This window comes from Thalia democratica, chromosome 1 (assembly GCF_965202585.1).
Source record: "Thalia democratica chromosome 1, ktThaDemo2.hap1.1, whole genome shotgun sequence".
NCBI classification, from domain to species: Eukaryota; Metazoa; Chordata; class Thaliacea; order Salpida; family Salpidae; genus Thalia; species Thalia democratica.
This window is the reverse complement of record NC_139165.1, coordinates 23,561,880-23,633,968: the sequence shown is the minus strand read 5'-3', so window position 1 is coordinate 23,633,968 and position 72,089 is coordinate 23,561,880. Positions and strand designations below refer to the sequence as shown.

General features: G+C 26.4%; 2 protein-coding genes across 2 annotated transcripts; both read right to left on the bottom strand.

Moving 5' to 3' along the window:
• Window positions 1–39,971: 39,971 nt before the first annotated feature.
• LOC145834583 (uncharacterized) lies at window positions 39,972–48,104 on the bottom strand. The gene is made up of 16 exons (XM_082942055.1): window positions 48,077–48,104; window positions 45,719–45,769; window positions 45,129–45,397; window positions 44,638–44,761; window positions 44,530–44,568; window positions 44,181–44,342; window positions 43,935–44,056; window positions 43,407–43,533; window positions 43,217–43,267; window positions 42,775–42,941; window positions 42,619–42,715; window positions 42,274–42,370; window positions 41,935–42,002; window positions 41,492–41,618; window positions 40,402–40,479; window positions 39,972–40,023 (listed from the first exon to the last, which is right to left on the bottom strand). The coding sequence occupies exons 1-16, from the start codon at window positions 48,102–48,104 to the stop codon at window positions 39,972–39,974; spliced, it is 1,659 nt and encodes a 552-aa protein (XP_082798181.1).
• A 474-nt stretch (window positions 48,105–48,578) lies between these two features.
• On the bottom strand, window positions 48,579–71,583 carry LOC145834576 (uncharacterized). The gene is made up of 52 exons (XM_082942041.1): window positions 71,389–71,583; window positions 71,090–71,216; window positions 70,717–70,740; window positions 70,596–70,646; window positions 70,073–70,150; window positions 69,719–69,757; window positions 69,432–69,503; window positions 69,271–69,342; window positions 68,876–68,941; window positions 68,460–68,522; window positions 68,313–68,384; window positions 68,139–68,213; window positions 67,772–67,837; window positions 67,248–67,283; window positions 66,633–66,847; window positions 66,268–66,336; window positions 65,800–65,962; window positions 64,863–65,074; window positions 64,672–64,705; window positions 64,235–64,515; window positions 63,660–63,783; window positions 63,169–63,201; window positions 62,749–63,029; window positions 61,857–61,980; window positions 61,372–61,404; window positions 60,951–61,231; window positions 60,059–60,182; window positions 59,571–59,603; window positions 59,150–59,430; window positions 58,634–58,757; window positions 58,365–58,400; window positions 57,962–58,242; window positions 57,431–57,554; window positions 57,124–57,159; window positions 56,721–57,001; window positions 56,229–56,352; window positions 55,961–55,996; window positions 55,558–55,838; window positions 55,027–55,150; window positions 54,717–54,752; window positions 54,314–54,594; window positions 53,824–53,947; window positions 53,514–53,549; window positions 52,746–52,813; window positions 52,384–52,453; window positions 52,016–52,158; window positions 51,517–51,640; window positions 51,169–51,198; window positions 50,829–50,948; window positions 49,873–50,033; window positions 49,124–49,247; window positions 48,579–48,637 (listed from the first exon to the last, which is right to left on the bottom strand). Exons 1-52 carry the CDS (start codon window positions 71,581–71,583, stop codon window positions 48,630–48,632), a joined length of 6,096 nt encoding a protein of 2,031 aa, XP_082798167.1. The 3' UTR covers window positions 48,579–48,629.
• Between the last annotated feature and the right edge of the window lie 506 nt (window positions 71,584–72,089).

Genomic DNA, 72,089 nt, shown 5'->3' with positions numbered 1-72,089 from the left:
TAATAACTTTCAGTTGGTTTCAGAAATGTACGAACGTAAACTTTTGCACGGAAGGTAACGTTTGCACAGCGTCAGTTTAGCATTAAATTAAACTTTTTTTTTTTGTTTATTTAGACTTTATTCATTCTTATTTTATACATTCTTTTTAAATTTACTATATGCATTAGGATGCTAATAAATACGGCGACTTAGAGTTTTCAGCTTGCGAGCTGCATAGGATCAAAAATATACCCTAAAGCTTTTAAATGATTTTCTTTTATGTGGCAATTTTCACATAAACTTATCGCGCACAATTTAAGACGTTTTAATTAGATTTTTATTGAAGCAGTTCTTTATCATTAACTTCAATAACTAAAAAATTATAAACATCAATGTTTATTTCAGTTATTTTTTTTTTATATATCTAAAAAAGTTTTTATATAACTAAAGTTCTGTTTAACTTTACAAAATGTTTTAAGTAAAGTAGAATTATAACTTAAAATAAGTTTAATTTGAATAATATATATTTAATCTATGGTACAAATTAAAATTCTTTAACTTGCACCTTAAACTTCAAACTCGTATGAAGTTGATATAATTTTAGACAACTTAAGTCTAAAGGTTTTATAGAGTAATTTTAATTTTTTAGTATGCAGTTTTTCAGCCTTATAAAAATAAATGAAATATTTCCAAAATCAATCCAAAACAAAAATGAAAAAGTTTAACGTTTATTAAGGCTTTCAGTTCAATACGTTTTCAATCAACAGTTACTTAGTTTCAAACAAGAAAACAAGTTCTATTGCTCACTAAATATTCGAGTGTACTTCATTGTCAGATAAAATAATTTATTATATATTGAATAACAAAATAAGCTTCAAAAAGTTTGGTAGAATGATTTGGTGTACTATTTTCTTTTCTGTTATCAATTTTTTCATCAAAGATATAGTTTAGTGTTATAAACTAGACACGATAATTTTTAGTTTTTAAGAGCCTTTCACAAATTCCGTATATCAATTAAATGACATAAACTAAACTTAAATTAACATTATCAAACTAAATTTTTTTCTACTAAAACCTTAATTAATTTTTTAATGTATTTACAAAAAGTATCAATACATTAAAAAGGTACGGTAATTTTGCCATGTGTATGTTAACCTGTATATTATTGTATTTAAAATTAATATTTTGTAGGGCTTACATCTTTTCAAGCTTTTAGGTATTAATGTGCAGTAAAAAAAACTACCAGATTTTGAACTTTTTGTTAGATATTTTATGACAAAAAGCGTAGTATTCGAAAAAAAAAGATTTTAAGTTACAAGGCTAATTTTATTTGGCTAAAGTAAGACGTAAAAGTTTTTTTATGAAATCAATAAAAATGTAACGTAGCTAGCAAATACAAATTTTAGTTAGGTATTAGTTTTAGTTCAAACTAACTAGTTAAAGTTTTGTATTGAAAACAAGCAAAAAGCGTACAATGTTATAAAATGTATTGACGACAAGTCCCAACAGAAGCAAACAACTTTGACGTTCAGTGAATTCGAAGTGGTCCGTCGACTGCAAACACGTTTGTTACTGATGTCCCTTAATGTCATTCGGAGTTTGCTGGAACACAATTTAAGTCTTTTTTCGGGCATCCTTTAAAAAGTTGTACAACTTTATATTGATTTGACGTATTTTTCAACATTTTTGTACAGTTGTTCAAAAAAGTCTTTTTACGTATATTTTATCACAAAATTGTTCAATTTTTTAAAACTGAAGATTAGTTAAAATGACTTTGAAAATTTGTTCGAACTATATTAGCATTTAAATTTCAAAGGACAACAATAAAAAGACTAAACAAAGTTTTAAATCTTTTTATTGGTATCCTTTTGAGTTTAATAAAAATATCTTGTTTCCAACTTTTATTTTAGTTGTATAACTTTACAAAACTTATTTATACTGTTCTAGATGTTAAATTTGGAAAGGATAACCATTAAAAGACTGAACAAAACTTTAAAACTTTTTATGGTTATCCTTTTAAATTTGATTTAAATTTTTTCTTTAAACTTTTTACTTGTACAAATTGTTTAAACTCAAAAGGATACCCATAAAAAGACTAACAACAGCTTAAAAACTTCTTATGGGTATCCTTTTGAGTTTTAACAAACTATCTTATCTTAAACTTTTATTTTAGTTATGTAACTTTAAAAACTTGTTTAAATTGTTTTAGTTATTAAAGTTTTAAAGGATACCCATAAAAAGACTAAAAATACTTTTAAATCAATTAACCGGTAAACTTTTGATTTTGAGTTTGATCTTAATGTATTATTTTAAGCTTTAATCATTATATGATTTAAGACACTTTTTAAATTATTTTTATCTAATCTGCCCGGTAACAATTTTCAAAATAAAATTTTATGCTGAGTTTAAAAAACAACTCTACTCAGGTGTAAAATAAAAACATCTGTGTTTATGCAAATCATTGTCTTTTACTTAGAAACAGTTCTTATTAGTATATCGCAGAAGCTTAAAGTGTATGTTTTACTGTCTTTTTAATATTGTTCATAACCCATTTCTACTTAAAATGTTAGTAATAAAATTGAAACATTTTTAAAGTACAGCTAATTCAAAATTTTGTTAAGTTTTAATGTCTTATTTTGTTCAACTAAATAAATAAAGTTTAGTTTAATAAAAATATTCGTTATTTTTACCTAGATGTTTGTTTATAAACGTAGAAAAAAATTGATTTTAAACTTAAGAGGTTTAATTTATCAAAAATTTTATAAATATATAAAAACTTTGAATTTATTAAACATACTTTGATAAGAATATTTCTTGCTTTCTGTTATATTCTTAACAGAATTCTCCGTAACTGTTTTCTGTTGTGCTTCTGTAATACATTTCTCACAAATACTACCAACTTCAATCTTATTTTCATGTCTACTCAGGTGTTTAGTTGTCTTTAAATCTTCCAACTTACTTTTTTTAACATTGGTTTTCTTATACCTTTCTCTACAGCAGTATGAATTACGCTTCAAATTTTTTCTACTCATCATTTTAATGTTAATAAATGTTTAATTAAACTTTTCTTTCTAATTTCTATGACAAGTAAAAAAAATAAAGTAGACTGAAGCTAAAGCACGGTTGCAACTCTTAGAATAAAAAAATAGTTTCTAAGTAACCAAAAAGTGTAATAACAGACCATAACTGTACTTAGTAATCAAAAATTATTAGATTCCTTAAAAACATTTTCTTTGAGAGTTTCGATAAAACTAGGTTCTTTAACAAACCCAATTAAAAGATTAGAAACATTGGATCTAAATTATATTAATCTTATTTAAAAAAAATTGGCCACATAGTTCAGAAATCTAAAAACGGTAATGAATTCTTTATAAAAGATAAAACTGGCTTGAGTTTTTCTGAGCTGAAAAAAAAAGATTCAATAACCTGGGATATTTCGAGTCATCCTGGGAATTTCATGAATTTTAAATATCTATTCTGAGTTGCTTTTAATTTGTTACATATCATAAGTAGTATTGTAGTATTAAACTAATGTAATCTGTTTAATTAACAGTATCTTTAAAACAAAGGAACACTAGTTTTGTTGATTTTATAATAAAAACTTCTATCCTAATATTTTAAAAATAGTTTAAACAACATCAGATGCTGCTGACACATTCCACAACTAATGCATGTGATTCCACTACCTATTAAATTATCTACCTGGATTACTTATATACTTTGTACTAAATTCTATATGCGACACCAAGTTCAGAAAACAACTAAGGATTAGCAAGTGTCTGTAAAAATTTAGCAAAGTTAAAATATTTTCAGCTCTAACATGCTGCTGACATATTACGCAACAAACACTTTTTGTGATTTTTGACTTACTGTTAAAGTCCCACATGGATAACTTATATATATTCTATTTACTAAAATCTATACTGCAACACAGAAGTTAGAAAACAACGAGTATAGTAGTGATCTGTGTATTGTGTATTCAAAAGCTTTACGCTTAGCTCAGCAAAGAATACTGTCTTTTTTAGATTCGATATCTGTAAGAAACAGGGATACAATTTTTTTTACTATGGAGGTACTCGAACTACTTGAACTGTTACTAGTTCTGGACATAACGATAAACTGTATCCAAGTAGTGTATGACTTGATAACCAAAGGTTTTTTCGTTTATGGTTTTTTTTATTTTTTAATATCATAGTTATAGCTTTAGTGATTTTAAAAACAAATAGTATCATTAAATTTCAAAGAATAATGAATTAAACTAAATTAAAGTACAATTTAAAAACTATACAAACTTGTTTTAACTATTTTGAAAATCCGCTCGTGTAGTTTTTTAGCAAATTGTTCGCAGTGAAATAAAAAACTACTCGTGATTTTAAAGAAAAATAAAAAGATTAAGAAGTAAGATCTAACAAAAATGCTATATAAAAGGAAGTTATTATCTAATAAATAAAAACTTTGCTAAAAATCCAATCTGTATTTTTAACATTTTTAAGTCTAATCATTAAAATGTTTTAAACGGTTTTGAAGAAGAAAAATAATCAAATCGAAAATAATTTTGTTTGGTTGACCAAATTTAAGTTGTCGTGGATCGCAGAAAATTCTTTCGCGGGCCACATATTTACCAATTTATAATTCAAATAATACCTATATCATCGTTTATAACTAAACTTTATTACTTTACATGACAAAACCGAGAACAAAAGAAAGTAAAGAGCAAAACTAAGAGAATATAACTAAAAATAGTTATGAAATGTACCCTTCATTCAGTAACATAATTGACAAAAGAAACAACAGATAACATCAGAATTTTCATAAACACACTTTATGACTTAAAAATAAGGATGCGTATTTCTTTGTCCATACTCTGCAAATTTAATCGTGCTTTTTGTGGTTTTTCAGTGACTGTTCCGGTTCTGCCGGCACCAGGGACCAGTTAATTTCGTAGGAAAAACCCTGAAACTGTTGCAAAAAAAAAAGGTTTTAAAGTAAAAGCTTAAAAAATAAATAAAATATTTTAAACTTATCATGAAAGATTTAAAATATCAAGATAATTTTATTTTACGCATCAGAGATATTTTTATTAGAACAACAGAGCTCCGAATAGAGCCGAAAGTTTTGTGTTAGTTCTATTTCGTTGCACAATACATCATTTTAAATTAAGTAAGTTATAACATTAAGTTAGTTCTAAGTTCTAAAATTCAAATAAGTTGCTGTTGACTAGAAATAACTCAAAACAAATTATTTAATTTCATATAATTTGGTTTAAAATATATATATATATATATAACTTTGTATAACTTTGTAAAATATTCTTTTTTTCTCAGTTCATGATCTGGAATTGAAAATAAAGAACATTTAATGAAATTTGCTATTTTACACGAACTTAGTCATCTAATTAAAAAGATCTAATTTAACTTATCAAGATTATTGTTTATTTTGTTTCGTTATTTAAAGTGTATTTAATTTTTTGTTTTTTATTTGAAAACTTTTTAATTTTTATTTGAATTATGGTTGAACTAATTTATTTTTAACTATCATAATGCTTTACAGCAGGCATTGAAAAAACCACATAATTTTGTAACCAAATATAGTGAGAACGGAATTGTTTTACGTTTTTAAAAGTATGCTACAAATTTTTCAAGGCAAGGTAGCAATATACTTCAATGCTTCAACTGAAATATTATTAAAAAAATTTTCCTAAAACTTTTTATGAAGTAGATATGGCGAATTAGTTAACTACTTTTTGTAGATTTATATATAAATAAATTCATAGTTTAAAATAATATGTAGAAAGTATAGAAATTAAGATAGTTTTTTTTCTTTTTACTTGTGATAACAATTTTCAAAATAATTACAAATTTGAAATTTACTAAATGGTTAGTAAAAATCGATTGATAAATTTGTATTTTTTTAAAAAAGTAAATTTTTAAAGTTATATACAATGTTTTCTTTATAAAATTAAAACATCTTTCTCAGCTAATAAAATAACTTGTTTAAATTAAATATTATTTTTAACTATTTTTGTGCGATAATATTAAATTTTAGCTAAACTACTGATAATTTGTTTTGGAACGTGAAATAAGTATAAATAGCTGTAAAAAGCTAATTTACAAAATACTTCAATTTGTTGTGTAGTAAGTAAATTGAAATAAAAATATTCAAGTTTGTTCTCTTGTCACTTAATATTAATCATATCACTAAAAGTTTAACAAAACTAGTCTTTCAACAAACTTTAAGGTAATTCAGTTAATTATGAATTACTTTAATACATAATTTGTGCAAAATAGAAATATGCACAAGAATCGTGTGGCAATAATTAAAAATTATTGAAATCGAATTCTACATAAAAAACAACTTGGTAAAATTCAATATTGAAGCATATTTACAACATATTTTTTGTTTTGATCAAATACTTAAATAGAACACACCCATTCGGTTTGAAATATCATTAAAATAATTAAGAAAATCTATATATGTATAGATTTATCAAAGATGGATTTATTAAGTTTTTTATTATATAACTAATGATATTTTTTATGTTATGTCTTACACTTATTTGGATTTAATTTTATGCTACAACAAATTACTAAACTAAGAAAAAAAAAAGTTTTCTTAGAATTTAATTTGTATATACATTTTCATACTGATATTTATTTGTATTAAACTACTTGTACCTTTACACGAGAAAAAAAGTTACATGACATCGCAATTACTATTTAACATTTTTGTGTGAAGCTTTATAAGTTTATTCGAGCTTGACAGATGTTAGAATTCGTTGTGCGTTTGTATATCGTAATAGTAATTGTTTGTAGTGCGAAGCACCTCAACTTTGTTGATGATGGCCAAAACAAATACAAGTTAACTAACGTAAGAAAATGAATTCGTACTAAAATTCTAGAACGGTAATTTATTTATGAAGACAACTTAGAAGATTATAAAAAACATTTTACTCTAAACTTAATAACATTAGTTAATCAGAGATCCCGATTTTTTTTTGAGAAATTTTTTCAGATTTTACAAATTTCTCCAACGTTTTTAGGTCTGTTTTTAATTTAAAACTAAGTTTAAGGTTAAAACCTTTGCTAAATACTATGAAAACATTAAACGGTACTGTAAAGCTACTTTAAATAGGTATTTTGTTAATAATTTTTTATGATGACAAACTTTTATTATTATGGTAAATTGTTTCTGTCAAATTAGAGTTTTACCTTTTAACATGTAAAAATAATTAAAAAATCAATGTTTTTTAGTTATATTGTTAAAACTTAGAGGTTTTTTCGAAATATTTCTAAAATTCCAGGTTTTTTAGCCTAAATTTTCAAACTCCACGTTTTCCAGGATTAAAAGATTTTTTGCTTCCCTGGTTAATACTAAACTTTAGTTTTTAACATTTTTAATTGAAAGTAACAAGAATAAAACTAAAACATTTTTCACTAGAATCCAAACAAAAAACGGCGTAATTTGCAAATTTTATACTCCTCAATATTTAAAAAATTCTATATTGTCTTAGTAATAAGCCAAAATTTTTATATCTCTCAAAATTGTTCACACTACTAATTAAATTTTAGCTATTGTAAAATAGTTGAAAACATTTTAGTTATAATTTAAGAAAATCAGGCTTTTCTAGTTACGTTTTAAGCTGATTTATTGTTTTCAAAACGTTAAAACTGTTTTAAAATTCTCCGCTAGCTGACATGCTTTTCTCTGCCAGTCTGGTTTTTTATAGTAACAACACAGGAAATCAAGACAAATGTGTTCAGTTTGCGTGGACGATTTAGCGTCAAATTTACTGTTTCACACCTACTTTGTTATTATTATAGTGTTTTTTTAATTGATTAGCTATGTTTCTTGTGTTCAATAAGTATATAGTAATGCATTTTTTAGAAGTTTGATTCATTAAGGCAGTCAATCTAAAATTATACTTTCTTAAACTAAGGGATATAAAACAAAGTAATTAAATATATACATATTATTTATATTTACTAATATTAACTGACTGCCTTAGATTTGAGTTCTTTAAAATCCAGTTTGTTACAATACTATATGTAATTGATGAATGTTGGTATACTTAATTTATTTGGACTACTTATTAAATTATTGTATTATAAATACTACATGTTATGTACATCAGACAAAACAGTTTTAATAAGATATCTATTATGACAAAATAAAGAACCAAATAACACTATTATAAAAACTTGAATTCAAAACTATAAGTTATTTTTATAAATCAAACATTAATAAATAACACTCAATAATAAATCAAACTTAAGTGGAAAGTACTTTAAAACTTTAAGTAATGTGAGAAAGATAAAATATTTAAATTTAAATGAAGTTACCTAAAACAATTAAAGTGTCTTTAAATAAAAACTCTTAATATTTAAACAACAACAATTCAACAAAAATCGTTAGCAGTTCTTAAAATAGGTCTTAATTGCTAATTTTTACATCAATAACAACACTAATACTGATAACAATAAAAGTATAATGTAATTATTAAGCGCAACTAAATCAGTATTTACGTACTAAATTAGCTTGGCTTATTTAGTAAAATAACATTACACAGCGGAAAAAATAATCCACTACATTTAGAATGTTTAAAGAAAAGATAAAACTTAGACCCGTATTACAGTTAAATTCGCTTTAAACTTTAATTTTACTGTATGAGTTAAACTTAATTTTTTTTTATAAAAAACGTAATACGAACTACAAAAAGCTAAATGTTTTAAATAAACTTTTGAACAACATTTAACCTATTTTCTCTTGTAGATATGATTCTTACAATAGAACCAAAAAGTTAATTTGTTTAAATATTATAAAATTAAGAAATAACTCCTTTCTAAAGTCTCGCTTTATAGACGAGGAGCTGTGATAGCAGCAAAGCTGTTGAGATATTTCGTTGCTTCGCTAGGTTTCTCGCACATTCACCCTTTACTGTATCGAGGCAAAAGATACTTGACAAACCATCAAAATAAATAAACAGTTTGTGTTTAAAAGTAAATGCTGCAAGTGGATATGTTTTACTTATGTCGTGCAGGCTGAATGATGGTTTGAGAACAGTGAATCTTTTAGAAGTAGAATTATAAACTTCATTGATATCAGTTCCTCCTCCGATAACAAAAAATTTCTTCTTAACTACAACTGACTTGTGAAGACCTCTTGAATAGTTCATGCTTGGAAATTGTATCCAAGTGTCGTCTATCGGGTAGTATGCCTCAACTGTATTTAATGTTTGAAGGTAAAAATCATCGTAATAATTATGAAAGTTAACAATATTATAGCCTGCGTTCTGCATCCCACCAGATACGACTATTTGTTCTTCAAAGACACACGCAGCAGGATCATCTCTTCTTTCGCTCATATGGGATTTGTGCTTCCAAGAGAAATTTTTCGTATCAAACTCTATACACAAGCCTATTTCATTATCAATTTTATCCCATCCTCCGATTAGATATATTTTATCAATAAAACCGCAAACAGAATATTCTATATATCTATAGTCTTTAGTTATATCAATATCTTCTGTATTAGCAACTACTTTGCACGTTTTTGTAATGAGGCTGTAAATTTCTACTTTTTTTACAAAACTCCCTAATTCATCATAACCATCAAATATGTACACGTTTCCCCTGAGGTAAACCGCTTTAGAGCAAGAACGTTTCTCTGCTAATGAAGAAACTACCTTAGGATTTTTATAGTATTTAGAGTGCTTTATTCGAAGTACTTTGTCATCAACAGTTCTACCATCACCTATTGTTTCTTTAATACCTCCAAAATACAAAGTGTCAAATGAATCGTGATCGCAGCATCTTGCTGTAAAAAACTTGCTCGGTTTATTCCTATAAAAATCAAAGTTGCCTTTCAAAATTTCTTTTACAACTCCACGAGATTCTTTATTCTTTTTAAAACAACTCTTTTTAGTTAAAATCTTTTTTATGGTTTTCTCTCCTAACAGTGGAAGACGTATTTTTAGAAGCAGCCTTTTTGAAAATTTTCCTCTTTCTGTAAAGTTGTATTTAATCCATTTATTAACTACCTGGTAAACTTCAATCTCAGTTGTAACTAACAAACTTGATCTTGAAATAATCTCCTCAAGCAGATTTACTTCCAACTGCAAAAAATTATTTGTCTCTGAAAACATCGAAAACCAGCTGTCTATATATATTAAAGTGTCTTTGCTCGAAAAAAAAAATATCTTTGAAAGGGTGAGATGCATGCAAAAGTTTTTGTAACTCATTTTATTTTTGAAATATTTAACAAGTTTTCGTTTTTCATTGTCGTCTAAGGCTACCTTATTTAGCTGCATGGCTTTAGTGATGAGATGCTCTTCTATTGGTACTTTACCTATAAAAATATTTTTATAGCAGTTTTTTAACAATGCAATGACAAGAAATCAAGATTAACTTTAAACAATATACAAAACATACTCATAACTAAAACCCAAAAATATTTCACTCTATTTTTATCATTGGATTTACAGCAATTAATAGAAACAAAACTAACTGATATAGTAGCAGTGGTAATCATCGTAAATATTAATTACATTAAATTTAAATTGCACAAGTTTAATTAAAAGAGTTTTAATTAGACCTGATTAAATACAAACAAATAAACACCGAAAACGGCATTAAGTAAAGAAAGAAACACTAAAGTAATTTTTTTTTGCATAAAATGGTTTGATATAAGAAGGTAAATTCGTTTAATATTAAAATACATTTTGGAAGAAATTGACTAGGTGATACAGGTTACGCCAAATTTTAATTAACTTTAATATCTTCAAATTAAACTTATCAGCACAGCTTTTATTGTTCACCAAATGTTCCTAAACAGCTAATCATTTAATTGGACTCATAATTCCACTTCATTTTCATATAAATTTAAAAACTTAATATTGCAAGAAAGTATATGTTCTTTGACCCATTCATCAGCTAACTAGTTGTAAGACCGATATAGCTGTTGTCGCATAAGCTTTTGATTTTGTATATAACAAGGTTTCCCAAAGTGGGCAAAGTAGTCATAATTTTAAACTAACATTAAATATTCTTGAGTTGCAGGTGAAGAGTAAAAAAAGAGTCTTAGGTGTTTTAATGGTAGTTATGAAACTTACACTAGATATTCTGGAGTTGCTGATGAAAAAAAAAAAAAAAAAAGTCTCAGGTGTTTTTAATATTAGTTTCTTGAGTAATATTGTTAAAGGAGGCCATAGCTTTTTTTATTTTCATAAAGGGTACATTTAAAAAAATGTTTGGGAAACCCTAGTATATATCCATGTTCTTATCACATCTGGTCTTTACCTTTATCATTCAAAATAGGACTTTAGTAAAAAACTACTCTTAGTTTTGAAACTGAAAACGTAGAATTTATTAGTTGATTAATATTCTTTATTGAATAAACAGAACTGTTTTTTGTGTATAGAAATTGTTCTACTAACTAAGGAGAATATCCATTCCTATACATTAAGTCCTAAATATATTTATTTACTTTTTCAGAGAATTCAAATAATAAATCAAACTAATTAAATTTGCACGATAACACAATATCCTGTTTAGATTTACTTTTTTTGTTTAAAATGTTTAGAATGATGATTTAGATGATATTTAGGCTGTAAAGAATTAACTTAAGAGCCATAAAAGTTAAAAATTTAGGTTATTACGAAGCCTTGTGAAGATAATGACCGTATTGTTTCAGAAAAAAATGACTATCTGTAAAAATTCAAGTCATCATTTATGATACATCAAAACTTAAATGTTTAAGTTAAGTTGACAAATTTGACAAGTTAGAAAACAAAATTGTCAAATAATTGAAACATTTAGCTTTACTGAAGGAAATGAAGAAGGAAACTGTTTAAAATAATTTAATACAGGATTTGAGGTATTTTAGAAATTCATAGGAAAATAACTCCACTGAGACCAATTTCATCCATGACCAACTCTCCGTAGCAAAAATTAGCAAACTTTCTAAATTAAAGCGAACCTCTCCAATAAAATTTTTCTGATCATGTAATCGAGGAATCCTTCTCATTTGTGGGATAAATTAGAAGTATAGAAGCTTATAAAACATTTGTGGCTTCGATTTAAGTCAAAAGTTTGTTAAAAAATGTCCCGTTAAAAAAAATATTACGCATAAAAGTTATACGAACTCAAGAAACATTTATCAAGTAAATAAATTTTTGCTAAATTTATAAAGATTGTCACTAGTGATGTAAGGTTCTCTTTCAAAACTGTCATGTTCACTATTTGAGGTTTTGGTTTGGTATCTCTTTTAGTCAAAATATCTAAGGGCTTCTTAAAGTAAAAAATTAACTCTCAGATTCAAGATAGAATACACTACTTTAGGTATGCAGACTAATGTATCTTTATAGGTAAAAATAAATGAAACTGGATAATTTCTACAAATTATTCAATAAAAAGCATAATTCAGTTAAGTTTATCATTAAAAAAGATCAAAAAATCAGTTAATCTAGCTTGATGTACTGTGAAAAGACAAAAAGCTGAAATAGTTACTACTACTTTTAAAAAGAAAACTTTTACTGGTGATTAGCTGAACTTTTAGTCACATTGTGGTCTGAAACGAAAAGTTAATTTATTCAGGACACTGTGTCATCGTGCACATTTAATCTGTTCACTTTAACTCTTTGAAGGAGAAATTGATAACATATAGATTTTGTTTCATAGAAATAGATGTTCTATTGAGTGAGTAAGTAAACGATTAAATCTCATCTAAATTTAAAAAAAAATCACAATAAATATGGACCAAAAAAACGTGTAATCACCTTGAAAAGTTAACACACAAGTTAAAAGTATGTTTATTAAGAGAATAATAACGAGCATTTAAAAACTTCTGCTTTTAATGATGTGAAATCATAGAATAGTTTTTATGTAGCGTCCTATGTTGACATCTGAAAGCAAAACTAGATACCTAATTTTTTTTTAATGATGATTTTGTACCAATTCAAATACTGTTGCGACAATAGATACATCGGTCGTTCAACTAGGCAGCTGAGGAAAAGGGTTAAGGAACATTTATCTGCTTGCATTGATAAGTTTTTCAATTTAGTTGAAAAATAAAAAGAAAAGGTGTCTAATAAAAGTTATAATCCAATTAAAAATCTGCTATAGCGGAACATTTGGTGATTAATCAAAGTTGTCCTTCATTTAATTTTAAATTTCATTTTAATGAGTTGTAAAATAATTAAAAGTCATTCTAACGTGTTTGACGAAGTCAAAATGAAAGCTATAGGTATTTTAAATAGAAACCCCAACCTTCGTAATCCGAAATAAACTTGACAATATAATTGCTTTACTTTTTTTGTATCTAATCAGGTTTAATTTTAAGTATTTATTTTGATTAGTTTTTTGTAATTGACTTTTAAAGTATTTAACTTTTGTTGATGATGATTACTGCTAAAACTATGTAATTTAAAGTTATCTTTAATTTATTGCTATTTATCCACTGATGCAAATAGCGTGTAGTATGTCTTGATATTTACACTGAGTGTCTTTTGAATATTGTACAAAATCACTTTCAACTTAAACTGTTGTTTTTGTAATTGAAAAAATGTTCAAATTAGAGGTAATTTCATATTTTTTAAACTTATAAAGTCTTATTTTGTAACTAACCAAACAAAGTTTAGTTTAAAAAAATTATCGTAACTTTAACTAGATGTTTGTTTTTATAAGTAGAAAATCTTTAATTTATAACTTTAGAGATTTACTTTATCAAAAATTTTATAAATATATAAAAAACTTTTAATTTATTAAACATACTTTGATAAGAATAATCCTTGCTTGCTGTTATATTCTTAACAGTTTACTCCATAACTGTTTTCTGTTGTGCTTCTGTAAAACATTTCTCAACAATACCACCAACTTCAAATTTATTTTCATAGTTACTCAGATCTTCTAATTTATTTTTTTTAACATTAGTTTTCTTATTTCTATCTCTACAGCAGTTTGATTTACGCTTCAAATCTTTTCCACTCATCATTTAAATGTTAATAATGTCTAATTAAACTTTTTTTTAAATTATTTGACAAATAAAAAAAATTAAAGTAGACTGAAGCTGAAGCAGGGTTGCAACTTTTAGAGTAAAAAGAAACTCTTCTAAGTGAACAAAAACTTTAATGACAGACCATAAACTCTACTGAGTAATCTAAAATTATTAAAATTCCTTAAAAATATTTTTTTTAGAATTTCGATAAAATCAGGTTATTCAACAAAACCAATAAAAAAACTAAATTAATCTTATTTTAAAAAAAAGCCACATATTTCAGAAATATTAAAACTGTAATGAATTATTTATGAAAATTAAAAATTGCCTGAGATTTTCTGAGCTGAAAAAAAATGTTTTTATATCCTGAGTCACTTTGATTCATTCTGAGATTTTTATGAATTTTAAATATCCCCAGTTGTTTTGAATATGTAACAACCCTGCTAAAGGTAAATAAAATTACATAAGTAGTATTATAGTATTAAACTAATTTAATCTAATTACTACATTTGAAATTTACTCAAAAAGAAAAGTAGTAAATTGAAATAAGCATATGTAGATAGTAAAAAATTGACACAACTAATGTTTAAATTTCGAATGACCTTAAACAAGTCACATTCAGTTTTAAACACTGGCTAAAAGTTACAAACAGCTAAAAAAATAAAAATAAAGATAAATAAATATTGTTAAAACATCATAGTTAAAGAAATGTTGAATTCTGCTAAAACTAAATTTAAATCGCTATGTAATAAAGTTATTAAAATCTTACTTTTAGATATTTTTTTTCTTAAAGAAACTGAGTGTGTTTAAACTTTAATCCTTAATAAAAAAATTTAAAGTAAAATTGTACTTTTAGTTAAAATAAATGCAAAACTATCATTTAACACTTGCATAGACAACTTTGTTTAAAACACCTGTGCAATTTAGCAAGAACTTTCCTTTAACTAATAAGGTATCTTAAATTATGTACTTATCTTAACATTACAATATGTTTTGTATTTAAGTCTGTTTCAGTTTAGTGTAAGGATATCTGTAGCAAAATTTTTAACTATAACTATTGTCTCCACCTTATGAGTTCACAATTTAAAAAATTAAACAAAAAGGTTAACCAAATTTATAAACTTATGTAAAGTTGCGGTTAAAAAAAATTAAAATGGATATTGAATTTTTTTTTTTTAGGGGTTGAACAGGCTTTAGAAAACCAGTTAATAGTGTTTGCTAAAATAGAAATTTAAATCTTTTTAGTTGTTACGTGTATTTTTAAGAAGAGTGATATACTTTAAATAAATTAATACTAACAAAATTATACATTTAGTTTTCATAAGATATGTAAGTTTTCACAAAAGACACATATTATATATTTTTTTATTTTTAGCATTTGACAAAAAAAACACAAGAATTGGATAAGAGTTTAGTAAAAATTTAAGTTATGATTACTTTTTTATAAAACAGAGTTTTTTTCATTGTATTAAGTTGCTTAAGAACTTGTTCTTTTTATAGTTAAATTATTCTAGTTTTGTCATTTTCAAAACACTGTTTATTACTTAGACTTAAACTTAACTATATTAAATATAATCAATAAAGGCATATAAGCAGAATTATTAAATGCTAATGTTTCAACATTAACCTATCACCAAACACTCATTAAAAATGTACTTGTTTTAAATAAACTACCACGCAAGAAAAATAATTGTTTATGCTTGTAGTACTATTGGATAGAAAAAAGACTAGCTCGTTTCTAAAACCAATAAGCTATCCCTTTCAAGCAAAAAAAATTATTTAAAAAACATTTAACAAACAAAAATAAACTTTGTGTGAAAATAACTACAAATTTTAAACTTTCAACAGAGTTACAATAAGAATTTATCAAATAATCTGAAAAAAAATTATAGTCGTAAAACAGTTTACAAACAAACTACCGTAAACAAAAATAGGTATATTAGTAATTTATGCAAAAGTTAGAGTCTATTTTATTTGCAACTGCCATTTGTGCTAAAACATCAAGTTTATTTATATACGTAAAGAGTTTATTAAAACCATCTAACTACATTTTGGTTTAATGTTCTGTAACTGTTTAATTATATAATAAATAATAATTATACTCTAAAATGGGAAAACTATTGAATGGTTAATTTGCAATGGGAAAACAGCAATCAGTTTAACAGCAATTAAATTTCCTTTTTAATTTTGAGTTTTGCCTACACTCTTACCTCAAAATTTACCTCTTATTTTATAAGTTTTATTGTTAGTATATTTTTAAAGTTTTAGACGTATTTTACATGATATTTGACCAGAAGAATTTTATTTTATTTGGCTAGAGTAACTAGCACATACGACTCAGTATCATTAAAAGTTTAATAGTAAATTCAATATTTAAATTAGTTATTACCAATTTTTTACCTAAATCTAATTTAATACTATGACTGTAATCTAATTAATGCTAAATTTTGCTTATCACCATATCTTTATAATATTTGTGAATCTAAATAACTACTATGAAAGTCAATTTTATTACACTACAATATTTAATCAGGGTTGCTACTGCATTTTCTTTTGATAAATTTCTTCCAGGTTTTCTCAATTAGTTCTAAGTTTTTGAAAGTACACATTTTGGGTCTATTTTTAGTTCAAAACTAAGTTTAAAGTAGAAAAACTTGTATTAAGTAGTATAACAACACTGAAAAGATACTGAAAGCTACTTTTAATTTATAAAGAAAAATTATATTTTGATGATGAGAAATTATTTTTATTTGTTTGATAGATTTTTCAAGTCAAGTCAAAATTTTGCTGATTGAAATGTATAAATTGCTTAAAATTCTAAGTTTTTTAGTGGTGTTTGTTCAAAATTCTAGGTTTATGCAGTTTTTTTTTTTTAATTTCTCAAATTATAGATTTTTCATTTTTTTTGTTTTGGCCTTAATTGTCAAATTACTAGTTTTTACTGAATTTAAAGTTTTGTGACAACCCTGTTTCACTAAAAGTATCATAAAACAAAAGAACACTAATTTTGCTGATATTATAAAAAAAAATTTCTACCCTTATATTTTGAAAACAGTTAAAACATTATCATCTTTAAGATGCTACTGCACATCCCACAACTAACACTGCTTGTGATTTGACTATATATTAAATGTTCTACTTAAATAACTTATATACTATCTACTAAATTCTATACTTTAACAGCAAGTTCTGAAAGCAACTAAGAATTAGCACACAGTGTCTGTAAAAATTTCACGCTTGGCTGAGCAATTTTTTTCTACATTTAACGTTGTAAATGAATAAAGCTTTATTTGTTGTGTAAAAATTAAGAAACTTCTCGAATTTATTATGAGTAATTCTTACGTTTTAGTTGTATTAACCACAAACAACAACAATAAATTCAAAGGAAAAAGTTAATTTTATAAAATAAACTAAAAACCCCAGCAAAATAAGATGATACAATTTTACAAATACCAAATTTGAAAAATTTATTAAAAATTTGTTATGTCATTTTAAAGTTAAATGCTTCGATAATTTTGGCGATGTTATAAGTTGATATCAGGGGCGTAGCGTGGGGAGGGACACTGGCGCATGCGTGCCACCCAAAAAAAGAAAAATGTAAAAAAAAGAATGTAATATCTTCACCTTTCTAATTTATTTTTTCTGCTTTATTTGCCTTTTTTCAACTTTTTTTATCTAGTATTCAAAAAGTTAAACGAAATTTTGAATACCAATTAGTGACAAGTTATGAAAGTAAATTTTATTGATCAATATACTGATTCGGTGCGTAACTGCAAATGCGCACTGATGTTGATGAAAAACTCATAAGGAAAAATTTTATAAGTTTATTAACTTCATAAGAATTAGGACTCAAAAAGTACGCAATTAATATAGCGCACCGTATAACCTTATGGCAAATTATTTTTCTACAAAAAGTTTACAAAACTACGTCACGCTTAAAGAAAAATTAAACAATTTTACCATTTTTTTTATGCTACTTTGTTAAGACTACTGCTAGTTTTCTGAATTTTATTTTTGTAAACATACAAGAAAAAGCGTGTCGGCCTATGAGAAATAAACTTTGTTTGTGATTTTTATTTTAAACAAATACAATCAAATGAATCAAATTAAAAAATTATACTTTCAACTATTTTACAAAGTTGTAATAAACTGTAATAACAGTTATAAAGTTGGTCTATTTTAACTTCTGTGTAACTTTATTAAAATTAAGTGCAATGAGGTGTTGTTATCACTGTTGTAATGTATATTAAAAAGATTGATATTTTTTCGTAAATAAAACGGATACTTTCTTTTTATTGGGTATATTAATTTCTAAAGAATTAAAGTTTACTGTAGGTACTAAAAACAATTTTTATTTACAAAGTTTACATTTTTGCAAGTATAAGTAATTCTAATGAAATTTATACTTTTATTTAATTGTTTAATTTTGTAATATATAAGTATTTTTTAAAACAGTTAACGAACTTAATTTACTTAATAAATTTATTTCAACTATATTACTTTTAAAAAGTCTTTTTATAGCTAATTACAAAAGTTTTAATTTAGAGGATTTTTTGAGAAAAAAATTTGCGCACCCCCTGACCAAAATACCACGCTACGCCACTGGTTGATATTATGCTTTTTAAAAGCTTTAGTATAAAAACATTTTTTAGAAGTTTTTTCTATGATTCTGTTATAATAAAAAAGTCAAAGCTTTTTTGAATATTAATAATTATATGTTGTTTTTCAACAGAAAAAACTGCTATTGGTCTGAATATTTACAGTTGTTTTCAGTGTAGGGTATCATTAAGAGCAAAATATAGTAAATCACCATTTGTAGACATATATTTTTTATTTCTTATCTCTTGGTATGCTTGAAAAAATGTCTAAATACAAAATTGAAAACATTTCTATTTATGCTGATATTTTTTTTAATGTTTGTAGAAGCAATTTTTCATTTCTATTTACTTTTGTTTTGTTGTAAAAAATGTTTTTTTTAATTAAGAAAAATTTTAAAAAGTTTTAAGTTTTTTAATAGAAAATCTAAGTTTTCGATATTATTATAAAATATTTATAACGACGTCAAAAAAGTTCTAAAAAGGTGTTTTTATTCAAAGTATTTTTCTGTGTTTTTTTATAAGCATATTAAAAAAAAAACTAGGAAAATTTTTGAGTCTTACACTTTAAAATTTATAGCATCTAAAATGTAATACGTTACAACAAATACTAATAATGAGCTTAAAAAGTAACAAAACTAGTTTTAAATAAAGGGAACAAATTCAATAAGACTAAAATAAAAGTTTAGTTTGAATTTTTATTAAGGAAAACATTTTTTGTCTATGTCCGCTTCAACCCCGTTATAGCCCACTATGTGAAGTATTAAATTATGTTTAATCACAAACATAATTAATGATTTATGTAATGCTAGTTACTAATTTAATTCTTACTACTTAAAACCTATTGTTTAACTGTGTTATTCAGAAATCTAGTTTTCTTAGACTCTTCCATTGCAGCGAATACTTTTAAAATTAAATTGAAATATAAGTTTCTATTACTATATACTTGACATTATTTTTTGAAATTCAGACAAAATTATCATGTATCTGTTAGTTTAAGTCTACTAAACACTAAAAAACATAATTGTATGTTGCTACACAGATAATCTCACATTAATGCAAAAACGTAAGTTAAAGATAAAATTTTAAAAATGTGTCGTTTGCTTGTCATGACGTTTAATAGAAAAAGACTGATTAGTAAAAAATAAGTGATCAGTTGCTTAAAAAACTCTTATGCTGCATTTTCGGATTCATGTTTCGTATATGTACTAATACCTCAAAAGTTATTGCATGTTATTCAACTAATAACTAGTGATTAAGAAACTGATAATATTTGTAAATTTTAAAACTTCCATCCAAGTATTTTTTTTAATACGAAACAGTATATTTAGGATTTTATGTATTTTTTTACTTATTAAAACTTTTTGCAGAAAAAACAGTAAAACTATTAAAGTAAATTCAACATTGTTTACTTATAATGAACCACTCTAGTGTTACATTAAAAGTTTAAATAAGAAAGGTTTTTTCAGTTAATAAATAAACACTAGCCTTTTAGTAACCCTGTTGTAGTGTTGCGTAGTTTATAAAAGCTATACTGTAAATATTTTCTTGAGTATCTCAAAAGAACGCTGATATAAAAAAAGGATTCGTAAAGTGTTTTTGCACATTGTAATCGGAGAGAAAAGTGTTTCCTTAAAAACACTTTATTATGCACGTAACTTATTTAACGATAAAATAAAGTTGTTTTTGTTCGGTTGTGTTTTTCCAAAACAAAAACTTTATACGTTTAAGGTTTTTAAGATTGTGCCGATTATAACTTGAATGGTTATTAATGGTTGTGCTATTATTTTTGATAAATATTGTGATCGTAAAAATGTTAGTTGAAATTTTTGTACCTAAATATAAAAATCTTATTATAATAAAAACGGGTTCGGTAAAAAGATTTTTATTAAAAAAATATTCTAGCCATCCTTTTTGTTGTCAACAAATTGTAGTATGAATAATTTAACTATAAAAAGGTTTCAAGAATTAATTTTTGTAACACATTTACTAGAACTTTATTTTTATAATTATTCTCGATTCTGTTTATAGCATCTTTTTGTTAGGTCTTAGTTTTTGTATATTTAAATTTTTTTATATAGTTTTCTGTTTGACTGCAAACTATTCGATAAAAATTACTCGAGCATTTAACTTTAACACATTTTAAAGTGCACGAGATGACTGAAACTCACTATTCAGAAAAACCCATCAAGCAGAAGAACAATGCAGCGGGTTTTACTAATAATAAGTCTCAACAGAAACATACAACTTTGACGTTCAGTGACCTAGAAATGGTTGCCTGCGCGTCAACTATAAACATTTTTGTTCTTGATATTCCTGAATGTCCTGCGTAGTTCACTGAAACACAATTTGAAGCTGAAAAACAGCTGGAATATTCCAAATCTTTCCAGCCGTTCAGCATTGTTTCAACGTGAAGAGCCCTCGACCGGGGTGCATCGTCGTTATGAAGGTCAGTAGCTTGTTCGAGTGACAGTGCGCGATAGAAGGACCTCGGACAGCCCTTCCGAGAAAAGCAAGTTTGCCTTTAGTCTCGTCTTCCGCCGCACAAAGTAACCGTTTTAACTAAAGTGTACCATTGCAACGTGAACAGCAATACAAGCCTGGACGTCCTCGACTCGGTTTTCAGCTACATGCTCGCCACTTTGCTGCTTTGTATCCGGTTTTTTCATCAACTGCGACACCGAACGGCCCCTAGTGCCGTAAATAGAAGAACAGATACCAAAAATGTGCTAAAAACACGATGAACCTAGGGAGAATTGACAACGATGTAAGCTACGTTGCATCTGTGACCTTGAAACTTCTTATAGTTTAATTTTTTGATGTTTCGAAAACACATAAGTAGAAAGCATAAAAAAAACTTTTAAGCTTTAAGCTAGATGAAGCAAACTACTTTTGGAATTTTTGCATTATATCGGTATATTTAAAACAGGAAAAAGTGAAACACTAAAAAACACAGTAACTACTTGTACAAAATTCGATTACCATATATTCTTTTTTATAAAATATCAAGCCCTAATTATCTAGAACTTCGAATATAAGAATAAATTCTCAGTGAAGCGTGAACTTTTTACAGACACTATGTGCAAATAGCCCAGGGATCAACAGGTCAAAAAAAAACATTCTTTATGTGCTTTAAAAAAGATATTTATGGATAATTTTATTAATGAAAAAAGAATTAGGCGATAGATTATTCTTTAGAGATAACACTAATTTTATTTTAGTTTTTTCGAGAATATCGTTATATTAAACTCATTGAAACAAATTTTTAACGCAGTTTGCCGACCCCTATGCAAACCCATAGTTGTTTACTGAGTCTGTGTTGAAGTATAAAATCTAGTAGATAACATACTCTAATAGTAATAATCCAGGTTGAACATTCGACAGATAGTCAAACCACAAGAAGTGTTAGTTCTATTTTGTGTCAGCCGCTTTTTATAGCTGTTTTTTACTTTTATTTAAAAATAACATAGATATTTATAAATCAGCAAAATTTCGATTTTTATGTTTTCAAATTATTATCATTTAGACAGCTTTGTATAAAACCTGAAAGTCTGTAAAAACTTGAAATAGGATAATTTAGGCTAGAAAACCTGAAAAAACTAAAATATCAAAAACTAAAACAAAGACATGGAAAAGAATTTATTTCTAAAATTTAACTAAAAAGACACGGAGCAGTAATAGCAGATAATCTTGGGAAATATTTTGTTGGATCGCTAGGTTTTCCACACCATTCATTCTTTACTGTATCGAAGCAGTAGATACTTGATGAGCCTTCAAAACTGATAAACAATTTATGCCCAAAACTAAATGCTGCAAAAGGATTATTTCGAGCTATATTGTACAAAGTGAGTAGTGGTTTGAGAACAGTGAACTTTTTAGAAGGAGAATCATAAACTTCATTGATTTCAGTTCCTCCCGCGATAACGAATAACTTATTCTGAACTACAATTGACTTGTGATTACATCTTGAATAGTTCATTGTTGCAAATTTTGTCCAATTGTCGTTTATTGGGTCGTATGCTTCAACTGTGTTCAATGCTTGATAGTCCTCATTATCGTAAAAATTAATAAAATCAACAAAATCATCATCTGCGTATCGAATCCCACCGGATACGATTATTTTCTCTTCAAAAACACATGCATCAGGACTTTCTCTTTTTTCATTCATCTCAGATTTGAGCTTCCAAGAGTAATCCTTTGTATCGAACTCTAAACAGAAGTCTCTTTCATCATTATCAAATTCATCCCATTGTTTTTCGTCGAATCCACCTATCAGATAAATTTTGTCCATAAAGCCGCAGACAGCATAATCTCTGTTTTCATAGTCAATTATATCTTCTATATTAGCAACTACTTTGCACGTTTTTGTAAGATGGCTGTACATTTCTACTTCTTTTACAAACTTCTCTTGCTCATCAAAACCACCAAATAAGTATATGTTTCCTCTAAGGTAAATCGCTTTAGAGTAATAACGTTTTTTCACCAAAGAAGAAACTGTCTCAGTAACTTTATAGTCGTTGGAACGATGTAATTGTATTATTTTGTCACTAACAGTTACACCTAACATTCCAAATTTTTTGATACCTCCAAAATACAAAATGTCAAACAAATCGTGATCGCAGCATCTTGCTGTAAAAAACTTGCTCGGTTTATTCCTATAAAAATCATTGTCGCCTTTTAAAATATCATTTACTACTGTTAAGGAATCTTTGTTTTTTCTAAAAGAGCTCTTTTTAGTTAGGATCGTTTTCAAGGTTTTATCTCCTAAAAGTGGAAGACGTATTTTGTGTAGCAGCCTTTTTGCATATGTTCCTCTTTCAATCAAATTGTAATTGATCCATTTATCAACAGCTTGGTAAACTTCAATCTCAGTTGTGACTAACAAACTCGATCTTGAAAGAATCTTTTCGAGCAGATTTAATTCCAATTGCAAGAAGTTATCTGTCTCTGAAATCATCAAAAACCAACTATCCATGTATATCAAAGTGTCTTTACTCAAACAACAAAACATCTTTAAAAGAGTGAGATGCATGCAAAAGTTTTTGTTACTTATTTTATCTTTGAAATATTTAACAAGTTTTTGCTCTTCTTTGTCGTCTAAAACCATCTTATTTAGTTGCATGTCTTTGATAAAGCAATAGTCTTGTAAACATACTTTACCTGAATAACACATGATTTTAATAATTTTTTAAGAATGCAAACATTTAAAGTTGAAACTCTTTTTAGACTATACAAAAGACACTCAGTGTAAAATCCAAGTATGTTCTACGTTGTTTTTATCAGTTGTTAAAAAAAAAAATAAAAGTTAAATTTAATTTATTTAGTAACAGTATTAATTATCAAAAATATACAATTAAACAAAAAGTCAATTACATAAATCTAGATCAAAACTAATTTAAATACTAATTATTAAAGCTGATTATATATAAACATGTAAAAACAAAAAGAGCATTAAGTAAATGAAGCAACACTATATTTATATTGTTTTTTTTTTTCGTACAAAGGGTAGGTTCAGTCTTTAAAACACATAAAGCTTTATTTTTAATTAAGTAATACATGTTATAACATTTTTTGATAATCTTAAATCTTTTGAATTTGAAGTTTCAGCACAATATTGATTGATCACTAAATAATCAACAATAGCAGATAATACTAGTTTATTCTTAATTTTAATAACTTCTTTACTTATTGTTATTCAGCTAAATTTAGAAACTTATAAATGCAAGCACATATATGTTCTTTGGTCTTTTTTTAGTTGTCTAGTTGAAAAACCAACATAATTATTGTTGCAATAACATGTTAATTGGTATATAACATGATTTTATCAAATGCAGTTATCTAATGTTTACCTTCAGTTGTCAACATAGGACTAGAGATAAAAGCTACTCTGGGTTTTACAGCTGAAAAGTTAAACTTATAAGTTGCTTCATATTTTAACTAAGTTATTATCTTTTTATTATTTATGTAAGGAATTTTCAGGGTGATTACAACTTTTTCTGGTCAAATTTCATTGTCTATATTTAAACCATTAAAATGAAGTTTATTTGATCTACTTACTAACTCAGGGAGTTATCATTACTATACAACAAGGTCTTAGCATATTTAATTTATTTTTAACAGAAATCATATGAAGAGATTAAACGTCAAAATGACACTGTGTCCTGTTTAAACTGACTGTTTTGTTTTAAGGATATAAAAAGGTTAAATAACAGCTTAAAAAATGAAAAAAAAAGTTATTACAAAAGCTCTTAAAGGTAATGGCTGTGTTATTTTAGTTATGCATTACTATCGGAAAAATCCATGTATGCATTTATGATACTTCAAAACCTAAATGTTTAGTATAAGTTGACAAACTTGACAACACTAACAAGTTAGAAAACAATACAGTCAGGTTTCATTAAAATTGTGTTTCACGGATAAGAATTAGGAAAGAAATTGGTTGAATTAGTTTAAAAACCTATCTAAAGAAATTGGTTTAATTAGACCTAGGATCTATGGTTTTTTAAAGTTCATAAGAAAGCAATTCAAATGAGGTCAATTTTAACAATGACCAACATTCCGCAGCATAAAGTAGCAAAACTTCTAAACTGTCTACTTTTATTTTGTACTGGAACAACGGTTAGATTATTATTTTGATTATGTAATCAAGGATTCATCACATTTGTGGGATAAGTAAGAACTATAAAAGCTAATAAATAATTATGGCCTTGTTTGACGTCTAAAATTTGTTCACAAATGTCCTACTAAAATAAATAGTTGATCTTTTCAACAAAAGTTGTATGAACTTGAGAAACCTTCATTATCTAAAGAAAATTTTGTTAAATTGCTAAAAATTGCCACTAGTAATGTTAAGTTCTCTTTCAATGCTTTAATGCTCAAACAGTATGATGGTGTCGCTAAGGGATCTCCTTTAGTCAATATATTTATGGGGTTCTTAGAATTAAAAATTATCTTTAAGATTCAAGAAAGAATCCATTACTTTAGGTATGTAGATTATTGTTTAATTAGAGCCAATAATGAACAGAAACGGAATAATTTCTACAAGTTATTAAATGAATAGCAAAATAAAATAACATTTACCACTAGAAAAGAACAGAATAATGAGTTATCATAGCTTGATGTGCTGGTTATAAGGCAAAATACTGAAGTTGTTACTACCATTTTCAGAAACAAAACTTTAACCGGTAATTATCTAAAATTTTAGTCACATTGCTGTCTGAAACTATAAGTCAATCTAATAACAGTACACAGTGTCATCTCGTATATTTAATCTCTTCACCTGAATTCTCTATTGAAGAAATTAATAAAGCCAATGTCTATCCTATTGAACTAGTAAGTAGAACTATTAAATCTCACATAAATTGCTTTAAAAAAAGATCAGGAAATTGGACAAGAAAAATGTGTTGTCATTTTGCAAGTACCATACATAAATAAAGGATCTGTTTATTACAAGAAAAAATTCAAGCAACTATAGACCACTTTTGAGCGCCAAAACCCAGGGTAACTATTAACTCAAGTCCTAAATTGACACATAGAGGCAAAGACAATATACCCATCTTTGATAAAAGCATAATTATATACATTTGGAGAGATTTAAGATGATTTAAAGTTGCTGTAACATGTATGATTAATTCAAAATTGAGTCTATAGGTATTTTAAATAGAAAATCTACCCCTTTTAGGCAGAAATATTTTAACTCTAGTGTTGCTTTATTTATTTATTTCTTATTTTGGTGTCTTATGTTTGTATTTAATTATTTTCAATTATTAGTATTTCAACTAGTTTTCTAGAATTGACATTGTATCATGTTAATTGTTGCTATACTAACAAGTTAAATCTTTTTTTTTATTTATTGATATGTATCCACTGATGAAATTAGCATGAAATATCTCTTGATGTTGGCACAAAATGTCTTTTTATATTGTTTTAAGTTAATATTTAGATTGAATTTTTGTTTTTAAAACTAAAACTAAATATAAAAAGAGATCATTTAAATTTTTTTAACTTACTACGTCTGATTTGTTCCACTAATTTTTAAAAAATTGGTTGTAACTTTATTTACTTTTTTTTAAATAGAAAGTATTTTCTTGTAAAATTCAAATATTTTCTTAATCAAAAAATATACAAAAATCTCAAAAATTAAACTAAACGTACTTAGATAAAGGTATTTCTTGCTTGCTGTTAAACTGTTGTAAGCAATTTCTTTAATTTTTTGCTGTTGTGCTTTTGTAATACATTTCTTGACAAAACTACAAGCTTCAAGTTTATTTTCATGTTTACTCAGATGTTCAGTTGTCTGTAAATCTTCCAACTTTCTTTTTTTAATATCAGCTGTTTCTTTATATCTTTCTCTCAACCAGTATGGTCTAAGCTTTAATTCTTTTTTACTCATATTAAATACTTAAAATTAATAAATTTAAACTGTTTTGTTTTTATATGATTAATTAAATAAAATTAAAGAAGAATAAAGCTAAAGCAGAGTTGCACCTCATTAAGTAAAAAAAAAACTGTTTTAGTTGACAAAAATGTTATTGATTACCATAAACTTTCCTTTGTCAACTTAAGTTTTTAAAAAGCCTTTTTCAACTTTTTTTTTTACTTGAATAAGCTGATACTTTTAAATTAAATTCATTAAAAAATTATAAAATTGCAACTAAATTAAATAAAACTCTTTTATTAATACTTGCCTCAAGTTTTCGGAAATCTTAAAAATATCCTGAGTTTTCATTTTAAAACTATTTACCTGAGTCTACCTGAACTTAAAGAAAAGGTCATAACATTCTGAGTTATTTTAGTCATCTTATGATTTTCATGAATTTCAAAATATCCTGAGTTATCATTTATGTCTTAAATGTGTGATAAGCTTGATATATTTCTAGTATATGACCAACATCATAAAAAAACTGAAAAAAATTATTTTTAAAAGATCACTAAACTCATAATTTAGTAACCTTATTTTTAACAGTTTTATTTAAACTTTTATAGATTTTATTACTTTTATCAGTTTGGATACTACTTTAATAATTCTTGGTAACTTAAATGGTAATAAAACAGTTATTTGTTGAAGTAATTATACTATCAGAATTAATTATGATTACTTTTAGTCTGTAAGTGACCAACCATCTGACTGTTTTATTTTTAATTTGCATACATTTTTACCTCAAAATATTTTGTTGTTACCTTTTTTATTTTTTATATTTATTTAATTATTTTTTTATATTTTATTGTAATAGAATACTACCATATACAACTTTGTATAACTTAGGGGTAATATTAAAAATTAGATTACCAGCTTTTTACCTGAATATACGTTAACACCATTAGTATTATCTGTTATTTGTTTTGTCTTACTACTTTTCACCATAAGTATAACATAAAACTTAGCACCATAACTTTCTTAAGTTTGAGAATTTTAATCACTATTTTGAAAGTTCTGAATAAATCAAACTTACTAAGATTTTCATCCAGGGTTGCCACTAGTTTTTGAGAAGTTTCTTCCAGGTTTTCTGAATTTCTTCCTGGTTTTTAAAAATACACATTTTTAGGTCTATTTATAGTTTAAATTTAATTTTAAAGTACAAAAAAACTGTGTAACTAGCTGAACAACATTGAAAAGACAATGTAAAGCTATTTTTTAAATGTTTTGAAAAAAAATATTATGATGAACACTAAAACTTTAATTGATAGATATTCTCATAAAATCACAATTTGATTGTTTCACATGTAAAAATTTTAAAAAAATAACAGTATTTGTTTTGGTATTTTAGGATTGTTTGTTAAAAATTTCAGGCTATTCAAGATTTGTTTTAAAGTTTTTTTATTTTCTGTTTTTTTCCATTTTTCTTAGCCTAAATTATAAAATTCCAAGTTTATTTAGACTTTTAGATTTTAAGACAACTCTGTTCAAATAATAAAAATTATAAAAATCAAATTATTTATTTTATAAACATATATATTATTATTATTTTTAATAAAAAAAAAAAAAAAACAGGTAAAAATGCGGCTGACTCAATTTAAAAGTGGCATTGCTTAAGGTGTGACTACCTGTCATATATTCCACTTGGATAACTTATACTTTATCTACTTAATTCTAAACTGCAACACAGAATTCAAAAACAACCATGAGTTTGAACACAGTGTCTGTAAAAAATTCACGCTTGGCTGAGCAATATTTTTAGATTCAAAATTCAAATTGAGTAATTTTTTTTTATCAAGAACATAAAGTACACAAATTTATTATAAGTAATTACTGTGTTTTAGTAGTTTTAAACACAAACAACATTTTTAAATTCAAAAGAATCGATAAATTTAACTAAAGTAACCAAAATATTTTTCAAATAAGGTGACATAACTCTATAAACAACAAATTATAAACACTGATTGAAAGTTAGATTTGTTATCTTTATGTTAAATGCTTATGTAATTTTTGGTGATTTCTTTGCAGTGAGGTAGAAAACTATATGTGAATGTGATTTTATAATAAGATTCAAAATTTGAGACCTAGCTAATATATACTAGAATAAAGTTCGATGATAATTACAATAAATAAAATTCTTTAAACATGATACAAGACTTGAATACTTAAAATATTTTAAAGATTAATTTATCTATATTAAAACTTTAATTTTCTGGATATTTTAGTCTGATTTGATAAGTTTACTAGTTAAAACATTACAAGATTATATATTTTATTAAAATTGAATACGACTCTTTTATTTAAACTTGTCTTAATTTTTTAGAAATTTTAAATCTATCCTGAGTTTTATTTTTAAAACTATTTTGCCTGAGTCTTCCTGAAATTAAAGAAAAGGTCACAACATTCTGAGTCATCCTGTGTTATTTGAGTCATCTTAGGATTTTCATGAATTTCAAAATATCCTGAGTTTTCATTTATGTCCTATAAGTGTAATAAGCTTGATATATTTCTAGTATATGACCAACATCATAAAAACCTGAAAAAATTTAAAATTTGAATGAACACCAAACTCATAATTTATTTATCTTATTTTTAACAGTTTTATTTAAGTCTTTATAAAGTTTTTCACTTTTATCAGTTTGGATACTATTTTAATAATTCTTGGTAACTTAAATGGTAATAAAACAGTTGTTTTGTTGAAGTAATTATACTATCAGAATTAATTATGATTACTTTTAGTCTGTAAGTAACCAACCATCTGACTGTTTCATTTTTAATTTGCATACATTTTTAACTCAAAATATTTTGTTATTACTTCTTGTATTTTTTATCATTATTTCATTATTTATTCTTATTTGTTTAAAAAAGAATAATTACCATTTATAACTTTGTACAACTTAGGGGTAATATTAAAAATTAGACTTACCAGCTTTTTACCTTAATATACATAAACACCATTAGTATTATGTTTTGTCTTACTACTTTTCACCATAAGTATAACATAAAATTTAGCACCATAACTTTTATAAGTTTGAGATTTTTAAATCACTACTTTAAAAGTTTTAAATAAATTTAATAAACTACACTTTTTAACCAGGGTTGCCACTAGTTTTAGAAAAGTTTTTTCAAGTTTTTTCTGAATTTCTTTCTGGTTTTTAAAAATACAAATTTTTAGGTCTATTTAAAGTTTAAAGTTAATTTTAAGGTACAAAAAACTGTGTAATTAGTTTAACGACATTAAAAAGACACTGTAAAGCTACTTTATAAGTGTTTTGTAAAATATAATATTATGATGACCACTAAAACTTTAATTGAAAGCTTTTTCATGAAATTAAAATTTGATTGTTTCACATGTAAAAATAATTAAAAAATCCTTTTTTTTTTGTATTTTAGGAATTTTTGTTAAAAATTCCAGGCTATTCAAAATTTGTTTTAAAGTTTTTTTAATTTCTGGATTTTTTCTATTTATCTTAGCCTAAACTATTGAATTCCAAGTTTATTTAGACTTTTAGATTTTAAGCCGATTTTGTTTAAATAATGATTATTATAAAAAGAAAATTGTTTATTTTATAAACATATATATTATTATTTTAAACAGGCAAAAACAGGCAGAAACAGTTTATTAAAAACAGGTAAAAATGCGGCTGACTTAGTTTACAAGTGGCATTGCTTAAGTTGTGACTACCTGTCATATATTCCACTTGGATAACTTATATTTTATCTACTTTTTCTTGAAAAGCCTGGAACTTTTAACAAACATTCCTAAAATACCAAAAAAAATGGATTTTTTAATTATTTGTACATGTGAAACAATAAAATTTTAATTTATGAGAAAATCTTTCAATTAAAGTTTTAGTGGTCATCATAATATTCTATTTTACAAAACAGTTTTAAAGAAGCTTTACAGTGTCTTTAAAGTGTCATTTTATTACTTTCTAGATTGTTTTACAACGTTTATGCTAAGTCTGACTATATTTTGCTCATAAAGCTGTTTATTGAAAAAACATCAACCATACACAGATGGTTCAAGTGATGTAATGGAAGTTAGATGATTAAATTCAGCAATAAAAAAAGCTGTTGTTTAAACTTGTGTAAAAATAAGATTGAAAGTTTTAGTAGTTTCAAGTGTTTGATTATGTAATTTAGAACAAGTAAGAGTTTGATTTAAATCTTTCATGAAAATATTAGTAAAAACTCTGGAAATGTCAGGAAAAGTCAGGAAATTTTTATCTGCTTGATCTGTGGCAACCCTGATTTACTATAAGTTTAGTTTTAGTATTAACGACTAAGAGTGTTAGTGTAAACATACTATAAGCAAATAACTTTACTATTTAAGTAATCTACATCCATGGGCTACAAGATTTATTAGGTGGACACACTAGTTATAGTTCAAATTTACTAGTGGTGCCCTTAGAATTAGCTCGAATAATCTTGAAAAAAATATTAAACTGAAATTTCAGGTAAAATTAATAATTTATCAAAGCTTATTAGATAAGGATGTTAACCTAATAACGTAATAGTAAAATTTGTAATAGTTTTAGTCAGGGTTTCCAAACCTTTTTTAAAGGTCAATTTATAGAATTTAAAAAGGCGTTGTTACACCGGATCTAAATTTCTGAAAAAAACTACTATTAAAAAAAGCTAAGACTTTGATTTTGGTTTTCGTCATCAACTCGAGAATATCTAGTGTAAGTTTAAATTTATGACTTTGTGGCATTTCCTTTTACGGATTATGGCTCTCTAAATTTCTAGATTATTTTTATACCATTTTAGTATAAGTTTAAAAACTACCATTTAAAACGTTTGTGACCTTTTTTTTCTCTTCATCATCAATGTCAAAATTTTTATGTTAAGCTTCTAATTATGACCTAATAACTACCCTGTGACCTCTTAACTTCTCATGGCAAACTAATTTTCTGTAAAGGCCCACTTTTGGAAACCCTGTTTTATGAAAACATATAATGGCTTTGCTAAAAAGTAAAATATTACTATAAAAAAGTTTACTATTACTTTTTCTAGTTTAAGTACACATAGTTCCTTGTTAAAATAAATCTGACTTTAAGCCAATTTTTTATACCTTTTTTAAATAGAAAGTGAAAATTTGGTTGCAGCAGATTTTTTAACAAACATTTTAATATTATTGCCTATTTTTAAAGCAGCTTTTTAATTAAAATCCAAATAGTTAAATGTAATATTATTTTATACATTATTAAAGTATTTTCCTGTCAGATTTAATTCTCTTGTAAATGTTTTGACCAAATTTAAAACAAGTTATTAAGTTGAAGTTTTTATGAACATATTAGTGTTTCAATTGTTCTTTAACACAAAATGTTCATTCATCTGCTTAGGTTTATATAGAAATAATTCAAGTACTATTTATAAACAGACTTCAACACAAATTAGTATAACTTTTATTATGACTGTTAGTAGTGTTGTAAACTACACTTTAACTTTATCTAGTAACAAAATTAATTCAGCAAATAATAAAGTTTAACACTTTTATCTTTTAATCAAATATAAAATTCTTAAAGTACTTTAATCAACAAATCAACTATTAAAATGAAGTTTTTAAATTCAGTGTAATTGTATTTAGCTTATAAGATCTTTAGCAATTAAAAATTTTATTTATTATTTCAATGGTTTTTATGTCTGCTACTAGTATTGTTTATCTTTTAATATAAATTCAGCTAAAGTTAAGCTTTTATGGTTACTCATAACACATGCATTATTACATACTAGGTCAAATTTAAACTATCTGCATATACCTATTTTAATATAATACTTATTTTTAATCGACTAATTTTATTAGTAGAAATAACTTACTTTTTTTATTTCTAATATTATACTGTTTATTAGTCTTACCTTGAGCAGGGTAGTCACACATGTTGGACTGTAAGGATAACTCAGGATATTATTTTTTTAAGCTTACAAAAGACTAAGGTCAAAATGAGTTTTTTTTATAAACTCGGAATAGTTTAAAGAATCCTAAAAATCTGTTGCCATTTATTTTTTTTTAATATGTTTTATTTAATTTAGTTTCATTATTTGTAATTTTTGTTTGTACTTTTGTTGAAGGACCTGATTTTATAGCTATCTAATTTAAAACAAATAATTTAATTATAAGGAATTTCAAAAACAAAAGATGACTAAGGACAGTTTATGGTCACACATTACTCATTTTTGACTACTTAATACATGCTTTTTGATTAAAGAGTTGCAACCCTGCTTTAACTTCAGTCTACTTTAATTTTTTCTTACTTATCAAAGAATTTTAAAACGAATTCACACTGTTTTGAAAGTAAGAATAAAGAAAACAGCTGATAAAATTGGAAGTAAAATAGAAGATATACGTACTACTGAACACCTAAGTAAACATGAAAATAAACTTGAAGTTTATAGTTTCGTTGACAAATGTGTTACGAAAGCACGACAGATAAAAAATATGAATAATGCTTATAAGAATTTAACAGAAAGCAAGGAAAATTCATACCCAAGGACCAAGTATGTTTAAAATATTTACTACTTTTATATGCTTCTAAATTATTTTATAAACAAAATCATTATAGTTTACAAGCAAATATTTTACACTTAAAAAACAAATATATAGGTAAAGTTAAGGCTAGTTTTTGTTCTTATACTAAATAAAAAAAAAATGTTTGAACAAAATAAGACGCAGCTAGTAAAAAAAAATCGTTAAAATGATTTTTTATTCAAGTTTAGTTCTCGTTTTACATTCAAATAATTGAAGTCAAATTTAATTTTAAGCAACATACCTCAGAGGCCAATTGAAAAATCCAATTATGTTTCAAACTGTTTTTCATCAGTGGATACATAACAATAAATAAAAAATAAATTTAACTTATGTAGTAACATTAGTCATCATCATAAACAAATATTAAATACATACAAAATCAATAACAAATTACGCATTATACTAATTATTAGAAATGATTAAATACAAAAATTTAAACATAAAAAATCAGCATTAAGTAAATAAAGCAACACTAGCAAATTCTTTTTGCATAAAAAAGTCTAGAATTTCTTCTTAAAATATATTTGGCTTCTATTTAGACTAAAAAAATACGTTACAACAACTTTTAATTATCTTTAATCTCTCCAAATTGAAGTTTTCAGCACAACATCGGTTTTTCACCAAATTTTTTCACATTAACAGATTTTTTATCGCATTTACATTTTTATTAAACTTTGTTACTTTTTTTTCAGCTAAATATAAAATGTTGCTGTCTAGTCTTTTCCTTCAAAAGTCAATATAGGAATTGATGTAAAAACCACTCTGGGTTTTGCTGCTAAAAATAAAATTAGTTATTTGCTAAATGTATTCTCTATAATCATCATTATGTTTAGATTGGCTTATCGTTTTAGACAGCAATGTGACTAAAAACTTAGATAATTACCGAATCACAAACACTTAATTTTTGAGTTAATTTTACTGAAATTCACGGTAATTATCTGCTATTTTAGTCACATGCTGTCTGAAACGATAAGTCAATCTAGTAACAGGACACTGTGTCATCTCGTATATTTAATCTGTTCATCTGAATTCTCTGAAGAAGAAATTTATTTAAGACCTTGTTGTATATAAATGAATGTCTTACGAAGATCGTAAGTAGAACTATCAAATCTCACATCAAGGTATGATAACTATATATTATGTTCTTATTCAATGGTAAACTTTATTTAATGATGCTATTTATTTTATAACTCATATGAATTATCCAGTTCATGTTCATTTTTAATTCAAATCGAAAATATTATTTACATTTTTAACTATATGATTACTATATGATAACTAAGGTATTAAAGTTTTTTAAATATAACCAAATTAAAACTTTTTTACGCTAACTTTTAGTTTTCTAGGTAAAATTATTATTCTTTTTTTTTGTTGCATTCAATAAAAAATGATAAAAACTAGAGTTTAGTAATAACCAGCGTTGTGCCAAAAAATCTTGAATCCTGGAAAAACTTAGAATTTGACAAACTCTACAAAAAATCTTGAAAAAGTCTGTAATTTGAAAAATTTTGAAAAAACCTGAAAATTTGAACAAAAATATCTAAAAAAACTGTAAAAACTTTTAACTTTTAAACTTTTTTTTTTATAATTAGTCGTAAAATGTTTATTTAAAACAAAAAACTAACCATAAAAAAAATGTTCATCATCGTAAAGTTTTTATATTAATATTTACATCTATGGTAGCTTTACAGCATCTTTTCAATGTTATTATACAGTTTAGCACAGTTTTCAACCATAACTTAGCTTTAAACTTAAAATAGACCAATAAAACGCGTACTTTAGAGGATTTGAAAGAAATTCAGAAAACTTGGAAGACATTTCTCAAAAAAAAAAGATCAACTTTTGTTTTCTAGCTCAGAATATGTTTTTAAACCCTCTTTGTTTTTTTTGATAACAAAATTAAAATTAAAGGATCTTTAAGTAGAAAATCAGTTGCTCATGTTCATTAATAATTTTAATAACTGATGTAAAACTTGTTAAAACTGAAAGCTAAAAAGTTGTTTATAATCAAGAAATTTCATCATTTTAACCTGGATGAAATTTTCAAAAACTTTGACAACATTGATTAACTTATGTTATCTACAATATTCTTTTGTTTTAATTGTTCATCTTTATGCATATACTAATATAGTTTTTACAAGTTAAGAAAATATTTTATTTAGCTAATATGGCCAACAAACATTTTTATAACAAGGTGTCTATTGAAAAGCAATTTTAATGCTATTAAAACTTAATGTTTTGTTAAAAATGAAGATCTTGATTTCACTATTTCTTTTGAAAATGTACATAACGTTTAGTTTAGTCAATAGTAGTTGGATTTATTTGATAATACAGTTTAAGAAGTGTATTAAAGACAAGCTAATTTTGTAATAAATTTATAAAAAATATAGTTTATATACTATAAAATATATTAACAGTTATTTTTTTATGATTTATCTTCAATCATTTTAAAGTTACTCACTTTTCATATAGATACTTGTATTACATCTTAAAATACTAAAATTTTATAATAGATACTTATATTACATCTTAAAATACTAAAATTTAATCCAATTAAAATATCAATACAATATTGTATAATAAGTAACCAACAACTCTTTTTTCTGTTCATTATTTTTTTAGGCTTTGAATTTTATAAAATAGTGAAAGAAACAAGTTAGTTTTTAAATCTTATTTTGTTTTAGTTTAAGACTAATAAAATAGGTCGCGAATAAATTACATAATTTGCATAAATCTATTAAAGTTTGAGACTAACAAAATTTTTAAGAAGTAGTGTTTAGTTCAGGGTTTCCCAAACTCATTTACTAAATCGCCCCCTTTTCAGTAATTTGAAAAAAAATCGCCCCCCACGATTTTACAAAGTTGATTTTCTTTTGAGTACAAACTTTTGAGCTAAAAAAGTTGTGTTCGAAATGTAATTTAGTCTGGTACTTCTTATGCACGCACTTTTGTGTTCAAAGTAGTTTACAGGGCTTGAGAAAATAATTTACAGTTATTTTCTTAGAAGCCCAGTAAAGTGTATTAAAATACTTAATTATTAAAAAGCCTTGTGTAATCTGTAATCAATCTTGTTTAAATATGAACTGTTTTGAAACCAATGAAACTTTTAGGTCAGTGGTGGACAACTTTTGTAGTCAGCAATTCATATTTACTAAAATATCTTTTCTAGTTTCAACTCGTTAAAAAAAAGGTAATTGCGGGCTGCATGATTTAAAAAAAATAACAAATAAGAAAATTAAAAAACTCGAGCAAAATTGTAATAAAATGATTATTATTATTGTGATCTAGAAAATACTTTTGTGAACTGAAAACGAAATAAAAGCGTATTTCAAAATGTTAAGTATCAAAACACTAAACTTTGTTTATTTTGCACAAGTAGTTTTCAATTTACTTAGCGGGTCGAAATTTAACTGGATCTGAGCCGTACGTTACCCATCTGAAATTTTAACTTAAACGTGACATTATAATAATATCACATATAACAAATTTCGGACATTTAGAAGTTTTTACTAAGTAACTTATTTAAGCCGCACAAAATACTTAAATTATTTTATAAATAGGCATATTTTAAAATAACTATACCAGAGATTAGAAAACTATAAAATAATGAACAGTTTATTTTACACATAATAAAATAAAAATTAAAAAAATAATTTCTGATCTAGTTATAGGAGGTTTGACCGACTGGTTGATTATCTCACATGAAAAGTGGTTTCATCAACAGCTTCAGTTAATGCAGTAAATTTATTAATTTCAATGCTAAGATATATTGTAAGCAAGTTAGTTGTAAAGTTAAAAATTTAATTTTAAACTTTTTAAACTATTTGTTTCGTAGTACAACACCATGAAATAGTATTTGACTTGGAATAATCTTTAGAGAACTAAACTTTAATTCTAAAAATTATTTTTCTTTATAAAAATTTAAAAAAAAATCCAATGTTTACAGTTAATTCTGTGAACAGAAAGTAATCAATAAAAAAAACTTTTAACTAGGTAAAATTTTGTTTTGTAACTGTAGCAGTCTTTTTGATGGCTTACCTATTTCTGTTTAATCGTTTTTTCTAGCTATTAGCCTCTAATAATTTAACAGAGGAAAAAATTGAAAAACTAAAAGCTAGTGTTGAACTATTAAGATAAACTAAGTATGTTCTAATTGCTAATATATGTTAAATTAAGATAAAACAAAAAACAGTTGTATTAACAGTTTAAAACTCCTTATATAATAAAAAAATTTTTAACAATAATAAATAAAGTTAGAAAATAAAATTGAGTTTAAGAAACTTTTAAATGAAAACGTAGAAGTCATTTCAAATAGAGACCTCAAACTTATACTCTTTTAAAACCAAAAAATTCTTTTCAGAAATAAAAACTTTAATGGATACCAAAATTTTACAATCAGATAATAGTTATATAGTGATATAAGTTATATACATATTAAACAAGTAATAACAAAAACCTGTCAAATACAGGTCTTTCAAACAAATATTTTAATCACTATGCTATAAAAACTTTTAGTGTAATGTAAAACGACGAATATGAACTACAAAATTAACAAGGTCAAAATAAAATATTACCAACTTTTAAACATAAACCATTTAATAAATATAGTAGGCTTCCGCTTGAGTTCGCACTTTGAAAAAAATCAAAAAACGCAAACTCAAATAATTATTACCATTTTTTTTTACAAAATGACAAATTTCAATATGTTATATGCAATAATGTTAAGATTAAACATGAAGTTCACTAAAATATAAAAAAAACTTTCATTAAAAAAAAAAGATCTATACAAGCTATTAAATATTATATATATTTTGTTTTATAAATATTTAGTTAGTAATAGACTTTACTTAAGTTAAATTTAAGACAATATAAATTTGCAATTTTTTTTTGCGTAAAAAAGACGAACTCAAGAGGAAGTCTACCATAATTAATATTTATTAGGCATTATGCAAACCTGTTGTAAAATAAATTGCTTAATAAAGTTGTTATTTTAAAAAGACTACTTAAATACAATACAAACCGGGCTAAATAAGAAATATTTCAAAAGATCAAATAAAATTTAAAAACTTTCATACAATAATGTCTGCTACTGAAGTCTAATTTAATGTGAAGGATAAAGTTCATGACTGCTTGCAAGTTTTTCAATCTGATTCTTAATCAGTAAAATAGAGCCTTAAGTCACCTCCTATATTAATATCTAGATTAGATCTTTTGCTCAAGATGCTGATAACTGAACTGAAAGCTTTCTCAACAACATAGCTAGAAGGAAAAGCTATAAACAACAGTCTAAACTCCTCTCAAATGATTGGATACTTTTGCCTTAGTTTTTGTTGAGTCCAAAAGCTTTCATATCGTTCTTTGGAAGAACTTATTTTTAGTTCAAGGCCAGTTTGTAAGTCTGAGAAGGTTTCCTGTAAGTCGTTTACTTCAAAAGCATCTGCCTCGAAGGGATCCACATTTTTATCTATATGATAGCTTTTTTGTGTCAAATCTAAATTTTACTACTTAATATGTTAAAATTGTTAAAAATTCCAAATTTTTTCCAAGTTTTTTTTATGCCTAAAATGTCAAATATCAGAATTTTCCAGGTTTCTAGGTAAATTGGCAACTCTGTATAGTTTTATTTCTTAGTCTAACTTAGTGACTTTACAAAAAAACTGGAAATATCATGAGGTGATAATTAATAATAAATAACATAGACTTTTACAAACCATTTATGATCCCAAATAACATATATGTCAGGTTATAAAATAGTGAGATTCCAATCGTCTATGATCTATGTAATTGTTAAAAAAGGAAATATTTACTTGAAAGTAGGAGTCATAAGCACTTGATTTTTTTTCTATTTGTTACAGAAATAAAAGAAACTTTTTTGTTTAAGTTTCACCATAAGGTCAAATAATTAATAGCAAGCTAAAATTAGTAAAATAGCAAGAAAAAAAGTAAAAAATCTTATGACAGCCCAAAATTTTAAAATCGCCCCATTTTCGCCCCCTTACTAGTTATCGCCCACCCTTTCGCCCCCTTACTAATTATCGCCCCCCGAATTACTAAAATCGCCCCAAGGGGGGCGATATCGCCCACTTTGGGAAACCTTGGTTTAGTTAATATTTTAGCTCGCATCTTCTATCAAAATTTTGTTTTTATTTAAAATTAGTTGCATGATATAAGTTTTTATTTGAAGAAGTTGTAAAAAACTAAAACTAACTTTAGTAAAAAAAACAAGTACTAGAGTTAAAAAATATATTTTGTCAATTATAGTTTATTTTTGTTAATGAATCAACAGTTTTATTAAATATGTTAGCAACTTAAGCGTGTATAAAACACTACGTTCAAAAACTTTCAATAACTTAATATTATGATTGTTATTTGAATAAGTAAACAGCTTTAATTAGCTGTAAAATATTAAAACGTATAATAAAAACAATTATTTTATTTAAATATATTTCTTTATAATAAATTATGCTTCAGTTGGTTTGATCAACATAACGGCTTCTTTCCATGAATAATATCTGAAAAAAAAAAGTTTTTAAAACATTATATTTTTTTATATTTCAGACTAAAAAATTTTGTTCGTCTAATTTTTTTTACTTTTTTTTAACTTCTAGTATTAAACTAATAATTTAAATTAAAATAATTTAAGTCAATTTTTTTAAATTAATTCTATTTCCTTATTAAAATTTATTATATCTGCAGAATTGTACTAACTTTATTTTCCCAACAAAAGTATTAATATTTTTCAAAATCATACAATTTTATTAAATCATCAAGTTAATAATAGTAAAAAGCTAATGTAGTCAATCCCCTTTAAAAGCATAAACTAATGCAACAAGGTAAAAGTTTGTTTAAATAAAATAATAAACCCAAAGCTATTATAACCATATTAATACCTGGTGGCCATTCCCCGTTGGAACCACGTGATCCCGTCTTCCTTGTCAACCACGTTAGGATACCACTTTCCAGTCAACCTGGTAAAATAAACTTTATTGTTATATATATATATATATATATATATATAATTTCAAATTATGGTATTAAACTTGAGCATCATCCTAATAAATTTGCATTATTGCATGGATGTTGAAGTTGCTGAGCAATTTCATTTCAGATATTATAAATTATTGATAATGTTCTTGTAAACCTTGTTAATTAGTAGAAAAACATGATAAGAGGTAAATATAATAGATAAATTTTGAAAATAAAGTTAATTGATTGCTACATATTAGTAACGAATGTACGATCTTAATAACACCACCTACCTTTGTTCTTAGTATATACATAACTACAATATATATACTAACAAACAACCAACATAACTAATGAACAATCCTCATTTACCCTTACTTAATTACAATACATATATAGATATATATATATATATAGAACTAAAATACACAATATAAACTTTTGCTTGGGACAGCTGTTTCTGCGTTTAATACGCGTCTTCAGCCAAATTTTATTCAATGAAAAACAAACTTGTAAGTACAGCAATAAAATTATACAAAAATAGGTATTACGTAATAATAGAATAGATAGTTAATTTTTGACAAAATTATTAACAGAGTTTTTAGATAAATTGTTTTCTATAATGTATGCAGCCAGTTTGTAATTCGTTTCTTTTGTTTAGGGATTCAGATTTTTTAATTTTTTAAATTTCGATTTTTTCCGCATTGCACAATTTACATCCGTTTTTTAAATTATACTTATTTTTCGTTCTTGTATATGTATATTTATAAATTACCAACCTAACTATTGAGCAATCTTTATGTTTATACCACCATCCTACTTTACCTTTACTGAAAACATTATTACAATATATATATATATATATATATATATTGATAATTTACCAACCTCACTAGTGAGCAATATCTATGTTTATACCACTATCTTACTTTATTTACATAGAAACATAAAGTAGGATGGTGAACAAGCATTTACTGAAAACATTTTTACAATATATATTTATAAACTACCAACCTCACTAATGAGCAATCTTTATACCACCATCCCCCCTTATTCTTGCTACAGTTCCTAATACTCGATTGATCCTGATCCTTGTCAGTCGCACTGAATCGAGCACCATTCAGCATGTACATGACGTTGACTTGTTAAAAAAAAATTATTTACGTTTGCATGGACAATGTACATCTCGTTGACTTGTGTGAAAAGTTATTATTTATATTAACATACTGTTAACTTTAATTACTAGAGTTTTTATAACACAGTATGTACCTGTGCTTCTATTTCTAAGCTTTATAATTATAATTTTGTTATTTAAAACAATTTAAATAGTATAATGTTTTTAATCTATTGCTTTAAAGATAAAAAAAGAATTTCTTTCAAAAGAAACTTAGACAATATAGATCGGAAGCTTTTGCATTACCTTTTTTCAATTATATTAACTACAAAAATAAACTAACCCAAATTTCCTTTAACGTTTCTTGATAATCTCAACTTATAGTCCGACCCTGCTCCTACTTTAAACATGCTGAAATAAACTGTAAGTTTTATATCTTAGTTTAAAACTTATCAGTTGACTAGGTGTTCATCATTTTATTTTTAACAAACTGCTTTGAATAAAATTTGAAGAAATAGAAGAAAAAAATTCTGATTGCATTAAGAAAACATATTTTTTTACAACAATAAGTTTTTTTAATGTGAAAACTCAAAAAACAAAAAACTATAATAGTTTAACATCTAAACCTTAAGATTAAAGCAAACGCAGTAACTACTTAAAGTTATTTTATTTTAAAACAAACTTGTAAGCAGAATACTTTTCATTATTGCTATGGTCTTTCAGTTGAACTCTTAGCTTAAACTTCTTCGTTTTTGTTAGTACATTCAGTACATCCAAACCTTGAAAAAAATATTAACAACTAATATTTAAAACTGAAGTATAATAAACTTCGAGTTTTGGTTGCAAGTGTATTAGTAAAAACCATCAACTAGAATTACATTACTATAACTAAATTTAAAACTAAATGAGTGTAGCTTATTTATAATGCATTATCTTTTAAATTTACAACTTTTAATTTACCTACCATACTAGAAAAGCTTGTATTATTGTTTTTTTTTTTAAGTTAACTTGAAAATGTTGCACTCACCTAACCAGAATTCACCCTTCAGTTCGCCGAAACCTTCCTTGTAAGCGTTGAAATTCTGCACAAAGTCCTGAGAACCGTCAAAACGATTCAACATAACCTTGAAATAGTTATATGTGAAAAAAAAAATAAATAAAATTAAAAACCAGTTTTGCTTACAAAGTACACTTGTCCGTCTGAACCGGTTTTGGCGGGAATCACAATTTTTCCTCCTTTTATGTACTTTTTGAACTTTGGTACCTCACTGGTAGGTATAGTCAGTACAGGATTGTTCAAGTCGTTGGAACCGTAAACTTTACCGTCCGAAAGTGCAGCTCTTTTTGTTTCTATTGCAAGATAATTATGTAGGTGATTAAATAACTTTTCTAGAGTTAATTTATAATGACTTCTTTGTATACCTTATTTGCCTAAATAAATTATTTACATGGCTTAAAAATAGTATAGATTTAATTTTTCGTCTTGTAAGTTTAGTAGTAAATTAGCTTAGAACACTGTTTTCATTTTACTCAATAAAAGGCATTAGTTGTGTTTAGTAATAAACAAGTATATAAGAATAATATTTTAATTTTTGTTAGTTTTATAAAGCAACACATTAACTTACTTGTTGGTTGAACTTGCACGTTTACAGGAGCTTGCGTGTTCGAAATGACCGCTGTAGTTATAAATAGTTATTTAATGCCATAAGACATATTCGTACGCTAACTTAAAATACTATGTTAGTATTTGATTTGAGTTTTTCTAGAAACATAATGTTGTGTATGTCAATTTATTAATAGGACAATTAAACGAACCGATTTTCCAGCTTGCCATGAGTTTGAAATTTTTATTATTACCTTCCGGAGTCAGTCTAACAAGATCGTTGTTTGAATGGCGAATAAAATGTTTCGGTTTCCAAACAGACTCCAAGAATGTTGTTCCCTAATATTGAAATAGCTTGATTATAATATTAAAGCTGTTATTAACAAAAAAAACATGCTATTTAGTTTTTCCAATGTTTTTTTTCAAATGATAAAAGTATAGAAATTTTAAATCTCGTATTTACACCAACAAAACTATTAAATTAAAATATTTTTAATATATTATAACTATATTTACACGAAGCTGTTTAAAAAAAATACATAACCATACTTTTTAGAATTAACCAACTTTTACAAAATGAGCAAAAAGTGTTATTTTAAATCAAAAACATTATCAAAAACAGTTACAAAGTTTTGGTACATATACATAAAACTTAATTCTTTTTTTTTTGGAAAAATACAAAAAAATGAAAGCTTTTTCAAGAATTAAAAATTAAACATACTTTTATTCAAACAACTCACTTGTATAAAATGGTCAACCATGGGTTTGAAGCATGCCCTGTTTTTGAACCTGTTCGCGTTCAAACCGGGTCTGAGGTACATGGCCCAGTATTTCTTGTCCTTCCTCGGCACCAGATAGTGACCTTAAAAAAACATATATTGAATAGTTTCTAAAAACAAATTTAGTTTACAACTGACGATCTGTAGAGAACGTAAAAAAAAATATTTTATTTAAAACTTGTAAATAAAAAGGCACTAAAAGTACACCTTTCTTCAGCATGGACTCGATTGAAACGGTGTTTTTCTGTTTACACAGTCCAGGGACTATTCTGAAGTGGTCAGAGTGGCTGGTTCCCACCACTGCTTTGTCCCCTTCCAAGCCGATGTTGTACTGTGGCTTCCAAGAGGAAAATATCATGACGTTGTTTACTGTGAACGTTGTAGGAAAATAAGTAGTTAAATTTAGTTTTAAATATATCCTTTTAAAAAGTTACTTTATAAAATATTGTGTTCTAATAACGATTTAGGTTCTTAAAAGACCATGATGAATCTTTGTAGATTACCACAAAACAAAAAAAAATTATTAAGTTAAACATCGTTAAATTAAATATTTTACCTGGATATGAAGTTGGTTGCTTTGCTGCAGCTAAATCAACTGTTAGAAATAGTTTAACTTTAGTTTACCAAAATACTTTTAATTAAGTAGGTATCTCAACACACTTACCAACTCGGAAACTAGAGTCTTTTTTGTACAAGTCAGTGTTTTTTAGTTTTTCAATTATAAGTCTCCAGTTTTTGTGACAAATAAAATGGTTTGAAAAATTTTCCGACTCAAAAACAGTATGACCCTTTTAAACATTTAAAATTCAAAAATATGCAATTTTGTTAAAAAGATTAACATTAAAAATGCTTGTATAAATCGTTTTGAGCTTTTTTATTTTCTAATTTTAATGTTATAAAATAAAATGTGATTTTTTCTAAAACTTTTACTTAAACTATTTTCGGAGTAGTGATTTAAAATGATTTATGTTCAGCTGATATATAAAGTTGTAACAAAGCTTGGTAATCTTTAAGATTTAAAAATTCAAAAAATAGTCAAATAAAAGCATCTCAAACTTTACAACTAATATATATAATACAGAAGCTAAGCAGTGAGTAAGAAATATTTGAGTCTTAGTTAAGCAAAATAACATAAAAACATGTTTTGTTACTAACAGGGAAAAACTTGCTGCTTCTTGGAAAAAAACAAAAGTCTCTTTTACTTTTGTCATCGAACTCATGTAACCACATCAAAGAATTTTGGTGTCTCAGATAATTCCCCTTTTGTGATAGTGATTCGAAACTGATCGTACCAGGGACGCCGCATAACCCGGGTAATACCCTGAAATGACCCGCGTTGAGGTCGGTTACCATGGCTTTTTGGTTGCCAAGCACCCCAATGTTCTTGTTCGGGTAGTTGTAAGAAAACATCATCACGTCGCTACCTAGTGGTAAGTTTTAATTGAAGTTTCAGAATGATATTTTGTGTTTTTTTGCTAAATATACTCAAAAAACTTTTTTTATTTATTTATAGATTATATTACAGAAGTTTTTGCAATATTCAATAAAAATTATAAATTTAGCTTTAGTTAAGTAATACGTTAGATAACATATAACAAGTACTGTTGCATTGAAATTTATAAAAGTAAAAAAATGCCGTTTAAACTATGTTGAATAGTTAAAATAGTGTTAAAAAAGTAAAATAAATTTTCAATGACAAAATAACTATTATTTTGTGGTGGAAAAATAATTATAACAAATCTTACCTGGACGATTTGGCATATTTCTTCCGTCTGGGACTTGAACATTTGTTACAGCTGAAAAAAAATAATACAATATCAGTTGGTTTTGTTATGTATATAGTTACTACTGCTGTGTTGTTTTATTTTAAGATAAAAAGCAACGATAAAAAGTACGTCATATAATGTTTTGTATGTGTAGTTTTTATATTATTATAAGTTTTTTATGTTTAGTTATTTTGCATCTTTTTTAACTAGTATTTGAAAACCATTACTTACTACAAATTAAAAAAAAAAAGGTATTTGCTACACTTCTATTAGAAGTTATTATATTTCGTTTATAAATTTTTTAGCTTCTAATCATCTTAAAATACTATGCAAAGTAGTATCTACGTATAATTGACCAATTTACATACAGTGATTTCAATGCAAGTGGTTAGAAACGTTTTCGAGGCTTGATACACACCTAGCTTTATAAAATTGTTCTGACAAATTTGTTAGCAAAAAGTTATAAATTATTTATATACGAGTACAAACATAAAGTACATAGAGTTTAATAAAATTTTTAGTTTTAGGTTATTGATCGAAATCTGCTGTCAAAATTGTTGCAGTTAGGTTTTAAACTGATTTAGTTTCAGAGAAAATATTAATCTTTCAAATCTTTTAAAATTACAAAACTTTAATTTTTAACTAAAATTTAGCTTTTAACTAAATACTAAAAATGCAGTATAGAAAAAGCAAAAAACACTAACGATTAAAAACTGTAAGTGTACCTTAAATTTTGCTGAGGAAAAAATAAATAAGTCTATAGTAAAAGTTGTTGATAGCTGAGTTTGAACTTTTAAGTATAATTACGAAGTTTTTATTTAAAGAAAACAGGAAAAAATTAATACTCTGACGTTTAAATAAACGGTGCACTGTTCGAAATGCATTAACAAAAAGTTTAAGACTTAACTTTAGACAAAAACTTAACTTTCAAAAAGTTTAAAAGATATTGAAAACCATTTTACACAATATTTTACTTATGTTGTATTCTTAAGACATAAAACTTAACAAATTAAATTAAGATACAGTGTTAGAAATAACATTGTACATATTATGAAAAAGCATTTAACTAATATTATGTACAAAGAGCTTTTTTTTAATCAGTTTATCAAATGCACACCTATAGTAAACAAAGCAAATATTAATTTAATAAAAATAGTTATAGATTGAATTTTGAGCACATTTTACATCTACTACTTCTTTTGATATTTTACTTGTTTAATAATGATATTAAAAGGCTTTTTAATATTTAAGTTTTTAAGAAAAATAATTTCAGTAAAAGACTTTTTATACATCAAAACTTAAACATTATGTCATTTTATTGGTTATAAAGAAAATTAGGTTGTCCAACAAAATCTGACTAGTTTAAAATGTAGTTTTTAGTGCAATATAAACACTTTTATGTGGATGAATGAAAAAAAAATTTTGAGGTTTAACTTACATATAATTTTGCTTCATAATGCTAGCGTACCTTTTGAAAAAATATTAAACTGTACAATACTTTTATAAAATCTATTATGATTAAATCTACTATTGATTTAAACTAGTAGTTTTCTTCATATTATTTTGCCATTTTAATGTTATGCTAAATTTTGTTTACATATTACAAAAGTAAGTGAAACATAGTTAAGTATCATAACAAAAGAGCTTGTTTGAAAATTTATACGTCCCATCCAGGGTGTGTCGGTATGGCATTCTAACTTTTATAGTTTTTAGAAAAAAATCTTTCTACAAGTAAAAATATTTACAAAAATTAACGAATAAATATTTTTTTTTTGTGAGGAGTTGACATTATTTTAAATGCGTATTTTTCAGCCTTTGTCAGGCAATTGTTACGTATTAAATAAAACTCGTTACTAGTTCGTTTTCATTATAATAATTTGTAACATGTTCACTTGTGTGGTGATTTTTTCACAGTTTCTTCAGATTTGCACTTGTTTTAGTCATTACTTTGTTAAAAAGCACTTGACAACTTTACTAAATGTTTATTGTTTATTATTTAAAAGTATAATTTACTTGACATGTTTTTTAGTTGTAAACAGGATAATAATTATTTGGTTGTTAGATAGTTTAAGACCACATTGTAAGAACACACTGTTTTAACTATGACGTAAGCAATACAAAGAGTGGGCAGACTTTTTTAAGTAACTGGAAACTTTTTTCTAAAGAATAATTGCTTGCAGTTATTCAGAATGATTGTAATTTTCAATACAACAACACTATTAACAACACTAACATCAACAACAATAATTCGACAAAATATGTAGCAATATTATGCACTAAAGATTTTAGTTGAAAATTTTTGCTGAAATAATTTTCTGTTTCAAAATATTAAATCACGTGCCGCAGTTTGCCGGTCGCCTATCATGACTGAAAGGTGATTTATAAAATTATTGGTGTCTATGCAAACGTTTACACTATAAAAGAATAAGTTTTAATTATGTTTAAATTACAAATAACAGTTTTACTTTACCTATGTTACGTTTTATTTAACAAGGTTCTTAACGAGACTAAAACAGATTTTTTTCCGTTGCTAACTCCGTAACTTTTTCAATTGTATTCTTTATAGATAACCATTTTTTGTGCAACTTTTAGCAGGTTAACCTTCTCTCAAAAAAACTTTAAGTATTGTTTTATATACAACTTAAACGATTAGCTCAATACAAATCGTAAAAACAGAAGGTTTTTAGTTTTTGTATCTATCATAAGTTGAACTTTTGGCGATGAAAACAATCAAAAAGTAAAAATAAACAAAGTGCTTGGGTGTTAAATTTATTTAAAAACTCGAAGAAGCATACAAAAACAAAGTTAAGTTGATACAATTCGAAAAGTGTTAAAGTATAAACTGTTTTGTTTTGCTCTTCGTAGAATCGTCCTTATTGGTCGAGTCGATTCAAAACTCTGAAAAATTTACTTAGTTAAAAAAGTATTTAAACGTTATTGCAATGTTTGCGTATTCACAGCTTTAAGCTCTCCTTCTAATGTAACAAGTTCTGCTAAAATAACTAAACAGTATATAACTATAAAGCTTGATTGTTAATGTTTTCATTATAACAAATCATGAACAAAACTAACTTTATTGATATACACAAGTTATAAGAAAAGTTTTATTTTTTTTCATTTTGATAGTTATTTTTAAAAAAACCAAAAAAAAAACAATCGTTTTAAAAGTTTTTTTGAGAGAAGGTTAGCAACTTAATTTTATTGTTATGATAATAAACAAATCAGTTTTTAAAAATAAACTTATTTATTTTCTGATGAAAATTACAGTAACAACATTGTAGTTTTTAAAGTTCTAAAATTGCTCTTAGATATGTCAACTAGTTTTTGTGATTTTTTTTGCTGATAAGACTCAATAAAAAATCATAGTTAGAAATAAAATCTAACTTGTCTTCCAGCTGGCGTCTTTCTTGAACAGCAACGATCCGTTATTTTTGTTGAGCTTCAGCCTGTAGTTCTGGTGTCTGATGAAGTGTCCCGGATAGTTCACCGACTCATAAGACACGTACCCCTATAAAAAACATTTATTTGCCAACTGAATTTTTAATACCATTCTTCTTAGTACTACATCTATGAAAATAACAATTCAAACGTCTACAGTTTACACTTTTTCAGTTGAGCTTTGTAATAAGACTCGTTTACTACGTATCCCTGGAAATAAATTACAGAAACGTCGACAGTACGAGTTACGAAAAAACAAAAGTTTATAAACAAGCACGTTAATATGTTATTACAATAATAGTTTTTTAGTTAAAATTACCCACAAAGACAAAATGTTACAAGATAATTATTAGGTTATGCATGAACTAGCCGAACATAAGTAAATTTATCTACTTACTTTGTTATGATTAGTTTAATGTAAATGAACGTCTTTTCTTACATCTAGAACGAATAGTTTTAGCGTACAAAAACTTGAATGTATTTGATAGTAATATTAATTAGTTTAATTTAATCGTGTTTTTTTATTAATTTTCTTTTAACAAGAAGCTTTCGTACCTTTGTTGTGGTTTAAGCAGATATCATTTAAATATAAAATGTAGCGGAACAAAAAGGTAATTTCAAAGTTAACATAAAATATAGAACTCAATGAAAACGAAAACAATCAACAGTAGTTAGTTTTATAAAAACGTGCTAACAGGGAAGAACTTGTCGTATCTGGGGTGGAAGCAGGCGTCTTTCCTGAACAAATCAGAGTTCTGGTACCCGTGAAGCCAAATCAGCCAGTTCGAGTGCCTCAGAAAGTGTCCCGGCCTCGGAATTGACTCGAAGGAGACGGTGCCCGGAACGTTGCAGATTCCTGGAGAGTTTTTTTTATTTTATCATTTATCGTTTAGGTTAATTTATTATTATTTATCGTTTAAGTAGGTAGACCGAATTCCTGATTTTCAATTCCTGGTGCTTGAAATCGTGCATAATCCCGGACAAATATTTACTAATTTTATGATTTTCTCAAAAATAAATTCTCATTTAATTTAATTACTAAACTGAGATCATGAGTGAAAAAGTTTACATTATATGATGAAACAACTGATCGGTTCAAGTAGTACTTTATATAGAATATTGAAAATTTATATTACTTATAAATTTGGAAGTTTGTATTTTATACTCAAACTATTCGTTGTCTTAGTATACAAAATTGATGTTAGTTTAAAACTTTATTACATAAGAAAATAAAAAACACTTTAAGCTAAAAAGTTATTTTAGGGATTATATTTTTTATACATAAATATTATAAAACCGCCTTTCAAAATAAAATAGGCATCTAAGTTTACTACCACTAAAAATTTTATAAAGAATTGTTTTTATAGTTACGAGTATTATTTTGAATCAACTTTGTTGCCATTTTAAGATTCTCTACTAATATGAGTTTTTATTTAATGCAATACAACTTTTATTAGTTTAATACCTATATTTGTTATTATATATCTATGTTTAACTTTTATTAACAAAATTGTCATATTTAAATTTTACTCATACTTCTAACCTTATTTTAGTTCATGGCTCTGCATTTGTTTTAAAGCATTTTTTCGTCCGCAGTGAAGCGACGTAGTGCGATAAAAGTTAAACATGATAATCAGTGTGTCTTTCTAACCTGGCACAAGTTTGAAGTGGGTCAGTTCCGGGTACTTGTTGGTCAAGTAGCCTTGAACGCCCTTTTCTATTCCCATCTTGAGGGCGGGAAAGTTGTAGGAGTCGAACATCGCGTCATTGTCTAATTTGTATTTATTTTTTTATTAAAAACAGAATGTTTTTATAAAGTTATTACCAAAATAAAATAAAAAGTTTCTCAAAAACAGTAAGTATGTCAAATTAATAATTACTTTTTTTATTACTCAAACAAATTTTGTTTTAAATAGAATTTGAAATTCGCAGTTAAAAACATACTAGTTTAATAAGGTTAGTTGTTATATAATTTGCAACAGTAAACTTACACAGCTGCAGTGCAAGAGTCTTGATGACTTCTGTTAAAATATTGTTTAGTTTAGATAAAGAAGTGTTTTTACCGATACAAACCGTTTTTTACAATTGTTAAACGGTAATTTTTCTATTAGCTAGTCTGTAGTATTAAAAAATGTTTCAAAAATGTAAATAAAACACACTTAAAATTATTTTAATTAAACAAAACTCTAGCCATTCGAATTTTATCTTTACTTAGTAGCTAATAAACTACTACTCGAAACTCAAGTTTTCTTTAAAAAGTTTATCAAAATCAAAAACTTATTAACTTGTACTAAAACTATTAAACTATTTTTTTTTAACATCGAATTTCAAAAACTAACGGGTCTTCCAACTGGCGTCTTTTTTGAACAACGGCGATCCGTCGTCTTTGTTGATCTTCAGTCTGTAGTTTTGGTGTCTGATGAAGAGTCCCGGGTAGTTCACCGACTCGTAAGACACGAATCCCTGAAAAACGTTTGTTTCGTGACTATTACTAACTGGATTTTGTTTTTATGCACTTTTATCTTTTTTTAAGTGCTAGATCTAATAAAGTAACAATTTAAACGTTAACTGTCTAAGATTTCTTAAAGTTTGTAATAAGAATTTTCTTCTTTTTCGTTTGATTACTTAATAACACTAACAAAAAATATTAAAGTCAAAAAATATATTAATTCTAGCTCACTAAACTTTAAAAAACTATCAACTAGAGTTTTTTTTCAACTATCAATCTGTAATGTACTTTTGTCGTTTGCTATGTAAATAAAAATATTAGAGAAATAAAACGTTTCTGTTGTGTTAGTTTTATAATCTCAAATTTGTATTCCCACAAAACCAACTCACAGGGAAGTACTTGTTGTATCTCGGATAAAAACTGGCGTCTTTTTTGTACAAATCAGTATTCTGGAAATTGTGAAGCCACATCAAATAGTTTGAGTGTCTCAGGAAATGTCCCGGTCTGGCTATGGACTCAAAAGAAATTGACCCTGAAATAACCAAATAATTGAAATTCAATTAACTGACGAAAACATTTGATTCAATAAAATACATTGTTTCAAAGCATAAACAACTTTTCTGTTTTTTAACTATAATTTTTTAAGCTATATTGAAAGCTCTTCATAATTTATTTTTCATTGTCCTCATAAAGTTTCTAAGCTTAAAGAAAAGTTTTAATATATATATATATATATATATATATATATGAAATTTACCCGCAACCCCTGAGATTCCCGGCACCACTTTGAAGTGCTGGTACGGCTCGTTTTTCTTGGTGAGGAATCCCTGTTAGTAAATGGACAGTTTTTAAATCAAAATATTACTAATTAATATATTAATAACAAGTTAATTAGATATAAATACAATGTTATTTATAAAGTTTACTTACTTCAAATTTGTAATGAGCTTTATAAGTTTATTATAAACAAACTTCAACTATTAACAATAACGTTATGAGTTGACTAAATAGTTTTTTTATTCAGTTATTTAATATTTATATTTTGTAATATAAAAATATTAAATAGTAGAGTTTTTTTATTCAATATAATTTTTTTATTTTCAATTTAAATTGCAGTACCTGGTCTCCATGCTCGATCCCCATCTTCATTCCGGGAAAGTTTTGCGAATCGAATACCACGTTCGGATCTGTTTTGAGCATAAGTTTAAAAAATGTACAGTTGTAACAAATACAAATTTTTTTACAATATGTTTTTTGATTTACAGCCATTATAAAAAACTATACAGAAAATTGTGAAAATAAAATATCTCGTTTTGACCTGTATAATAAAAAAGAACAATATAGAAAATGGTTTAGCTATATAATATATTATTAAAAAAAAATTTTTAGTATTAATAGATGTTTGCCAATTTTGTAACCAAGAAAGGTGTGGGTATCAAATAATAAGTTCGGCTCTGATTTTTTAAAATATAAGTTATAAAATAATTAAATTATAATTTATATGATAAGAGTATATCAAATGTTTATACATTGTTAAGTTATGTTTAAAAAAAAGTTTTTAAGAGTATTAAACTCTTTATTAAACTTTTCTGTACCTAACAATGAAAAGTAGCCTTACATCACATAAACATTATATGAAATAAATAAAAAGTATTTTTTGGATCTGCTTCTCACGTGGTTTTACCGCGCAAAAATTACAAAAACGTTTTTATTTAAATGGCCCTAATTTAAGCTTTAACTACAAACTCGACAACATAATTCATTATACTGTTTTACCACGTAACATTGTAAAAGACCATAGTTTAAAAAAAATTCAGCAGTAACAAAAAACTCAGATAAGTTAAGGTAGGTGTTTGACCTTGTTACAATTGATAAAAAACAACTTACATAAGTTCAACTGGCTCTGAGTCTGGCCACCGATCACTGCAAATAATTTATTTAGTTATTCGGAAATAAAAACTAATTTTTTAAATAATTTAAAACAAGTTTATAATTAAAAAAGAGTTTTTTTTTAACAGTTAATAAACTCAAACTCTAAACTCAAATTTTATTTTAAACAACAATTATTTCCTTAGCAAAATCAAGACAAACTGCTTTGTATGTTTGCATTAAAAATCTCTGACTAATCTTTTATTAAAATCTTTTATTGAAAATTTCTGACTAATTTTTTGTTAACATACACATTTCGAAAACTAACGGGTCTTCCAACTGGCGTCTTTTTTAAACAACGGCGTTCCGTCGTCTTTGTTGATCTTCAGCCTGTAGTTTTGGTGTCTGATGAAGAGTCCCGGGTAGTTCACCGACTCATAAGACACGAATCCCTGAAAACGTTTGTTTTGTGACTATTACTAGCTATATTTTAATTTTTATGCAGTAAATCTTTTATTTAAATACTAGATCTAATAAAATAACAATTAAAACGTATATGTTTACAATTTTTAAATAAAATTTTTAAATGAAATTTTTAATCTTTTTTGTTTGATTATTTAATAAAACTACTAAAAAAAACTTAAGTCAAATAAAAATGAACATTTTTACATCACTGTAAAATCAAAATTGATTATCTAGATTTTTTTAATCATTATAATTTTTTCGTTTGCTATGTAAATGAAAAGTAGAGAAAGTAAAACGTTTTTATTATCTCATACTCATGATCACAACTTTGTGAACGCGCAAAACCAACTAACAGGGAAGTACTTGTTGTATCTCGGGTAAAAACTGGCGTCTTTTTTGTACAAGTCAGTATTCTGGAAATTGTGAAGCCACATCAAGTAGTTTGAGTGTCTGAGAAAATGTCCGGGTCTGGCTATGGACTCAAAAGAGATTGAACCAGGGGCTCCGGAAATTCCGGGGACCACTTTGAAATGAAATAGTTCTGGATGCTTTTGGGTCAAATATCCTTGGTCAGTTTTTTCTATTCCAATCTTGTGATTCGGAAAGTTGTAAGAACTGAATTCTGCATTCGGGTCTGCATGAAAGTTTAATTTTTAAATAACTAAAATTTCAGTGTGTGAAAAGTTAAATTTTAATATTTTCAATCACACGCAACGCTTGTATGATTTAACTACAATGTATCGAAAAACAACTTACATAAGTTCAACTGGCTCTGAGTCTGGCCACCGATCACTGCAAATAATTTATTTAGTTATTCGGAAATAAAAACTAATTTTTTAAATAATTTAAAACAAGTTTATAATTAAAAAAGAATTTTTTTTTAATAGTTAATAAACTCCAACTATAAACTCAAATTTTATTTTAAACAACAATTATTTCCTTAGCAAAATCAAGACAAACTGCTTTGTATGTTTGCATTAAAAATCTCTGACTAATCTTTTATTAAAATCTTTTATTGAAAATTTCTGACTAATTTTATGTTAACATACACATTTCGAAAACTAACGGGTCTTCCAACTGGCGTCTTTTTTGAACAACGCCGATCCGTCATCCTTGTTGATCTTCAGCCTGTAGTTTTGGTGTCTGATGAAGAGTCCCGGGTAGTTCACCGACTCGTAAGACACAAATCCCTGTAAAACGATTAATATTATAGTTACAAATGTGACTTATACTAACTATTTTTTTTTATGCAGTTGATTAATTTTTTAAACACTATACCTAAAAAAATATCTATTTAAACGTCTACGGTCTAAGATTTTTTGAAGTTTGTAACAATTTTTTTAATCTGTTTTTTTCTGTTACTTAATAACATTAACAAAAAAAACTCAGGACAAAAAATATGAACGTTTTTACATCACGAGCACAAGATTTTCGTAGTTCACAAGATGAACGTATAATCAAAATTGTTTAACTAGATTTTTTTAATCAGTAGTATAATTTTTTCATTTGCCATTTAATTGAAAAATAGAGAAAGTAAAACGTTCTTATTATCTTACACTCATGATCAATACTTTGTGAACGCGCAAAACCAACTTACAGGGAAGTACTTGTTGTATCTCGGGTAAAAACTGGCGTCTTTCTTGTACAAATCAGTATTCTGGAAATTGTGAAGCCACATCAAAAAGTTTGAGTGTCTCAGGAAATGTCCAGGTCTGGCTATGGACTCAAAAGAGATTGATCCTGGTACACCAGAAATTCCGGAGACTACTTTGAAATGAAATAGTTCTGGATGCTTTTGGGTCAAATATCCTTGGTCAGTTTTTTCTATTCCAATCTTGTGATTCGGAAAGTTGTAAGAACTGAATTCTGCATTCGGGTCTGCATGAAAGTGTAATTTTTAAAATAACTAAAATTTCAGTGTGTGAAAAGTTGAATTTTAATATTTTCAATCACACGCAACGCTTGTATGATTTAACTACAACTGATCAAAAATAACTTACATAAGTTCAACTGGCTCTGAGTCTGGCCACCGATCACTGCAAATAGTTTATTAAGTTATCCATTAATAAAAACTAATTTTAAAATAATTTAAAACAAGTTTATAATAAGAAAATAATTGTTACTTAACAGTTAATAAACTCCTACTCTAAACTCAAATTTTATTTCAAATAACAATTATTTCCTTAGCAAAATAAAGACAAACTGTTTTGTATGTTTGCATTAAAAATTTCTGACTAATTTTTTTAACATCAAATTTCGAAAACTAACGGGTCTTCCAACTGGCGTCTTTTTTGAACAACGGCGATCCGTCGTCTTTGTTGATCTTCAGCCTGTAGTTCTGGTGTCTGATGAAGAGTCCCGGGTAGTTCACTGACTCGTAAGACACGAATCCCTGTAAAACGTTTGTTTTGTGACTATTACCAGCTATATTTTAATTTTTATGCAGTCAATCTTTCATTTAAATACTAGATCTAATAAAATAACAATTAAAACGTATAAGTTTACAATTTTTAAATAAAATTTTTAAATGAAATTTTTAATCTTTTTTGTTTGATTATTTAATACCACTAACAAAAAAAAACTTAAGTCAAATAAAAATGAACATTTTTACATCTATGTAAAATCAAAATTGATTAACTAGATTTTTTTAATCATTATAATTTTTTCGTTTGCTATGTAAATGAAAAGTAGAGAAAGTAAAACGTTTTTATTATCTCATACTCATGATCACAACTTTGTGAACGCGCAAAACCAACTAACAGGGAAGTACTTGTTGTATCTTGGATAAAAACTGGCGTCTTTCTTGTACAAATCAGTATTCTGGAAATTGTGAAGCCACATCAAATAGTTCGAGTGTCTCAGGAAATGTCCAGGTCTGGCTATGGACTCAAAAGAGATTGAACCAGGTGCTCCGGAAATTCCGGGGACCACTTTGAAATGAAATAGTTCCGGATGTTTTTGGGTCAAAAATCCCTGGTCAGTATTTTCTATTCCAATCTTGTGATTCGGGAAGTTGTAAGAAGCAAATTCTGCATTCGGGTCTGCATAAAAATGTAATTCTAAAATAACTTAAATTTTAGTTTGGAAAAATTTAAATTTTAATATTTTCAATCACACCTATCGGTTGTATGATTTAACTACAATTGATCAAAAAATAACTTACATAAGTTCAACTGGCTCTGAGTCTGGCCACCGATCACTGAAAATAATTTATTTTGTTGTTCAGGAAAATAAAATTAATTTTAAAAAAGTTTATAACAAGTTTATAATAAGAAAAAAATAATTGTTAATTAACAGTTAATAAACTCCTACTTTAAACTCAAATATTATTTTCAAAAAAATAATTTCCTTAGCAGAATAATGACAAACTGCTTTGTATGTTTGCAATAAATTTACTGACTAATCTTTTATTAAAATCTTTTATTAAAAATTTCTGACTAATTTTTTAACATTAAATTTTAAAAACTAACGGGTCTTCCAACTGGCGTCTTTTTTGAACAACGGCGATCCGTCGTCTTTGTTTATCTTCAGCCTGTAGTTTTGGTGTCTGATGAAGAGTCCCGGGTAGTTCACCGACTCGTAAGACACGAATCCCTGAAAAACGATTAGTGTTATAGGTACAAATGTGACTTATACTAACTATTTTTTTTTATGCAGTTGATTAATTTTTTAAACACTATATCTAAAAAAATATCTATTTAAACGTCTACGGTCTAAGATTTTTTGAAGTTTGTAACAATTTTTTTAATCTGTTTTGTTCTGTTACTTAATAACATTAACAAAAAAAACTCAGGACAAAAAATATGAGCGTTTTTACATCACGAGCACAAGATTTTCGTAGTTCACAAGATGAACGTATAATCAAAATTGTTTAACTAGATTTTTTTAATCAGTAGTATAATTTTTTCATTTGCAATTTAATTGAAAAATAGAGAAAGTAAAACGTTCTTATTATCTTATACTCATGATCAATACTTTGTGAACGCGCAAAACCAACTTACAGGAAAGTACTTGTTGTATCTCGGGTAAAAACTGGCGTCTTTTTTGTACAAATCAGTATTCTGGAAATTGTGAAGCCACATCAAATAGTTCGAGTGTCTCAGGAAATGTCCAGGTCTGGCTATGGACTCAAAAGAGATTGATCCTGGTACACCAGAAATTCCGGAGACTACTTTGAAATGAAATAGTTCTGGATGCTTTTGGGTCAAATATCCTTGGTCAGTTTTTTCTATTCCAATCTTGTGATTCGGAAAGTTGTAAGAACTGAATTCTGCATTCGGGTCTGCATGAAAGTTTAATTTTTAAATAACTAAAATTTCAGTGTGTGAAAAGTTAAATTTTAATATTTTCAATCACACGCAACGCTTGTATGATTTAACTACAATGTATCGAAAAACAACTTACATAAGTTCAACTGGCTCTGAGTCTGGCCACCGATCACTGAAAATAATTTATTTAGTTATTCGGAAATAAAAACTAATTTTAAAATAGTTTAAAACAAGTTTATAATAAGAAAATAATTGTTACTTAACAGTTAATAAACTCCTACTCTAAACTCAAATTTTATTTCAAATAACATTTATTTCCTTAGCAAAATAAAGACAAACTGCTTTGTATGTTTGCATTAAAAATTTCTGACTAATTTTTTTAACATAGAAATTTCAAAAACTAACGGGTCTTCCAACTGGCGTCTTTTTTGAACAACGCCGATCCGTCGTCTTTGTTGATCTTCAGCCTGTAGTTTTGGTGTCTGATGAAGAGTCCCGGGTAGTTCACTGACTCGTAAGACACGAATCCCTGTAAAACGATTAATATTATAGTTATAAATGTGACTTATACCAACTAATTTCTTTTTTTATGCAGATGATTAATTTTTTAAATAATAGATCTAATAAATCAACTATTTAAACGTCCATGGTCTAAAATTTCTTGAAGTTTGTAACAATTTTTTTAATCTTTTTTGTTCGATTACTTAATAACATTAACAAAAAAAAACTCAGGACAAAAAATATGAACGCTTTTACATCACGAGCACAAGATGAACGTATAATCAAAATTTTTTAACTAGATTTTTTTATCAGTAGTATAATTTTTTCATTTGCCATTTAATTGAAAAATAGAGAAAGTAAAACGTTCTTATTATCTTATACTCATGATCAATACTTTGTGAACGCGCAAAACCAACTTACAGGGAAGTACTTGTTGTATCTCGGGTAAAAACTGGCGTCTTTTTTGTACAAATCAGTATTCTGGAAATTGTGAAGCCACATCAAGTAGTTCGAGTGTCTCAGGAAATGTCCAGGCCTGGCTATGGACTCAAAAGAAATCGAACCAGGGGCTCCGGAAATTCCGGGGACGACTTTAAATTGAAATAGTTCTGGATGCTTTTGGGTCAAATATCCTTGGTCAGTTTTTTCTATTCCAATCTTGTGGTTTGGAAAGTTGTAAGAAGCAAATGCGGCGTTAGGATCTGTTTTCAAGTTAAAAATAAAATATTAAAAACTGGCAAAATGTTTTCACGGTGAAATTTCGATACTGAAATTTTGTGCAGTATTACTATTTAATATTTAGATAACAGTTAAATGTCTAAAAACAAATTGGAAAACTCACACAAGTTCAACGAAGTTGGAGGTATGGTTGGCACTGTAAGTAATATAAATAGTTTTAAACCTTTTTTCGAGAGACATTATATAGAAGTGAAAGAAGTTATAATTTTTACATTAGACAGAAAGGCTGTACTAAATTGCTAAATACTAGCTTATTAGCATTCAAAAGGCTTGTGCACTATTGTTAGTATGTTTTTTTTTTAACTAAATTCTTCATTAGTAACTACTTTAAATTCTTCTTAGTTTAGAGTTAAACTTTATATAGAAGTTCAATTTTTTTTTTAATCAAAACATTTTGTGTTTCTAAATTGTATAAAATCTTAAATATTTCAGAAGACTAGTGTGTCAACAAATGACCTTAACACATATAAAATGAATAATTCAATTTTGTTTTTAAATATAATTTATTCATTTACTTTCGATAAGCGTTTAAAACATAAACTTTTGTAGAGTCTTATAAGCTATTTAATCAATTTTATACCATTAACTAACATGTTTTCCAACTAGAGTTCTTTTTAAACATGTCAGTATTATCATCTTTGCTGATCTTAAGCATGTAGTTTTGATGGTTTATGTAAAATCCAGGATAGTTCACCGATTCATAAGCAGCAAATCCCTGATTAAAAAGCATCCATATTAGCTGATTTGGTTATTGTTCTCTTGCATAAAAATCTAGCAGCAAATCTATGATAAAAAACGCTATACTCACAATTCCCTCCCGCTAAAACTTATTTCAACTAGAATCAATTTTCACCTAATCTAGTCCCACCCGAAATATTTTATTTGTTTATAATTTATTACATACTGTTTATTGAACGATAAAAAAGCGCTCAAAAAGTTTGTTCTAAGGACCTTTTGTACGAAAAAGCCTTTTAGTTATCGCTTCGTACACCACATGTTTCAACTATTTCTCACAGGCTAAAAATTTAAATTTTTTAATCTAAACTTTCAAACCTTATATCAAAACTTTTCTAGTATAAAATTCAGCAGCAAATCCCTGATAAAAAACGGTATACTCATAAATCCCACCCGCATAATTCCAACTGACATCAACTTTAATCCGATCAAATCCGAATCGAAAATTTTTTTATTAGTTATTTATGCATTTTTTTTTAGTTTTTTTAACATCACTCTTACTCCTAATCTTTACCCTCGTTTGGTAATTATAATTTTTATTATATTTTTTTATTAATTTTTTCTTTAAACTTGTTTGGTTGGAAATTGCGCGCGGTTTGGAACTGAGCATGTTTCGTGAAAATCATATAAATTAGTAAGTTTTTCCAGTGTGTATAAAAAATCCATTTAACGAGCTGTTTAAAGATCTTGTAACAACTCAACTTTAATAAAAAAAAGTTGTTTTATAGCTAATAAATTTAAAACTCACAGGGAAGTACTTGTTGTATCTCGGGTAAAAACTGGCGTCTTTCTTGTACAAATCAGTATTCTGGTATTTGTGAAGCCACATAAAGTAGTTCTTGTGTCTGAGGAAATGTCCAGGTCTGGCTATGGACTCAAAAGAGATCGAACCAGGTGCTCCGGAAATTCCGGGGACGACTTTGAATTGAAATAGTTCTGGATGCTTTTGGGTCAAATATCCTTGGTCAGTTTTTTCTATTCCAATCTTGTGGTTTGGAAAGTTATAAGAAGCAAATGCGGCGTTAGGATCTGTTTTCAAGTTAAAAATAAAATATTAAAAACTGGCAAAATGTTTTCACGGTGAAATTTTGATACTGAAGTTTTTTGCAGTATTAGTATTTAAATATTTAAATAACAGTTAAATGTCTAAAACAAATTAGAAAACTCACAAAAGTTCAACGAAGTTGGAGGTATGGTTGGCACTGTAAGTAATATAAATAGTTTTAAACCTTTTTTCGAGAGACATTATATAGAAGTGAAAGAAGTTATAATTTTTACATTAGACAGAAAGGCTGTACTAAATTGCTAAATACTAGCTTATTAGCATTTAAAAGGCTTGTGCACTATTGTTAGTATTTTTTTTTTAACTAAATTCTTCATTAGTAACTAGTTTTAATTCTTCTTAGTTTAGAGTTAAACTTTATATAGAAGTTCAATTTTTTTTTAATCAGAACATTTTGTGTTTCTAAATTGTATAAAATCTTAAATATTTCAGAAGACTAGTGTATCAACAAATGACCTTAACACATATAAAATGAATAATTCAATTTTGTTTTTAAATATAATTTAATCATTTACTTTCGATAAGCGTTTGAAACATAAACTTTTGTAGAGTCTTATAAGCTATTTAATCAATTTTATACCATTAACTAACATGTTTTCCAACTAGAGTTCTTTTTAAACATGTCAGTATTATCATCTTTGCTGATCTTAAGCATGTAGTTTTGATGGTTTATGTAAAATCCAGGATAGTTCACCGATTCATAAGCAGCAAATCCCTGATTAAAAAGCATCCATATTAGCTGATTTGGTTATTGTTCTCTTGCATAAAAATCTAGCAGCAAATCTATGATAAAAAACGCTATACTCACAATTCCCTCCCGCTAAAACTTATTTCAACTAGAATCAATTTTCACCTAATCTAGTCCCACCCGAAATATTTTATTTGTTTATAATTTATTACATACTGTTTATTGAACGATAAAAAAGCGCTCAAAAAGTTTGTTCTAAGGACCTGTTGTACGAAAAAGCCTTTTAGTTACCGCTTCGTACACCACATGTTTCAACTATTTCTCACAGGCTAAAAACTTAAATTTTTTAATCTAAACTTTCAAACCTTATATCAAAACTTTTCTAGTATAAAATTCAGCAGCAAATCCCTGATAAAAAACGGTATACTCATAAATCCCACCCGCAAAATTCCAACTGACATCAACTTTAATCCGATCAAATCCGACCCAAAAATTTTTTTATTAGTTATTTATGCATTTTTTTTTAGTTTTTTTAATATCACTCTTACTCCTAATCTTTACCCTCGTTTGGTAATTATAATTTTTATTATATTTTTTTATTATTTTTTTCTTTAAACTTGTTTGGTTGGAAATTGCGCGCGGTTTGGAACTGAGCATGTTTCGTGAAAATCATATAAATAAGTAAGTTTTTCCAGTGTGTATAAAAAATCCATTTAACGAGCTGTTTAAAGATCTTGTAACAACTCAACTTTAATAAAAAAAAGTTGTTTTATAGCTAATAAATTTAAAACTCACAGGGAAGTACTTGTTGTATCTCGGGTAAAAACTGGCGTCTTTCTTGTACAAATCAGTATTCTGGTATTTGTGAAGCCACATAAAGTAGTTCTTGTGTCTGAGGAAATGTCCAGGCCTGGCTATGGACTCAAAAGAAATTGAACCAGGGGCTCCGGAAATTCCGGGGACGACTTTGAATTGAAATAGTTCTGGATGCTTTTGGGTCAAATATCCTTGGTCAGTTTTTTCTATTCCAATCTTGTGGTTTGGAAAGTTGTAAGAAGCAAATGCGGCGTTAGGATCTGTTTTGAAGTTAAAAATAAAATATCAAAAACTGGCAAAATGTTTTCACGGTGAAAATTCGATACTGAAATTTTGTGCAGTATTAGTATTTTAATATTTAAAAACATTTAAATGTCTAAAACAAATTAGAAAACTCACACAAGTTCAACGAAGTTGGAGGTATGGTTGGCACTGTAAGTAATATGAATAGTTTTAAACGTTTTTTTTGAGAGACATTATATAGAAGTGAAAGAAGTTATAATTTTTACATTAGACAGAAAGGCTGTACTAAATTGCTAAATACTAGCTTATTAGCATTTAAAAGCCTTGTGCACTTTTTTTAGAATGATTTTTATAGAAAAACTAAATTCTTTAGAAGTAACTGTTTTTATTCTCCTAAGTTTTGAGTTAAACTTTATACAGAAGTTCAATTTTTGTTTTATCGGAACATTTTGTGCTTTTAAATTATATAAACTCTAAAATATTTCAGACTACTAGTAGATCAAAAAATAACTTAAATACGTAAAAAGAAACTATTTTAAATACCTCTAAAACATATAATATAGTCATTTTCTTTCGATAAGCATTTAAAACAAAAAATTTTGTACAGTCTTATAAACTATTTAATCAATTTTATAATATTTACTAACGTGTTTTCCAACTAGAGTTCTTTTTAAACATGTCAGTGTTGTCATCTTTGCTGATCTTAAGCCTGTAGTTTTGATGGTTTATGTAAAATCCAGGATAGTTCACTGATTCATAAGCAGCGAATCCCTGGTAAAAAAACAAAAACATTAGTACGTTTGAATAATTAGTTTCTAGTATAAATATAATGTAGCAAATCCCTGATAAAAAAGAATATACTAACAATTCCTACCAAAACTGTTTTATTGTTTTTTCAAATGCTCTATATACCCTTAGTTGGATACTTTTATTTTTATCGTTTTTTGTTTTTATTCTACTTTATACACTTTTATTACTTTGAATTGATCAGGTTAGAACTGATTTGGTCGGAAATTGTGCGCGGGTTGTAACTGAGGCTGTCCCATAAGGTCATACGAATTAGTAAGTTTATTCAGGGTGAAATCAGTAAAAATAAAATCAGTAACTAAACTATTTAAAAATGGTATTTTAACAAATGTCTTTTTTGGTTAAAGAAAAAAATCTATTAGAAAATTCAAAAAAAAAAAAACTTTTATCAATTACCAAATAAATTAAAACTCACAGGGAAGTATTTGTTGTATCTTGGGTAAAAACTGGCGTCTTTTTTGTACAAATCAGTATTCTGGTACTTGTGAAGCCAAATTAAATAGTTTGAGTGTCTCAAGAAATGTCCGGGTCTGGCTATGGACTCAAAAGAAATCGAACCAGGGGCTCCGGAAATTCCGGGGACGACTTTGAAATGAAATAGTTCCGGATGCTTTTGGGTCAAATATCCTTGGTCAGTTTTTTCTATTCCAATCTTGTGATTCGGGAAGTTGTAAGAACCAAATGCCATGTCCGGTCCTGTTATTTAATGGTTTTCATTTTGAAACGATGGACCAAAAGTCTTGACGATGTAAACAAAAGGTAAACGAAATAAAAACAAAATTACAGGTGTTGAAATAAATTGCTTTCAGAGAAAAGTACAAATTAAAAATCATTTAAACTAAAATAACTCACCCAGCTTTACCTCAGGCGCTTTTGTCGGTTGAACCTGTTAATTTTTTGTTTCAATTATCATTTAGTTAACCTTGGACAAAAGATACAAACACTAAAAAAGCACAGTCTATTACATTCGATTAGCTGGATAATCTGCAACTTAATTTGCATATTTGCTGAGTCAGCTTTTTTTTTCAAATATTTTGTAAAACCTGGGGTGTCGGTTTCGTGGTTGTCAGTTTGACCGGGGTCACTGTCTTCACGCTCGGCTTGAACGTGGTCGTTGGCCTGTGGGTGGGTTGCACCTGCTTGGTGGGCATTGTGGTTGTCATGACAACCGTCTTCCCCGGCAGGGTCATGGGTACAGGCTTTGGCTTGATCACAAGGGGTTTGGTTTGCAGCAGCCCGTGCATAAGGTCCGTGTCTGTGGTTTTATTAAGTTTATATTTGGCAACACATTTTGTAAAAGTATTGAATTTTATTGTGTGTGTATTAAAAATAACTAAAAAATATAAAACAGTGTCAAGTTTTTTTTTCAAAACGTGTTCATAAACTTTATAAACCATTTTTCTCACGGTAAAAGAAATTTGCTAATTTGAATAACTAATTGTGTGCTGAATCTACTTTATTAATTTTATTAGTTTTACATGTTTGTTATAAAAAGATTAAAAAACATTTTTATTTTGAAAAAGAAAATATAATACATATAGTTTTACAAAAAAATTATCAAAATTAGTAAACTTATGCTGTAGCTGTTGGCTTTCTTATAATGATCGTGTTTTTTAAAACGTATAAATAAATTGAATTGGAAATTTACTTATACTAAAATTACTTCATTTCTTAAACTGATCGTAATTTACGTACATAACATGTATGTATGTTTGAGAAAATAATAGTAGTAAACTACCTATTAAAACTGCTCTACACATGTATAACAAACAAACTTCATGAAAAAAATACCTGTTGTATAAATTGCACAATCTTAGAAGACGTTTTTGTGCAAAATACGACTTATTATTGTATTATATATTGTATTACATTTCAATAAAGAGTTACTTATTCCTAAGCTGCGCGCTTTCTTGCACTGATTTTCATACTAATACATTAACACATTCATTTAATTATTCAAAATACACGTAAAAACTTTACCGATCCTGAAGCTGCTGGACTGCTTGTACTGTCCTTCGCCGATCTGCATCTTCAAAGCTTCGTCCTTCGTCAACGCGAGCAAGATCTTCAGCGGCACCTTGACGTTCGGGTTGAAGGTGACGTAGCGGCCCGGCTGACCCGACAGCTCGAACGAGTCCGTTCCCTGCGTTCACGTGTATATAGTTTGCGGAAAAGTGTGTGCAAAAGTTTGAAATTTGTTATGAGCCTTCAAATTACCTCATAGAAAAGCTCTCATAGTAAAGAATGTTTTTAAAACAGTTTAAAAAACAAAATAAACTTTAGTTCAAAAACTTTGTTTGTATAAGCATAAAAATGCAACATTTTCAAATGTAGAGTTTTCGACTCTGAATTATGTTCTTAAACTTACCTCAATAAATTTATTCAGTAAGATAAGCACCAATAAATATTACAAAAATGTTTTATCTTATACTTGGAAAAAAATCAAACCTGAACAAACACGTCTCTCTTCGGGATGAAGCTCTGCAGTTTAGCCAGCGAAGCGCTTGCCGTTTTGCCCTTTAACATTTTTATCATAATTTATTGTACAGTCATCTACTTTTGAATTTTTTTGTTTACAACAATCGTAAACGAAATATAATTTTTTTTTATTAGTTAGCAACAATTTCGATTATTAAAAAGGTGTTACCCTTTTTTATTTCAACTTCAACCCGTTATAAAAGTCTGGTGTCGTTTCCAATTTTTTAAACACGTTTTTTTAATACTACTAACATACGTAATTTCTTAGTTTTTTATTTTTTATTTACCAGTTAAATTTAAAAGTTTAAATTCAACAACTTTAAATTCCATTCAACCTTCAACTTCCAGCCGTCGTTGGGGTCGGCGGTCAAGTAGTGTCCCGGCTGCTGCAAGCTCTCGAACGACACCGTGCGGTTGTCCGATCCGTCCAGCCCCCTGACGATCCTGAAGCTGGTCTGCATCTTGGTCTTCGTGGGCACCATGCCCACGAAGCCCCTCAACACCGCCAGCACGTGGTCGCCACTGGGGTTGAGGAGGCGCGCCGATGATACTGTTTGTTGGGTTATTTTATTTTATTGATATTTTTTATTAGTTTTGTTAAAATTTAACTATTTGTAGTTTTTTACCCTCTTTTAAAGTAGAAGGGCAGTATAGAAAAAAACATAATAGAACTCAAGGGCGGAATATTTTGTTGTTGGATTTCTTATATTCTTTAGTAATATTTAATGTTAGATATTTATGTAATATTTATTAATCCATGCGTTACTTGCTAAAATGTACTTAAGTAAGTTTTTTTTTTCTGAGTTCGTCTGTTCATTTACTTTGTTAGACTTTCTATTTACTTATCTATTAGTTTTTTTTATATGCTTTTTAAACATTATTGTACTTTATGAGTAAATCATTAGTTGATTTTTTTTAATGCAAGTCATAGATAAATAAGTAAAACTAACCCAATGCTTGATGAACGTTTTTCACTGAAAGCATTTCTAGAAAAAAAGTGTTTAGTAAGTCATTAGATTAATATTTTTTGTTGTACATTTTGTGTTTTAAAATTAATACTTTTTGTTGTACATTTTGTGTTTTAAAATCAACATTTTTTAAAACTAGTATTTTTAAAAAAATTTCGATAAAAGTAATATACTGTATATCACAATAAAATTGCATTTATTTAGTTTAAGTTTTAATTGTTTTTGTGCAGTTTACTGTTTAAAAACAAATTAAACTAATACTTTTAAAATTAATTTATTAATGAAAATAATTGAAAACAAAATTATATAAACTTTTAATCACTTATTTTTATATTCAAAAAAATAAACAGTTTAAATTAAGCTATGTGGGTGGCAAAAATTAAAGTAAACAAAAAAATATTTATAAGTCACTAAACTAAAAGTTTGTTTATATAGAAATTCAGTTAAATGCAATTGAAAATAAAAAACGTTTAAATAGAAAGTAAATTTAAATAAAAAATATTTACTTTCTCTAAACATTTCGGCAAGCTTTGTTTTCATTAAAGCTATTTGTTCCGCTTGTTCCTTAGTAGCTGTAATGAAAAAATAATAAATAGCATTTTTTAGCTCTAATCAAACAAACAACTATGCATATCAACATTGTTGCAAATAACCAAAAACTATACAAATTTAGTGGTACGTTAGCTTATATCTTTAAACTGAGTAAACGATGTATGCTTGATTAAAAGTGTTATAATTCGTGCGAAACTTTTAAAATATAAAATTTTATAAGAATAATTTATACTGTAATAATTATCAAAAGCAGTTAGTATACAATCAAACATTTTTTTTAAATAGCAGTATAACAATACTTTTTTCTTAATTAGTTCTTACTTTTATGGTGCTTCATGAGCTCTACTTCCTTTATTTTCAACGCAGCAATTTCCTTTATTTTTTCAGCAATATTTTCTGTTTGTTTTAAATGTATTTTAACACTTGTTATTTATTTTTGACTAAAGCTGGTTGTTTTAAAACACTTATAATAAAATATATTAATAATGTTTTTACTTTCACAGTTCGCTTTGGCTTCTTCGAGTTTTTTCTGAACTTCCGCGTGTTTGGCGTTGTTCATGTTTTCATCTGTCAAAGTTTTTGTAGTTTTTTTATAAATTGAAATATTTTTTTTTTTATTTTTATTTACACGCTTTAACTAACTTTTGATGTGCAAAGTCAAATTGGCTTTAATCGCCCCCAGCAGTGTATTGAGTTTGGCATTTTCTGTGAAAATTTCAAAAAGTTATACGAAAATCATAATTAAAACTAAATTTTTTGTGTTTATAAGTAAGTTTGTCTAAATTATTTATTTACTTTATGTTCTTGATTAACATGAACAGTTTTAAAACAATATTACATTTTTTGTTGTTACATAGACTACAAAAAATAATGAAAAGAAAATCTTCATACTTTTTATTCAATGTTTTTTAACAAAAAAAAAATGTTTCTTTAAATTTTTTGAATAGTTGTGCAAAGTGTTAAACTCTACAATGCTTAAAATATATTTTGTTTGTAAGCAACTGTACAAGTTAGTATTTTGAAAGCAAATAATAAAAAATATTTTTTTTATATCAAACCGGCAACTCTTGCAGTTATTTGAGCATTCAAGTCATTCTTTTGTTTCGACAACAAAACTTCTTTTTCTGTAAAAATAAATTGGATTTATTTTAAACCAGTGTAACTTAAAACTTACTTTTAATTTAGCTAAAAGAAAGAGTTATGGAGCAGAAACAAATTAACGTTTACATTATGAGCTAACATAGTTTAATTGATAAAACCGACAACATTTTGTTAAAAAACAAAGTTTTTGAAGCTTTACTTTGAGAACGTCAATGACGTCACAACAACATTGACGGAAATAGTATAGTTTTTAAAAGCTTTGTGAAATAAAATATTAAACAAAATGAGTAATATGTTAATAATAAGTTGCAAATAGTATATAAGTTAAACAAAATTATATAAAAAAACTAACCATTCAAAGTCTTGGTCAAGCTTACAAGTTTAATGTTAGCATTGTTCAGCTTTGTGACCACTGCGTTGTGCTCTGTTATAAAAAAGTATTAAAAAAATGTTTAGCATTGAAAAGTTTATTTATTTTAATCATTTTTTATAAAATAATGATTAATAATCTACTTTGCACGTCTTGTCCAAGTGCTGCAATCTGGCTCTTGAGGCCCTTGATTTCCGTTTCTTTTTTGGCGCAGTCTGAAACGTAAAAATTTAATGTAAGTTTAAATAAACAGTAATATAAAAAGAAAGATTATTAAAATTTCAAATACTGTTTACTTCAAATGTAAAAACAAATAGTACGGTGTCAGTATTTCAAAATGTATATTCAAAACAAGTATTTTTTTAATATAGTCTAAATATGTAGCTTTAAATTAGTTATACAGAATCATAGAGATATATGTTAATCTCACCTTCTTTGATTGTTGCAATTTTTCTTTGGTTGTCACGCTCTAAAAGTAGTTATGATTGTTAATTTTTAATTACAAAAAGCTCAATAGCACAAAGTATTTGTGAATTTTTCAGTGATAAAAACACTATGCTTTGTATTATTGTTTTGTTTATCAGTTTTACTTTTGGTAACATAAAGCAAAGATAATTTTTATGTTTGATGTAATTTTTAGTTTATTTTATTGTAAAACTTAAAAATTATTTTTAAGTTCATGCTAAAATTCGCTCTATTTTTGTATTAACAAACATTATTTTTTTAATATAAAACCTTGAGCTTTAACTTCATGTTAACAAACATTATTATTAATATAAAAAACCTTGAGCCTGCATTTTTTCTTTCAAGTCGGTGACGTTCTTGTGATACTGATCAATATCAGAGCGGTCGTCGATGATCTCTGAAATATTAATTAAAAACTAGTTTAATATTATCGTCCCTTGTAAACAGTTTCATTGCAATAAGTTAACTAAAACTAGATATAAAATTATTGTTTAAATTAAACTTTAATTGTTAATAAAACAAGAAAACTACAAAAAAAATTATACTCAATTTAAAAGTATCAAAAATATTTCTTAAAGAAATTTAAACTGATTAATATTTCGAGAACAATACTAGTCAATTATTCACATTGATAATGGTGATTTATTTTACGAAAATAATTTATATTGTAACAACTTAACAAGTACTAAAATAATTGTCGTACATTCTAATAATTTTGATAAGAAAAAGAGAACAAAAAATATACCCAAGTTAAGTATTAAGTATGATGTTACAAACAGATAACGAAAATACTATTGTTTCTGTAAACTTATTTGTTGTTATTTAAATCAAACCAAACTGACTAGTGTTTTGGGTGATGACAACTTTCATGAGTTCCTCTCTCGTGAGATGGTCTGTAGATGTTAAAGTAGTTAGCACTTTTCAGTATTAAGAAATTAAAAACAAACAAAAGTAAAAACTTACTGATATCATGGCCATAAAGAATATCTGCAAAATTTAAATGTTTTATTAGTACTATTTTTTAGTATTACTAAACGAATTTAAAAGCATTTAAACTATAATAAAACTATAAGACAAGTATTAAATAATCTACACTATTATATTGAATTCATTTAGTATATCAATACTTAAATAAAAATTCCTTGCATAGTTTTAAATAGTTAAAAATAAAAATTTAGTTGTATGTTTCAACGCAAAACTTTTGTATTTTAACTTTAAAATAGATATTCTTAATCTACTATATCGAACTACACATAAACTAATAAAAACATCATCACGTTTGAATCTAATTTTAACTATTATAATATATATTATAATATAATTAATTCAAACTCACACAAAACGTGGTCCATCCATCTTACGTGGTGCCTGGTCTTTATGAAGTCAAAGTAGTAATCGTTGTCGCACTTCACGTTGTTGTCGTGCAACCAGTTCCTCGGCTTGCAAAAACTAGCTGCTGCTCCCTGTGATAAAATGGTTTATTTTGTGAAGATTGAAATTAAACAGTTTAACTCGTATATAAAAATTATTTTAGCTTACAAGCTGTTTTAGTAGAAAAATAGGGTAGTTCACAAGTTAAGTTTCAACCAAGTTAATCCAAGTGCAATATTTTCAATTATTTTTAATCAAACTAACAGTGTGTCCGATTGGTCCGGGCATTCCAACCACTCCCCTCGGTCCCTTCACCCCACTCTGCCCCTGGAAGGTGTTTTTGACCAGGTTCTCGTTGCAAGCCACCTTGACGAACCCCGGTCCGCTGCATTTGAGGGGGGAAACCCCCAAAGTAGATACCAAGCTGAACAGAAGAAGTACACCGACGTACAACTTCATGGTTTTATAAATTCTAAAAGGTACAATTTATAAAATTTTATTATTTTATTTTGATTCATTTAAAAATGTTTAATTTTTAATTTTAAAACAATACAACAATTTTTTTAAATTTTAAAAGTTAATTTTATTTTTGTGTTCTACAACCTTTGATTTTTAACCGACGTACCTGCTTGTTATATAAATAAACACTTTTCTATATATCTCTCTTATATCAGATTTTTCTTTTAAATATTTTTTTGTAATTTTTTAATTTTAAAATAGAATAATAGATTACAATTAAATAGTAAAAAGATAATACATTACTTTTTTATGGAACTAAATTATAAAAATTTCTAAATAAAATCTATTTTATTTAAAAAGTTTATAATAGATAATATAACTTTCAGAAACTTACTAAGTTATTAATGGTTTTGTTTTGAATTACGTCTTTTTATTATACTTCCACGCATTTTCTTAGTCAAAATATAAACAATAACAGCCTACGTTTTTAAACGAAGTTTTTGATT

What these genes read in the sequence shown, in the direction of transcription:
- LOC145834583 (XM_082942055.1), bottom strand. Translation starts at nt 48,104, where the DNA reads ATGATAGGCGACCGGCAAACTGCGGCAC. An exon ending in CGACCGGCAAACTGCGGCAC is followed by an intron (nt 45,770 to 48,076) that starts GTGATTTAATAT and finishes ATTTTTTTTCAG; the next exon opens with CTGTAACAAATGTTCAAGTC. An exon ending in CATGGCAAGCTGGAAAATCG is followed by an intron (nt 43,268 to 43,406) that starts GTTCGTTTAATT and finishes TTATAACTACAG; the next exon opens with CGGTCATTTCGAACACGCAA.
- LOC145834576 (XM_082942041.1), bottom strand. Translation starts at nt 71,583, where the DNA reads ATGAAGTTGTACGTCGGTGTACTTCTTCTGTTCAGCTTGGTATCTACT. An exon ending in GAACTCTAGTTGGAAAACAT is followed by an intron (nt 61,405 to 61,856) that starts GTTAGTTAATGG and finishes TATTACTTACAG; the next exon opens with TGCCAACCATACCTCCAACT. An exon ending in GATACAACAAGTACTTCCCT is followed by an intron (nt 55,151 to 55,557) that starts GTAAGTTGGTTT and finishes ATCGTTTTACAG; the next exon opens with GGATTTGTGTCTTACGAGTC.